A 72,089-nucleotide genomic window follows, 5' to 3' on the forward strand; every position below is an offset into this window, starting at 1 on the left:
ACGCAGTTCAATAGATTACTAAAATGTATTCTTCTAGTCTAACCGAAACTTTGTACGCTTCGGTCAACATCTTCCCTTTCCCTACCCCTCTCCTTCCCTGCAGGCTCTGTTTCTACAAGTTCCCTTGCTGAGTTCCCAGACCTAAGCCAATTTTCACATTCGGAGCTCATGGGCTGAACAGATGGCCAAGTCCCCAGGAAGAAGTAGGCAGCATCACTACGGCAAAGAAATACCATGATTCCCCCCAGGACTGTCCCAAAGGGACCTATGGCCATTTACTTGGGTCACTATATGTTGGGGAGGAGGGAATACCCAGACCTTGCAAAGATTGTTGGACACAGGGACTTAGTTAACATGAATATCTCGAGATCTGAAACGTCATCTTGCGTGTGTCCCTTCACCGTCCCACCTTAGAGCCCTGGCTAAAGTAATATGTTTTATATGTGTACAATCAGCCCCTCAGTTGCAACGCATCTACTTAGTGGTCATTTTCTTGGGCCCTGGCTGCTGAAATAACACCTTTGGGTCCGTGGTGTGTGGGGTAGGAGCTATCACATTAGGGAAGGCTAAGTAGGAGTCTCTAAAGCTGCCCCCACCCCAGGACCAAAATAGTAAATCAAAGCACTATTGTATCACAGGGTTTAATGCCTATTAGAGCTTGAAAGGATACAAGGTGGTGGTCCCTCCTATCATGTCTCCATTTGCTCAGCCAGTCTGATGCTTGCAGTGATCTGATCATAGAATACCACAAGCCTAACCAAGCTGCGGCCCTACTACAGCTGCCAAACAGAGCAGTATTGTTTCTAAAGCAGATTATTAAAACCTCAGGTACATGTTATGTGGCCACTGATTTGGCAAATGTTCTCTTTTCTATTCTGAAGAGCAACAGATTGTATTCATGTGGAATGGACAACAGCATTAATTTAGTCTTGCTTCAGGGCGTTGTGAACTTTTCTACCCTCTGTCATCATATAGTATGAAGAAACCCAGACAGTCTGGACATCCTGCAGAACACTACAGTGATCCATTACATGGGTGACATCATGCTGATTGGGCAGGACAAACAAGAAGTAGCCAGCATTCGGGAGGTCTTGTTAGGACAGGGACCTGCCACTTCAGGAAAGTTTTCAGGGGTCCAGTAATCAGAAGTATGCCAGACACTTCCTCCAAATTAAAAGATACATTCTTGCTCTTGCATCTCCTACCACAAAGAGGGAAACACAGTGCCCAGTAGGACACCTGGACTGAAGCTGTATTCCTAGCATGGAATGTGGTGAGCAAAGACAGATGAGAAAAACTACAGGGGAAGAAGTTGGAGGGAGCTAGCAATGGGGTCTAAGGTTGATTTAAACCCACTGTCAAAAAGAATAGGTCCATCGTAAGTCTGAAACTAGTAAAATAGTGTCTGAGGAGTTCAGAGCACAGACTACAGACAAGAGAATTAAAAATATGCTTGTTTTAAAGGGCTAGTCTCGGAAACACATAGCTTCTGGGGGAGAAAAAGCAAAGCAAAAAAAACGAAGGGAATTTGTCAATACCAAAAACTACATACACTCTTACCTTTTGAACTACAAGTCCCATTTCTAGGAATCTACTCTTTAGATATACCTCCAACATATGAAAATACATATGCACAAGGTTATTCATTGCTCACCACAAAGACTTGCAGTGGGGTGGGCATGAGACAGGAATATTTTCACCTTGCATTCATCTACTGAACTGACCAATCTATAAACCAAGCTTGGGCTCTTTCCTCTTTTTCCACCCAGTTGTACAGAACCCTCCATGTGGCCATGGGTGTGAGCCTGAGGTAGGAAGCTGGGGTAACCACTGTGGGTGATATAGGGTTTGGGCAACTTGCTCATTGATTGTTAATTGCAAGATATTAGAGAGAGCCTAAATACCTATGCATGGGAAAGTGGTTGAATAACATCCACTGAGTGGAGCACTATGCAGCTGTAAGAACAAGGAAGTGCTCTATGACCTGTTACAGAGTGAAACTAGTATAACTAGCAAATATCCCATGTCTAGGATGTATTAAGTGAAAAAAGCAAAGCACAAAAAGGGTATAATATTCTACCCTTCAACTAAAAATGAGCATTATACAGCTTAGGCAACATGGGGAGACCCGTCTCTGCAAAAAATTAAAAAGTTAGCCTGGCGTGGTGGCACATCCCTGTTGTTCCAGCTACCTGGGGGTCGAGACAGGAGGAATGCTTGAGCTGAGGAGGTTGAGGCTGCAGTGAGCTGTGTTCATGTGTCTGCACTCCAGCCGGGCAACAGAGCGAGACCTTGTCTCAAAAACAAAAGTGCATTATATAAGAAAATATACGTACATCTGCCCATTTGTGCCAAAGAGTAAATTAGGAGCTGAAATTGGTTACTTACAGGTTTTGGGTGATAACAAAGGGGAAATAATGGTATTGCTAAGAATGGAGTCACAGGAATTAGGGAGAGATACTTTGCTAACCATGTTCATACTTAGAACCATGCTAATTTTTACTCTTAGAGCCACGTTAATGCTTCACAAACTCCCAAAATAGGTGGTTAAAACAATGGGGATGGGACAAAATGGAATGCGAAAAGTAATAAATGAATTTACTATAATTGTATTATGAATGAATAACATAACCACACTGAAGGGGTGGGAGAGAAAAGCACTAGCCAAAGTTACTTTGGAAAACAGTATTTTGATTGTATATTGTAAAGGAAAAGGCAAAATGAACGAGACACAAATATTGTACTCTAGTTTCCTATCTGTTTTTCATAGGGGTATGCAAGAATGAGACTCCTTCGTATGCATATTATGATTCAGCAGATCAGTAAATTTATGGAAGATGATGAGACTCAAATGTTATTAAGAACATCATAAGGAAGAGAAACTGTATTTCCAATTCATTTAGTGGAAGTGGATCATCGTAAAGGTCTTCATCCTCATGGTCTTTACGTTGAGTGCGCTGAGGAGGAAGATAAGGGAGGAGTTGGTCTTGCTGTCTCAGGGGTGGCAGAGGTGGGAGAAAATTCCCATGTAAGTGGACCCATACAGTTCAAAACCATGTTTTTCAATAATTAACTGTAATTCAAAATAAAAATTAGAAAACCATAAATATATGTTGAGCAGCTTCCGTGTCTCAGGCCCTGTTGCAGATGCTAGAGATATGCCAGCGAACAGCATGAGGCATGAGGCCCCTGCTCTCATGGGGTTTACATTAAGTCATAGGTCTCATGCTAATCACTCACCATTTGTAATAAAGACAATGAGAATTTACCCTGTACAGACTGAATTATTCTGACTGAAGGTTTACATAATTTATAGTGACACTAGGCTTCTGTCTTAATGATGTCACAAAAGAAAATGTAGAATCAGGGACCAGACATTGTTTACTACACTGCTGAACAGCTCTGCAATTTATATACTCATTTCCAAAAGTACATAGTTACTAAGTCTTCTTGGTGGGCACAATCTAATTTCAGCTTAATGCATTTTTTCTTAAATTGAACCATGCTGATAAGATTGATGTGTGATAAGCCACACCTGATAATTGCCCTTTACATGTAAGTCTAGAAACTTCAAGAACGATCCATACACATTTAATTAAATCTATGACTTGTATCTGAATTGTGATTTCATTTCCATTATTCAGCTTTACAGTTCTTCAAAATCCACAATTCTAATGAGAGTTGCCGTGGCCATGGGCTCAGTTCGTTTGTCCCAGTTGTGTATGATCGCCTTCCCCTGGGGGGAACTGGGCAAGGGGCAAGCCTGGTGGTTCAGTCCTCTGGAGTCCTGATGCTTGTTGGGCTTTTTCTTTTTGCCAGCATGCTCTGGCACTGGCAAACAAGTCATTTAGAGGGAGCTGAGGAGAGCTCAACAGAATCTGAGAAAAGTAGGCGATGTGTGAGTTTTCCAAGGGTTCAAGAATTTTTATCACAGCTGTAAGGTCAAGTACAATGTTGTGAGCCACTAAGGTGGATACATTAAGTCTCCAGGGTTTTCTAATTGCAAAAAAGAGCCTAGATGCAAAGGAGTGGCTTCCGCAATACAGTAAGGCAACCCTGGAGGAAGTCGGAATGGGGACAACTGAGCCATCCATGGTAATAACCATGGCCTCCTTTCCTACTCAACTCTCTGGCCACTTTTCTTCCACCCAAGCTAACTCATTCCACTTAATGAGATATTTGAAAGTTGCAGTTTCCCAAGAAGGAGTACGAGTTTCTGGTTATTTCTCTGTCTGTATTAGGTGACCTCCTACATGCCCGTGACCATTCATGCTCAAGACTTGGAGGTTCAGGTTTCAGCGCAGAGCTGCTGCTCTTGAGTTCCCACCAGAACATTCTATTGCTTATTTAACATTTCCACATGAATGTCTCAAAGGCATCTTACATCAAACTGGCTTAGTGATCTTTCCTTCCCTGCACTCCAACATCAGTATCTGGTCCTCTGTCTCTGTGACTAGTACCATCATTCATTCACCTGCACACACCGGAAGAAGGGGAGTGATTTCTCACTCTCTTACTTTCTCTTACCACCCCTGTATCTAATCAATAGCTGATTGGTTATTGATTCTACCACCTAAATATCTCTCAAATCTGTTTGTATTTGCTCCATCTCCACTGTGTCTACCTTAGCTCAAACTGTCATTCTCTGCAATACCATATCCTCTGTAACACCATCCTCTGTCTTCTGAATTATAGCACTAATCTAAACAGTTCTCCCCATATTCCCTCTTACTCCCTCTAATCCAATCACCACATTGTAGTCAAGAGAACTTTTAAGAATTGCTTATATGATTCTATTGTTTAAACCCTTTGATGGTTTCCTATTTTCTTATGATAAAGACTGAAATCCTTAATATGGCCTAAAACAATCTGCATAATCTGGCTTTTCAGCCTCATCTCCTGCTGCTCACTACCCACTTTATTCACCATAACACATCAGCCTTTCTTCTGCAATTTGCAATGAGCCACGCTCATGTCAGTCTGGCCTTTGCATATGCTGTTTCCCTTTCCTGGATATCCAGATATCCTTCAGGAGATACTTCTTATTACTCCCTGAAGGAGATAATCTCCAAACCCTCAACTCAGTTCCCACGGGTTACTCTCCCAGTACCCTAGACCTCTCGTTCCTAGTGTTGACCACAATTCAAATGAAATAATTGTATAGTTATTTCACATTTGTCTCTCACTCTTGAATGTAAGCCTATAAAGGTAGGGACCATGTCTATCAGCTCACGACTAATCACCAGTACCTGCCACAGTGCTGAGTACACAGCAGTGATTTAACATTTAATATTAATAAGGTAACAGTGCTGGAGTCAGGCACTATTATAAGCTCTTCATGTAGGAACCCATTGAATCCTGGTAACAAACCCAGAAGGTAGGTGTTATTCTTCTTCTCATTTTACAGATGTAAAACAGGCACAGAGAGGCGGAGTGAGCTGCAAAGATCACACAGTGGAAAATGGAACTTGAACCTGGCAGTCTAGATGCAAAGCCTGTACTTTTACTTTACTGCCTCAATATTTATTGAAAGCATGCCTGTTTAAATGTTCACTGAAGTGAATTACTCAGAGAATTGCTCATAAACAAATTCACAATTACAGAGCACCTCTACTGTAAAGTTTAACATGTTTAACTATGGAGAAGGAGAGGGGTATAAGTACTTTGATACCATCCGTACTGGAAACAAAAAAAAATCTTTGCCAAGCCCATAAGAGAGAACTTGTCCAAAGGTGAATACTATTAGTGATTCAAATAGGTTGAAATAATATTCAAAGCGTTTGTACTTCTATAGACTCATGAAAATTTGGTTGCTCGATATGCCGGAGTATATATATTTGCTAATACTTTAAGGCCTTTCTGTGCTGCATTAGCCAATCTAAAAAGAGCAAACAAAATGAACATAGGTCCCATGGTTCATTATTCCTAGCTTAAATGTTAAACAATAGGTAAGTCAATTACATTTTAAATTGTTGCCTTGATCACTGTGGGTTGTCATTTTATTGTGGCTTTGGGAAGAGCAAAAATGCACAGAATAGAACATTGGGCAACCCCCTGCCCATAGTTGAGCTCTGTTACTAAGATGAGATGCTGTCATCTGTGTTTTCATTTCCATATTTAACAACAAAAGTGGCACTTGCCAACTGTTATAAAGTTGTTCTGAGTAGGGTGTGACGATGTTTGTAAAGTTTGTAGTGCTGGAAGAAAGGTACTAATAAATACCAAAGCACAAACCACTTAAATAGTGCACTATTTGATGTGAAGTAGATGATTCAAAATGACTCAGTGATTATTAAACTAATGCTCTAAAATACGAATAGGGGATTAATCCCAAGATGTTTCACATATTCTTAGAATATCAGAATTTTAAATTCTTATATATATATATATATTTTTTTTTTTTTTTTTGAGACGGTGTCTTGCTCTGTCCCCCAGGCTGGAGTGCAGTGGCGCGATCTCGGCTCACTGCAAGCTCCGCCTCCCGGGTTCACGCCATTCTCCTGCCTCAGCCTCCCTGGTAGCTGGGACTACAGGCGCCTGCCAACACGCCCGACTAATTTTTTGTATTTTTAGTAGAGACAGGGTTTCACCGTGTTAGCCAGGATGGTCTCGATCTCCTGACCTCGTGATCCACCTGCCTCGGCCTCCCAAAGTGCTGGGATTACAGGCTTGAGCCACCGCGCCCGGCATTCTTATATGTTTTAAGACTATACCTACACGATTTTTGAAGCAATATTGAGAAGTGAAAAAACAGTTGATTCCAACGACAGATGACTCAAATGGGCAGAGATTTCTTAATAATATAGACTGGGAAACTAGAATACATCCAATTCAGGCTTCCCATTAAATCTATAGTGAATGGGCGATCATCCATCTTCCCATGGGGAGTTACTGGGAATTTCCTCCACATGCTATTCTGCTAGTTGACTATTTGCACATAGGGGCTTCCCAAATGGTTTCTGGTAAGAGAAGTGTCCTTCCAGCTATGGAGGGACTGGATCAGCCTAGGCTAGCTGGCCCATGGACGAGAGTTCTTAGGCTGGCAAAAAACTGGAGTTTGTGAGGGCCTTTAGGGTTGTCAATTCACAACTAAACCTATGTGGGACACTATCCTTTGGACTGATTGTCAATTTTAGCTTTTTTTTTTTCTTAAACAAAAACAAAAACAACTTGAACCCCCATTTTAATAAACATACAATTTTTTTTTGTATTCTACCTTAATGATAATTGACATTTCAAAATAAACTTTGTGAATAGAAAGAAATCACAGTAAAGGTAAATTTAGAATATGCTTCAAACTACTTAAGCACTCTATCCTCCTGCGTCCGGAGTTGATTCCTTCCAGTGGGTTCCTGGTCTTGCTGACTTCAAAAATGAAGCCCCGGACCTTCACGGTGAATGTTACAGCTCTTAAAGATGGCACAAACCTGGGCCAGGCGTGGTGGCTCATGCCTGTAATCCCAACATTTTGGGAGGCCAAGGTGGGTGGATCACTAGGTCAGGCCTGTAATCTCAGCACTTTGGGAGGCCAAGACAAGTGAATCAAGAGGTCAGGAGATCGAGACCATCCTGGTTAACATGGTGAAACCCCATCTCTACTAAAATATAAAAAAATTAGCCGGGCGTGGTGGCGGGTGCCTGTAGTCCCAGCTACTGGGGAGGCTGAGGCAGGAGAATGGCGTGAACCTGGGAGGCGGAGCTTGCAGTGAGCTGAGATCACGCCACTGCACTCTAGCCTGGGGGACAGAGAGAGACTCTATCTTAAAAAAAAAAAAAAAGAAAGAAATGATGGCACAACCCAAAGAGTGAGCAGCAGCAAGATTTATCGTGAAGAGCAAAAGAACAAAGCTTCCACAAGGTGGAAAGCTACCCAAGCAGGCTGCCCCTGCAGGCCGGGGTGGCCAGCTTTTATTGGCTTATTTGTCCCTGCCCATGCCCTGCTGATTCGTCCATTTTACAGAGTGCTGATTGGTCCATTTTACAAACCTCTAGCTACCTACAGAGCGCTGATAGGTGCATTTTTACAGAGCACTGATTGGTGCATTTTACAAAACTCTAGCTAGCTACAGAGTGCTGATTGGTGCATTTTACAATCCTCTTGTAAGAAAAGTTCTCCAAGTTCACCCAACCCAGAAATCCAGCTGGCTTCACGTCTTACTCCCAGGAACTTCATGGCTGAAGACACATTCCTCCTGGGTGTCACAATCTTCTGTGAATGCCAGGCTAGCAATTCCAGCAGGCTGTTCCTGGATGGACTCTTAATACCTGGATCGCACATGAAAACTCAGACTTGGTGCCTATGTCTAGACTGTTGTTTCGTCTCGTTTATTTTCTAGACAAACTGTGCTGCTCAATGGCAGTAGCATCAATATGTCTTTTGTTTCGTGGCGCTACCTAGGGATTTAAATTCGAACCGTATCATAAAATACAATATAGGTTTATTTACAGCACATTGGTTTCATCTGACGTTCCTGTAACGGACTACCCTGGCAATTGGCTAAAGTTTTGTCAGCAAGTTTGCTGCTGGGATTTTTCTCATTTGGTTCAGTTTACTACAGCCTATCGTAAGTGATGCAGATGGAGTTAGTTTCTAACATGTGAATGTGAGAACTGTTTTGGTTTGGGTCCATCATTAAAACTGAAGAAGATTATTTGGGTTCGATGGTGTAGATTTTGACCTTTATTTCTAGTTTCTGTGTGCTTTGTCATATTTCCTCTTGCTTCCTAGACGAGGTGTGTTTCCTTATCTGATTTTGCATCACTGGAGAGAACTCAGGAAGCAGGAGAGGCTGGATTGGATACCACAGGGAATGCAGCCCTGCCAACAGGATTGGATAGAATTAGAGCAAACGGACACATCCCCCCCCCCACCCCGCCTGTTCTCCACAGGGCAGATTTTATTAATATATTTCCAACATTGGGGCCTCGTTTCAGTCTTCAAAAGTTTTTTCCTTTTTTAGCGCAAAGTAGACGCGCTCTGAGAGCCAAAATTAGCGTCCGCGAGCCCCACCCCATTCGCCTCCAACAGACCTAGATCTCCTTTCCGCCCATAAACAGCCGTTACTACAGTTCCCAGCAAGCACCGCGCAGGGCCGCAAAGGGCCAGGCCCTCGGCGAAGGCCTCGCCCCGCAGGGGGTATGCCGGGAGTTGTAGTGAGTGGGTGCTTCCCTACTACTACTACTACTTGTCCCTTCCACTGGGCATTCCCACTTGAAAGAGTGTGATGCGCTGCCACAGCAGTTTCTCTAGTTCCGTACTCGGAGCTCAAGGTGACAGAGGACTGCGCCTCCAGCCCTGCGCTGCGCATCGCGTCGGTCCCGCGAACCTTTGCCCCGCCTCCTTCCACACCCGTTCCCTTGACAGCTGGGCTGCGCTCGGGGCCGCGGCAAGCCGCGAGCGCGCAGGCGCAGCAGCCCCGCGCCGCGCTAGGCGGGCCTGGAGGGCGGGACGAGCGCTAGGGGCTCCTGGCCGCCGGGGCGCGCACGTAGGCACGCAGAGGCCGTCACGTGGGTCGCCGAGGATCGCAGTGCGCGTGGCCGTGGCGGCTGCTGTGGGGTTGAGTCAGTTGTGAGATCCGGAGCTGCTGACCCAGCGGGTGGCCCACCGAACCGGCGACACAGCGGCAGGCGTCAGGGCTCGGGAGCCGCGAGCCTGGCCTCGTCCTAGAGCTCGGCCGAGCCGTCGCCGCCGTCGTCCCCCGCCCCCAGTCAGCAAACCGCCGCCGCGGGCGCGCCCCCGCTCTGCCCTGTCTCTCCGATGGCGTCCGCCTCAGGGGCCATGGCGAAGCACGAGCAGATCCTGGTCCTCGACCCGCCCACAGACCTCAAATTCAAAGGTAGGCAGAGCGGGGACACCCCCTGTTGGGGTGGGGCGCGCGGACGGCTGGCTGGCTGACGGCGGGGGGCGCGGAGGGCACGTCGGCGGCCCTGGCGCGAGGGAGCGCCCCCTCCCCCACGCCCCGGCGCCTGCCCTTTCCCGGCAGCTTTCTCGCCACCGCCTCGGCCGGCCTGCCCCTTGCTGAGGCCCGCTTCATCCCCGCCCGCCCTGCGGTGCGCGCGCCGGCCGGGGCGAGGCGGAGGGGAGCCGGGCCCTGGCGCCGCTGCTGCCGTCGCCGCCGCCATCTTGCGGTCCCGCGGGGGCGCCTCCTGGGTGTCCGGTCCCGCCCGCGCCGCGGTCCGCCCGGGCCCGCGTCCTTGGCCCTGGAGGCCCACGGTGTGCTCCGGCGGGGCGTGGGCGGGTGGGCACCCGAGGGCGTGCGCTCTGGGCTGCGGCGGGGAGTAGGCTCTGGAGGTGGCGCAAGCTGCGTCTGTCTCCCGTTCCCGGCTGTCAGCGGCGCAGGGAGGCTAGCGCGCGGCGCGGGACCCCTTGGGAGTGAGAGCCGCCACCCGGCCCCTGCCCCGGCCCTGGGAGAGCTCAGTGCAGCCGGCCCTCGGGCTCCGCGGAGGGCGTCGCTTCTCACTTTTTCGCCGGGTTTAGAACTCGACCGTCAGGTGTAGGGCGCGGGGGAGGTGGAGAATCCTTGGAGGTGCCTGGCAAGGGCTGCCGGGTGCTGTTGGCACGGACCCAGGCGCGTGCGGGCAGGAGCGATGCGTCAGCCGCAAACGGAGAGTTGTAGGTTCATAGTAGCGGGGCTTCTTGCCTTCTACGACATTTCAGTGTGCCACCCGCGTGCTTTTATTTAGCCCTTTAGTTGAGCTTCTCTGCTGAGAAACCTTCAGTGCGTGTGACTTTTTTGCTTTTACGTTTGCGGTTTCCGACAGATCCTGAGAAGGCTGATAAGGTGTCACCCAGCTCTGTAACTTTGTAGGTTTTTGTAGTACTGCCGGTGATAAGTTTTTAGTCTGACTTGGTGATCCTGAAAGAATCGCAGGGGCTTTTGGTCCGTTTCCTTGTCAATATGTAGTGTACTTTAGGAAAGAGAGTTAAAATGTACAGATTTTTATTTTTTTCTTTGTTCTTAAGGAATACTGAAAGAGTGTGAACATCTAATAGAAAAGTAGGTTCCTTCCTATCTTTAGTTAAGTGTAAAGTGAGTCCCGTTTTGGAAGTCTATGTCTTGTATTTCAATTGTTGAATGAGAACAATTTTTGTGAGGCTTATAGCAATTCTATTGCTAAAAGAAAAAATTAAATCCTTTATTGTTGTGTAAGGTTGAGTCCAAGAGAAAACCAACTACATTGTTTTCCATAGGAAAAACTTCAGTTTTAGGAATTTAAAATATATTCTGGAATTATGAGATTAATATTAAGTAACTACATTGCAAGCTTTTTAGTGCATTTACGAATTTCTTTGAATAGAAGTGTAAGTGAGCTACTTGTCGGGTAAGGATTTGGTTTTAAGAGAAGGTGCAGTGAATGTATTTTATTGCAAGCTTATGTAAGTTGTGTGATTTTTACGTAGTTTTAGCTGGGGGAAAACCTTTGAGGAATCATGGAAAGTCCTAACTCAGCCATTATCATGAGATAATTTAATGTAAATCTGTATGATGTGTTTTTTTAATATTTCATTTTTATCTTTTGATTGGCTGTGTTTACAGTGAACATTTCCTCTACTGGATAACTATGTGTAAATTGCCATTAGGGACTTATAAGCCTTTACAACCAGTTTTAGGCCAGGAAATGTCCACAGTTCGAAGTTTTCTCCTTAGGGAAGTTGTTACATTGCTGTAGTAAGAGAGTAATAATAGTGGAGAAGCAGGTTTAAAAAACAAGCAAAAGCCCTACACAGTGACTTACTCATGTATTTCCTTTTTGGGGGGTATTGGAGAATTATAGCTATGATTATAGAACACATTGTTTTTGTGTTGCCAGTAAAAATAAGACTAGCCAGGGAAACAGAAAAGGTGTGTAGATGGTGTAACAGAGAGACAACCCTGTCTGAGGAAAGAAGCCCTTTCTCTACGTCCCCCATCCCTCCCTTAGGAGGCCTTTAAGGAAAAGGCTTGTTTTTCATTTCAAGGGAGGTTTAGGCCAAGAGAGTGGTTGAGTAAACACACCGCTGTGAGAGAATGCCTGGTACTTAAATGCCCAATAGTTTGTTGTGTGTTTCAGTTTAAAGATGGAGATAATGGGGAGGATTGGGAGGTGACATTTGGTGTTTGATTCCTTAATATTCTTTTAGTCAAAGGTAAATTGTTGGCTTTGATGGAAACCTTTGTGTATTTAAAAGCACAGTTCAACACTGAGCAGATTCATTTAGAATGTACAGTCTACTTGTGCTTAGTTTATGATAGAAAAAAATCATTTAACTGACTTACCCTAAGTCATTCAAAACTTTCTTTTTAAGTGAAGGACTTTTAAAAGACAGTTTTGCAGAATTCTTTGTCATCTTCTAGTATGTTTATTTTAGTTATTTTGATTCTGAGTTTGGGATGGTTTCTCCAGGAGTGACTCAGGTAATCATTCTGAGATTGGATAGTTTTTCTTTTATACACCTAACAACCGTCTTGAAGATGAATTAACAGTATTTTGCACAATTTTGCAAAAGCAGATACCAACTATTTCAGTACATTTTTCTATATACCTCAGTATTTTAAAAAAAGTTTGTTTTATACAATCGTTAACATACAAAAGTGCATTTATGTTGATGTAATGAATTCTGAAGTAGATCTCTTGTGTTAGTTAAGAAAAAGAAGTAGACACTGCTTTACTTCAAATTCTGTTTAAACCTTGGAAGTAATTTTACCTAGATTTCAGATTTGAAACTTGGTATTTTATGTGAAAGATTTTTTTGTCTTTAAAATTTTTTACATGATAAAATTCCGTTTATAACGTATTACACATTTTATTTTTCTACCTATTAGCAGTTTTTTTTTATTTTTCGAGATGGAGTCTTGCTCTGTTGCAGTGGCTGGATCTCAGCTCATTGCAGTCTCTGCCTCCCAGGTTCAAGCAATTCTCCTGCCTCAGTCTCCAGAGTAGTTGGAACTACAGGCATGCACTACCATGTCCAGCTAATTTTGAATGTTTTGTAGAGACGGGGTTTTGCCAGGCTGGCCTCGAACTCCTGACCTCAGGTGATCCACCTGCCTTGGCCTCCCAAAGTGCTGGGATTACAGGCGTGAGCCGCCGCACCTGACCCCTATTAGCAGTTTTGTAGAAAAGTTTGAAGAAGAAAGTTTATAAAATGCTAAAATAAATTTCAAATAGATTCTTCTTAATGATCAGAGAGAGACAAAAATAAACCAAAATCCTTGTGTTGAGAGTGGCCCATAACAATAAATCAACAAAGAAAATTAAGCTCTCTGAGGGATCAAGGGACGTGTGGTGTCAACATCAGCTAGTGCATCTTTGCATAGAAGCAGCACGGGGGGAACATTAGAGAATACTCCTCTGGATGGATATTTAGCACATTTTTAGGTGTTTCCAGTCAACTCTTCATGTTTCCCAGTGGCTATACAAAACGCCTGGGGCTATAGAATGTAATCTTTAATCATATTACTCCGTTCCTTAATTTTTAAGTAACTCTCAGTTGCTCACAGAATAAAAGTCAGATTTTTTTTTTTTTTTCGGTGAGACATACGATCTCTTCCATGATGTGCCTTCCTCTTGTAACACCTGTTAAGCTGTACACATCCATACTTTCTTCCCTGAGAAAGAAAAACCCTGCTCATACCCAGGGTTCTTTGTTCCTCTGTTTTTGCTGGCTAAGGTAAAATTCCTTATGACTCAGACCATGTTCCATGAGATGTTTTCCCGCTGGTTTTCAATCACTGGCTGCATTGTTTTAACATATAAATACACCAGAGTCTTTCATTTTAAAAACAAATAAGCAGACATGTACTTCTTTGACCATAACTCTTTCTAGTATGTGTCTCTCCCTGTCCTTCATTTCCTTTGCATTCAGACTTTTTGGAAAAATAGTCCATATTCACTGTTTTTCCAGTTACTCACCTTTTATTCTCTCTTCAGTCCACGGTACTTTTACCCCCTCACTACTTATTGCTAACTTAATCATTTCCAGTTTTTGTCTCACTTGACCTCCCCCTGGCTCTTGACATTACCGACAGTTTCTTTAAAAAAATCCTCAATTCTTCTGGCTTCTATAACACCATTGTCTTCTAGTTTTCTTATTTGCTCCATTTATTATCTTATTTGTGGCATTCTCCTCAAATGCTCATGTGTCTGAGATTCTGATTTGGTTTCATTTATCTCACTCTGTGAACTTTCTTTGTTTATTTCATTGTTTTGAGGTTTTCTGTTTATCTTCCTTGCTCTCTGCAGGTATTGCTACACCCCCAAGTCTGTTTTAATTCACATTTCACAGTCAGTCAAGAGCACATACTCAAACAACTTACTCACTATTTAGATTTGAATATTGCACAGATACTCTAAACTCAAAATATCTCAACTTTTTTACTACCCAAGCCTACTCTTCCTGTATTTTTTATTTTTATTTTTGAGACGGGGTCTTGCTCAGTTGCTCAACCTGGAGTGCAGTGGCATGCACGTTCTTGGCTCTTTGCAGCCGTGACCTCCTGGGCTCAAGTGATCCTCCTGAATAGCTAGGACTATAGGTGCATGCTACCATGCCCAGCTAATCTTTTACCTACATATGGGAGTGTCGCTGTGTTGCCCAGGCTGATCTCAAACTCCTGACCTTGTGTGATTCTCCTGCCTTGGCCTCCTAAAGTGCTGGGATTACAGGCCTGAGCCATTGCACTTGGCTTTATTTTTATTTTTTAGTGGCATCATGATTACACCAGAAACAATATGCATATCTAATAATTAAAATCTGTGTTTCTATTTTTGACATAATCCCTTTGTCCACTTCAATGCGTTTCTACTTCCAAATTCATTTATTTTTAAAATTCATTCAATTATGGATCTAATATGATTAGATTTGAGTATCTGCTACATGTCAGGTATGATGAATAAATACTGGAACTACAGTTGTGAATGAAACACAAGCCATGTTTTCATGGGGCAGTTCTAACAAGAGAGATAGATACTAATAAAATAATGAGAAGAATAAAGTGTACCCCTGAAGAGCTATATAGTGCGACGAGAATGTAAAATAAGGGTCTTCGATCAGGCTGTCACAGTTGAACTAAGATTCCAACAATGAGTAAAAGTTATCCTGGTGAAGAAGCAAGGAAAATGCATGTTCAAATATCCGGTAGCAGGAGGGACCGTGAAACATTTACCACACTGAAAGAGGTCGGTGTGGCAGTGGTGAAAATAGCCAAGATGAATGTAGTGCTGGTTTAGTAGGTCAAGTTAGGAGTTTTGTTTTTATCCTGAGCCACCAGGGTTTTTAAGTGAGGAGAGGAGCAGTGAAGATGGAGGGAATGGAATAACATCACGTTTGCATTAAAAAATAATTCTGGTAGCAATGTAAAATTATACTAGAGGGGAGAAAGAGATGAATTAGGCAGCTGCAGCAGTCCTGGCAAGTGGTGACCCCTTGGACTGAGGTCATGGTACTGGAGGTGGTGAAAAGTTAGGTTAAATGAGTGAGACTTGGTGGTCTCTATGTGCACTGAGAGAAAGGGTATGAATGTCTGAGATTTCTGCTTAAATAACTGGGGAAATGGTGGTGCTATTTGTTTAAGAAACGGTGGATGTCTGGATGAGGATGAAATGCATCTTATTTGGGGGTGTGTGAAGAGAGGTGTAGGAGGAAGACGTTTGGTAAATATGTTTAGGTCTTTCAGGATATTAACAAGAAGGTGGATTTGGTTAAATGGGTGTGTTACTTAAGGAAACGTCTGGGCTTTGGGTAATTTCCTTACTTCAGGTGATTACCTTTTATATTTACTAGTCAGCAGACATCTCCTTTTCTTTCTTTCATTTTTTTCTTGAGATGGAGCCTCGCTTTGTCACCCGGGGTGGTGTGCAGTGGCGCTATCTCAGCTCACTGCAACCTCTGCCTCCTGAGTTCAAGTGATGCTCCTGCCTCAGCCTCCCTAGTAGCTGGGATTACAGGCGTGCACCACCATGCCTGGCTAATTTTTGTATTTTTAGTAGAGATGGGGTTTTGCCGTGTTGGCCAGGCTGGTCTCCCTGACCTCAGGTGATCCACCCGCCTCTGCCTCCCAAAGTGTTGGAATTACAGGCGTGAGCTACCGTGCCCAGCCTCATTTATTGTCAGTTCTTTACCCTGTCCTCCACACTGCTGCTAGAACTACGCTTTGGAAAAAGGAGGCTGTTACTGTTAGTCCTTGGTTAAAGAACTCTAAATGTTTTCCCATTATGTACTTGAAAAATCCAAAATCCACTGCCTAACTCTCCAGCCTCAGTGTCTATTGTTTTTCTTCTCTCCATAACTTTGGGTATATGAAACCATTTTCGCAAACACTCCAGGCCACTGCAATGCTTTGCACAGGCTCTGCTCAGAATATTGTCCTCCCTTACGTCTGTCAGGCAGCCTCTTATTTCAAGAATCACTTTCTCTTGAGAAGTCGTCGATATTCTACCAGTCCAAGTTGGTCAGAGCCTTCATGCCACTGTTGAAGCTTGTGCTTACCTATAATAACAGTACTTTCACATTAGATAGTAGTTATGCTTACATATTCTCCCCTCCCAAACTATACTATGAACTCTTAGTGTATACCTGTTAATGTTTGTACTAACAAGTTCTGACATCATAAAATGATTGCCCAATAAGTGTTGATTGAATTAATAAGATGCAGATGATTTCTCCAGTAATTTTTATTTTTTAGTTTTGGATCTTGACTCAGTTGGAGTTTTCACCTGCCTTTGCAGGTAATAGTGCTTTCAAAATTTTGTACTTCCAGAAAAGGGGTGGTAGGGTATTTTGTAAAGAGCTGACTAACCCTAAAGGTAGGTTGTTTCATGTTTGTGTTTTTTTCATTTGTAAAGTGAGAGGTAGGACTAGGTGATTTCTTGGGTGTTCTGTCTTTAAAAGTTTGTGTGAATATATGACAATTGAGTACAAAAAGAAAATGCTATTTTTCTGTGAAGCAGAAAAATGCATATAAAGAATAGGGAAAACTATACTTTTAATCCTTTAAAAAGATTTTATTGTGTATATTTGAGGTATACATATAACATGATGTTACGGGATACATGTAGATAGTAAAGTGGTTACTATAGTGAAGCAAATTGACATATCCATCATCTCAACATAGTTTCTTTTTATCTTACCTTTACTGACCATTTAGTGAAATCTTATTTGCCTTTCAGAGGTGGAGGTTAATACAGGATGGATCTTGCCTTCTTTTGATCATAAAGTTTTAGAAAAAAATTAAATGTGTGAGAGGACTGTTAACTTGCAAATGCTTGTTTACTGGTTTAATTCTTTTTATAACTGAAATGTGACTCAAATTAGTAAGTTTTAAATTAGTAAGTTTTAAACGTTTGAAAACTTTCAAACATGAGCACCTTATAATATGAACCTCAGTATGCCTTAATTTAGTAAATTAAATTTAAATATAAATTTAATAATTAACATTTTACTATAATCATACTTGTTTATATATTTTTGTTTGCCTCTGTGTTTGTATTTTTTTGCAGCGGTCTCACTCTGACACCAGACTGAAGTGCAGTGGTGCTATCATAGCTCATTGCAGCCTTGAACTCCAGGGCCCAAGCGATCCTTCCGAGTAACTAGGACTACAGGTGCATGCTATTGTGCCCAGCTAATTATTATATCTGTTTTTTTTTTTTGTAGAGACAGTCTTGCTATGCTATTTTGCCCAGGCTGATCTTGAACTCCTGGTCTCAAGCGATCCTCCTTCCTCAGCCTCCCAAAGTGCTGGAATTACAGGCATGAGCCACCATACCTGGCCTGCCTCAGTATTTTTAAAACAAATCCTGGATGATAGCATAACATTTCATCCCTAGATACTTGAGTTTGCATTTCTAACCAAAAAAAGACATTTTCTTTGCATAATCATGATACTGTTAACACGTAATAAAATTAACAGTAGTTCTTTGATATCCTCTAATATTTAGTCTGTTACAAAGAACAAAATCACACTTAAGAGTTTATTAGCCGGGCGCGGTGGCTCATGCCTGTAATCCCAGCACTTTGGGAGGCCGAGGCGGGTGGATCACAAGGTCAGGAGATCGAGACCACGGTGAAACCCCGTTTCTACTAAGAATACAAAAAATTAGCTGGGCGTGGTGGCGGGCGCCTGTAGTCCCAGCTACTCGGAGAGGCTGAGGCAGGAGAATGGTGTGAACCTGGGAGGCGGAGCTTGCAGTGAGCCAAGATCGCGCCACTGCACTCCAGCCTGGGCAACAAAGCGAGACTCTGTCTCACAAAAAAAAAAAAAAGAGTTTATTAATAATAACAATCTCAATGGCATAGGAAATCAGGTATACCTGGCCTCACAGGAAGAGTCTGTTTATAATCTAGATTCAAGGCCAGCCAATATATATGCTGGTGACTGACCAGTCAAAATTTTGATGCCTCACCCTGAAACACAAATATAAATAGAGGGTTATAGGTTTCAGACCGTCAAGGTCATATGGACTGGGAGACAAAACAGTGCCTAATTTGGACCAGTGGCAAGCAGAAGCAACTAATTGAGAGAAAAAAGGCAGAGAAACATAGGCAGAGAGGTCTTTTGATCCCAGGAATTAGTTTCTCTTGAATACAGCCTCTCCTGTGATGCCAGTTATACTTCATTTCCTGTGCCATTGAATTGCTTACATCTTTATGATGAACTCTTCAGTATGGGTTTTTTAATAATAAAATATTCTTTGCTTAAATGAGATTGGATTTGATATTTTCTGAAGACATACTTGTAATTATTCTTTAACATTTCACTTTATAAAAAATTCTATGATCTGTTATACATATTTCACTTTGTTATTCTGTAACACATATTTCACTTATAAAAAGTCTAAACTGGGCTGGGCGCGGTGGCTCATGCTTGTAATCCCAGCACTTTGGGAGGCCGAGGTGGGCGGATCACGAGGTCAGGAGATCAAGACCACGGTGAAACCCCCGTCTCTACTAAAAATACAAAAAATTAGCCGGACGTGGTGGCGGGTGCCTGTAGTCCCAGCTACTCGGAGAGGCTGAGGCAGGAGAATGGCGGGAACCTGGGAGGTGGAGCTTGCAGTGAGCCGAGATTGCGCCACTGCACTCCAGCCTGGGTGACAGAGCGAGACTCCATCTCAAAAAAAAAAAAAAAAAAGTCTAAACTGGTGTCTTCAATGCTTATAAAAGAAACTTCCACATCATTTTTGTTGACTTATGCATCAGTAATATACCATAGCATGCTTAGCTGCTTTTCTCTGGTGTTTGGATGTTCTTTATAACTAGTTGTCACGAATGTTTGATACTGTTCTGAAAATTCAGATTTAAAGGAGTGAGAAGTTTAGTTACGTATCTTTCAGCCTTTTAAGGAAATGATTGGATTGCATTACCATTAAAAAGTAGGGATGTTAATTAAAAAAGAATTGTTGCTATGAGAGGACTTTTAAACGTATGTTTATAGTATAACGACAAATTTCTCATGGGCCTATGTTTTGACAGTTCTTTTGTTTTGTAGCTTTATGTTTCATGTATGTGTGTATATGTGTGAAGTGTATATGAATATGTATATAATTTTAATTCTTGAATAATACGACATGGAGTGACTGTCATACTTTAAAGACATAGGGTGCCTTTAAATCGTACAGTGTTTCCTGTTTAGTTTTTCCTGTGAAAAAATTTTACTTTTTAAAGCCTGTAGGGCCAGAATCTTTTGGTCTTGTTTTCTGAGTACTGTTCCCACTGAGAAAAACCTCACTAACAACAGATCCCCAAAAAATCTGTGGTTCTTAATTTTTTCAGTTTTTTCTTCCAGGATTTTACAAATAAGAGGATTTATAAGCAAATTAAGCTACTATGGGTACATGTTTAAAAGTCCCTTGTTATATAAAATCAATGCTAAATGTAGAAAATGGAAAAAGTTTAGATACTATAAAACCGTCTATGGCCATACCACCCTGAACGTGCCCAATCTCGTCTGATCTCGGAAGCTAGCAGGATCGGGCCTGGTTAGTACTTGGACGGGAGATATTATAAAGCCAATAAAAATTACTTAGTCTCACAAAGTAACCACTGTTAACATTTTGATAAACTTTTTATAACTATGCTGTGTATAACTATATATTTATATCTTGTATGTTTTTAGTTAAGATTATTGTGATCAGTTTTTCATGTTATATTTTCCCCTAGCAAGAACTTTAGATCTAAATAATAATAAAAAAAAAGTTTATTTCAGGTTCTCTGAAAATGTGCCTTCTTTTCTATTTCTTTACATCCTACCTATCTAGAATCCAAAAACTTAAACTTTAGATGTGGACCACTCGTTTCTATTTTAATCAAGATGTTAAATTATTAGTAAGTAGCATGCACTAATTTCATGTTCATTCTTGAACACTAACATTGTTCTTTTACAAGTAATTTATGTGTACGTCTTATTGTTCTTTGGAAGTTTAGAGTGGAGGGACATAAAATTGGTATGAAATGTTGCAAATCAAAGTGTTCCACTTCTGAGTTAAGACTATTGTTTATTTTCTCTGCCTTGTTTTCAAGATTATGTCACCAGGATTATTTAGGTCAGAATGAGCAGTGTATGCATCAGAATACCTTAAAAAGCACTCCTAAAATGTTTAAGGTAGTTTTTTTAAATAAAATGTCAATAAAGCTGTGATGGGTTTAGGATTGAGTTATCTTCCATCTTTACCACAGGGTAGAAGACGTTAAAGTGGTAAGTAAAGTTAATCACAATGTCACATGACATGAGAGAAGCCTTAGGGATCATTTTACCTACAGATTCTAAAATGAAGGAGGTTAGACTGGGATAGAGAGGGGAAGTGATTTACCCAAGGTCCATTACCTAGGTAATGGTTTTAGCTGTTAAGCCTCAGATTGAACATACTACATTATGCTTTTTTTAAAAAGTCATAGTATAACATCAGTAACAGAAATGAGCATCTCCCTTCCCCCAGAAGGCTGCCAAAAGAATAGAAAGGTTTTCATTTTTTATTTAGGTACCTGTTTATGTAAAGGTGATGGATGAGTATTTATACGACCAGAACAATACTACACTGTATGAAAATGGTGTAAAAGAAGTAAAAGACATGGTCCCTTCCTGTTGGTAACTTTTTCATACTGTAATTTTAGGCTCCCAGAGTGGGAATACTGTTTTATAAAAAATGATTACATGACTATATTAAGTGGAGAGTTTTCATGATACATTCTGAAACTATTGATTGTATAATATGGATAAACTGATTGTATAATATGATTGTATGTTTGTGTAATTGTGTAATATGATTGTATAATATGGACAGTGAGGCAATTTCAGAATTAAAGCCCTTAGAGGCTTAAATAAAATAGTGCAGTCTTGCTTTTCCATTAATCTCAGGATCCATACTTTTATGATGTTAGTGAAATCTTATAAAGAGATATGTTTTAATGCTTCAATGACTAAATTTTTAAAAATAGAACTAAGACTCATTTTCTTTTCCAGAAAGTAGTACTCTATTTGTACAAAAATATTTATACAAAAATATTTCTTCAGTACCTACTACGCCAGGCATTGTGTTAGTTGCTGGAGATACAGCAGCTAACGAAACAAAGACCTATTCATGGAGCTTACATCAAGTCTGATATTTCAATGTGTTTGAAAAAAATATATAGTAAGGGTAAATTCAAGTGACATCATTTAAAAAATTTGTAATAAGAATGTTTTAGGGCTTTCTTGGATGTAAAATGTAAAATGTAAAATATTTTTTGAGTGCTTGATACTTATTTCAAGAAGTGTTCAGTGTTGATCTGTGTGACCAAGAGAAATACAATATCCATTTAAAAATCTTTTTCATATATTGCTAATTTGACTGCACTTTCATGCTTTATTGTGGCAGAAGTCTACCTGGAATACTTATGAATTAGAAAATAAATACCGTTAGGTTATATGTACAAAATTTATGAGAGTTCAGGCCCTAGAGTCAGACCTGGTTTGACTTCCCACTTTCATTGCTTCGAGTTACATGACCTTGGACTACTGTTTACCTTCTGAGTTGAATCATCTGTAAACTTGGTATAGTAAAATGTAATGAAAGTAGCTACTTCATGGACTTGTGAGGGTTAAATAACACAGTTCATACAAAGTTATTGATAAATGAGTGCCCAATAAACGCTAGCTGTTCCGTTAGTAGATATTCTGTGTACTATATAGTATTAATATATGTTTTGTATCTATGATTACCTTAACATGACACCGCAGATACTCAGCAGCATAACCCTTGTGTAACTGGGAAACAGTTTAATCAGTGATACAGCTTAATTAGCTAAAACCTGTTGGAAACATTGAAGGTAGTCATCACCTGCATTGCTGTGGCTACATTGTTTGTGTGTTTGAGCAGAGCACCCAGCCTTCCTCGTTAGTCTGCACTGCATAGCTAAGAATTTACAAAGACCTTGTCAAGAACTGTGAAGGGACTGAAATTTTAGCCTGCTGCAGTTTTGTAGATGTTGGTAGAAGACGTGAGATTTCCTGAGTTAGACAATGGACATCATTGTTCATGGCACTGCAAGTGGAATGGGCTTTATATTTGTGTTGGTTTTCCTTGCCCTCCTCAAGTTCCTTGGAGGTGACAGAGGTGTTTGGGTAGATGCTACTCGCATAGTGAGTTTGCATCATAACTAGAAACCCTGAGCTTAGAGAAGAATCTTTCATAGTGGGCTGTGCAGAAACCTACCTGACCTTTGTTCCAGTAGAAGACCTTATCTTTATTATATTGGTCAGTGAACAAACCTGCCTCTCTCCTCAGAAGGGAGGTGTTGTCTTCTAAGACAGTTCACTATTTAATACATCCTTGAAGAGATAGTCTGGGTAAAAACTCCCAGGACTTCTCCTTGCAAGATGTGCAGAAATGCTAGAGGCCCATGGAGAATTGTCTCCTAAACACACCTCTGAGTAACTAGCCTAAATGGGGGTCACAGAGTTCATAAATTAATGTTCATGTGCATTGTCTGTTTATTCTTAAGCTACATTTTAGAAGCGTTTTCTGAAATGCTCTGTGCGATATACTACTGCTTATCCCGTATTAAAATTTTATTCTCTTAACAGAAAACAAATACTAAAGTTGATACGCATACTGAGATGTTTAATAGTGACTATACTGATACCTTCAGCTTACTTTGATGTGCATCAAAAATTAAGTGGATGTCTGGACAGGGCAGATAGATATGCCGCAAAGTAAATACAGCAAAATGTTCATTGTAGAATGTGAGTGATGAGTGTATGAGTGTTTATATAATTATCTCAACTTCTGTGTCAAATTTTTCATAATAAAATGTTGGGGGAAAAGCTAGCTGTTCCCCTCCTCCACAGTTGATTCTCTTTGCAGCTGAACTCAACTCAGCCTTTCAAGATAACTTTGTTATCAATAGTTCGCATCAAAATATGGATGAATGATAACAGTTTTTAAAAACTGTTAGAGTGATTCTTTTTTTTTTGGTAGCTCTTCTCAGCTTAGTGGGATTCCTTTTAAAACTGGGCGGTTTGGAGAATAAAGGTCCGGAAGTCATTGTTCTGAATGCTTGAATTTTACATATATGGACTGACTAAAAAGGGTATTTCCTGCTGGAAAAATGTTTTTAGGCAAAGGAGGCAGGCCAGTCTCACTTGACTAACTGCTGGGTGAGCTGCCTTAAAATTTTCTAATATTTTTGACATCTCAGGTTCTAAGTTTTTTTAAAACTTATGTGCAGACTTTTTTACTGAAAGGCCACATTTGTGTATGTGTTACATTTCTGTTTGATTGTAAGAATTTGGGACTAGGAGTAGGATTTTGGCTTAATGGCAGTGACAGCTGTAGAGGAGTTGGGACAGAATACTTAGTGGCAGGAAATGGTAGGGCTTCCAAAAAACAACAGCCACGTAATTGAAAGGTAGAAGTATTTTAACTGTAGATTTTTTTCAATGTAAGAGTGGAAATAAATGTAACTTGTATGCAGTTTTCTTTTTTTCATACGGGATAGTTCATTATAAACAGTGATGTATCTGTAACATAAGTTTCTATCAATACTTTTGATTAAAATGGACCAGTTCAGAAATTGTTTCCTAAATGTTAAACTAAGCAGTTATATTCGGCAAATGATAGGATTTCCCTCATTTATAGGGATTAAGTTTTAGAAATCCTCAAAACATATTTATTACATAAATTGCATGAGATGTTCACTTTGTCATCAAACCTGCTTTTCACTGTTTTTTCAATTTTTCAAGGTTATTTCAAGGATCGGTTTTTCTAAAAAAAATTTTTATTGTTTTTCATAAATAAAAGATACATACAGTTCAAGGAATTATCAAAAGTTAAATACTCATATAATATATCACCTCCAGGGTGAGAAATAGAACTTGGCTAGCATTCGGCAAAGCGCTCATTTTACTCTCTCCCAGTTACTTCCACTGCAGGATTAACCATTGTCCTGACTTTTATGGTAGCCACTTGTTTCTCTTGATGGTTTAATCACCTAGGCCTTACAAAGGATACATTTTCAATTAGTGAAGCAGGAGATTATTGGTTTAATTGGGGGGTTCTTAACTCTAACTTCATACCTCATTTTTATATTTTATAATGCTATTACTATGCTGAAATGAAATTCATATATAAAATGACCAACATATGTAATTAAAAATGTTAAAATATATTTGCCCTAGCTATACCATAAGGGAAAAAAAAGGAAGTAGTTTTATAATGGAATGCTCATTTTAAGTGTAAATGTTTGGGCATGACTACACTAGAAGACATAATGAAGTAGTCAGATACTTGTACCCTACTTAAGTTTGTAGGTATAGTAGTCAGATGTTTGTATCTACTTAGGATGAGTAAGTTTGGATTTAAGAGAAATAAGACAAGAGTTATCCGAATAGTACTGACAGTTTTCTTAACATTGATAAAAGGGCAAAATAAGAATATGCCCTTTTAGGGCATATCGGTATATTCATGTGAAAGTGTCACCTACAAATGCCTGCTGACTAATTCAGATGCGTTGTATTGGTGATTCAGGTATCATGAGTGGCATTGCTATTGTTAGAATAATCTTCTGTAATGGTGAACTCACCTTTTAACATTTTGAAGAAAAGAGTACACATTTTTCCTGTTCACATAATAGATGAATACTTGGAAAAGAGGTTTTTCACCAATACGAATTTCTGGAGGAGTATTTGAAAATTCAGTGCAGTGGGAACATAGTACTTCATTGTGTGGGTCTGCATTGCAGAATGTCTACTGTCCTGCTTCCTGCCCCCACCCCAGTAGTACCACCCAATCATAATGCCTAATGAAAGGAGCAGTATCACCTAAAGGGTTATGTTTGTAGCACTTTTCAGTAAGGTATATAACTTCTCTTTTCTGAAGATCTTAAGGTAGATTTCTTCATCAGGCCTTTTAATCAGCAGCTCCGGGGGTGGGGTGGGGGTACATGATACAACCCCTCCATCCCTGAACTCAGCTCTCCAACTCATTTTACCTTCCATAAAAGTCAATGTAAAAATTTTTTTGAATATTTACCTATGTATGTTTTTCTGAGGTGGGATATGGCTTTCATCAGGTTCTTAAAGGATTCTGTGACTCACAAAAGTGGACCAGATATTTCTTCCCATGACCTTTTTTAGCTATTAAATCTGGTTATTCCTTTGCTGGTGGTCATCAGTACTTGATAATTTTCCATTTTAAACTAGGAAAGGGGCTCAAACTCTTAGCTATCTGCTGGGAGCAACCCTCATTGAGAGGCTAGGTTAGAGGGATTCAATGGAGCAGAAAATCTCAATTTAAATTCATTAGTTAAGTGGGTTTATTATAGATAATTCTACCTTTTACTCGCAAGGTTAACACGTCTTGTTAAGAATTTTGTTTTGAATTGGTGGGGTGTATTTCTTTTGATATATTATCATCATCTTTAGATAATTTATATTTTTATGTCTAGAAAGCCCACAGTCTGTATTGACAATTTATAATCCCTGGTGGGCAGTATCATGAAACGTAAATACTATTTCAAAATTCGTACAACTCTTGTAGAGTTTGTTGATAAAAATTGACCCACAGTCATTTTAAAAATCAGTTTAAAAAATTATTTTACCTTAGTTTGGATAATTGGTACTTTTTAAAATTGGGGAGAATTAAATTAATAAAACATTTAATTCTAAAAACTTACATAATTATGTTGTGAAAATACATAAATATGTAATTAAAATAATTAGGTATTCACATTATGGATTAGGGTTTTTCAAAATTAAAATTTTGTGACATGTCTTTTTGTCATGTTACTAAGAAATTGGATCTTTATTTTAATCTGTGCTTGCTACTAATGTTAAAGTCCTAGTCAAAATAGTCCTATAACATTTTACATTTTTAAGTGTTTGTAGTAATTATGGGTTTGAGAATGTTAAGAAATGGAATTTGCCTTTAAGACTTCTAGTTTTATCAGTTCAAAACGTATCTCCAGCCAGCCATTTTGTGGATTCATGTAGTGAAATGGACACATTGGAGTTTTTCGTCTTTACTCTCATACTAGTTCTATGGTGGAGTTGTTAATCAGATGCTTTTCAAAAAGAAAATGCAAGCATTTGGGGTTGAAGAAGCAGCAAGGGGTGTATGTTGTAAATGGAATGATTAGTTTGACCATACAAAGAAACAGGCAGTTCAGAAGATCATACTTTGTCGTATGTATGCTTTTTTTTTTTTAAAAAAATGCAGACTTGTTAGTTATATTAAAATGCTTTCTTTTCTATAACTGGTTCTCTGCCTTTATATGCTTTCTTCTAATTTTCACTCATTTTTGTCTCCTTCCTCTCATCCTAGTTCCAGATTTTTATTTATTAGAAAATATTTTACTATTCACAAACTTTAAGCATAGGATAAAATCATTTTACTTCTTAGGGCTTGAAATAAGTGTCTTTTAATGACCTTGCCTTTGTAAAATTTTAAAAGACATGCTTATTCTTGTTTAAGATTGAAATAAAGAAAAGCCTTTGTAATAATTGTCTTTGATTCCAGCCTTCTAGCTTTTTAAAAAAAAATATAACTTTAAACATTGTTTTTAGAACCATTAAAAATTACTTTTGGAATACTTAGAACTGTGGTTGTTGTTCCCAACTGGAACATGTTTTTATCTTCTTCTTCCAAATTAACAGGTATTTATTTTGTTGTCTGAATTAATCTGCATAATTTTTCTTTAGGCTTTTCTTCAGCAGAATGGATCAGCCTTTTGGGTTCTTTGTTTTGTAATTTTATGTTGTTTGGGTGTAGAACCAAAGCTTAAAAACTTTGTATCTAGAGCATACGGCATGATAAACACTTAACAAATATGTGAGTGAATGAATGGATTGAATGAATGAACAAACAAAATTAAGGTGAAGCAAAAGCACTATGTCATAGGGTGTAGGGTCTTCAGATGTAGAGATTTTTGCAGTTGGCCTAGTAAAATGCACTTGAAGATTGGCACTGGTTTGCAGACAACTGGGAAATTCTGTTATTTTCAGCAATGTGTTAACAACATACTGTAAAAATACAGTTGTAAAATTCATAGAGCAAAAGTTTCATAGTACTTTTTTGATAGAAATCATACATGTTTATGGTAGAAATTTTGTGAAATACAGGGAATGAAGAAGAAAATACGACTTGTTTTTAAGTCTACTACCTGGAGAAAGGCAGTGTTAGTAGCCATTTGGGATATTTATGCCTACAAATGTCAGCACATAATTGAAATTGAGGTTATATACTTTCAGTTTTGAATCCTTCGTTGTTGAGAATCCAATTAAATTTTGTTTTCTCTTTAATTTTTAAACTTTACAGGCCCCTTCACAGATGTAGTCACTACAAATCTTAAATTGCGAAATCCATCGGATAGAAAAGTGTGTTTCAAAGTGAAGACTACAGCACCTCGCCGGTACTGTGTGAGGCCCAACAGTGGAATTATTGACCCAGGGTCAACTGTGACTGTTTCAGGTAGCAAATCATGTTCTGAATTTATGTACATTTGAATTTTGATGTTTTATGATTATGTTTTTGTTTAATAAGGTTTCATCTGGAGGGAGGGAAATAATTCTTATATTATTCTGGCTTTGCCTTTAAAGATGTCTTGTTATTGTACTGTGCAAGCTGTTTCAGAAAATTTCTCTCTCTCCTGTGTAGGGAGTATGGTCAGTTTATAAGAAATTATTGTCATTTACAAACTTTATATCTAGTCTTTATTTCTACAGCTAACCACTACCTTCTCTGCCTTTGTTATTTTATCTTTGAAAAATTATATCATTTTTCTGATGGGTCATTCTCCTTCAGAGCATGATCATATTACACATTGCATGCAGATATAGAAGTGTCATAATTCTTTTGCTTAAAAAGGTGCAATGCCACTTTTTTGCCTTCTGTGTCAAATCAGATGAGTCTTTATGCCTTTCATTGTAAATGTCAACAGTGTCCTGCGTGTGAAAACTTTATTTTTATTTTACTACTCTCTTATGTGTTTACTTGTCAAAGAAGTATGCTTGCCATATATGGATTGCTTACTCCTGCTATGGAGTTGATACTGGTACCATAGCTAATGCCCCTATAAACTGTTTCTTTCTCAGTCCCTCTGACTTCACTAATATAGCTGAGAAATAGGAAATAGGAAGTAAATATGAGAACTTATATGGTTCCATGTATTTTACTTAAGGGAGGACCTCTCAGGCTGCATTTACTCTTTTCTTTACAGCAGTACTTCTCAACTCCCACTATGTGCTGTAATAACACAGGGAGCAGGAACACACATGAATTCATCTCTCCCAGATTGGAATCTCTAGGAGCATGGCTTAGAAATGTGTACATTTAGGCCGGGCGCGGTGGCTTACGCCTGTAATCCCAGCACTTTGGGAGGCTGAGGCAGGTGGATCACGAGGTCAGGAGTTCAAGACCAGCCTGGCCAAGATGGTGAAACCCCATCTCTACTAAAAATACAAAAAATTAGCCAGGCGTGGTGGTGGGCGCCTGTAATCCCAGCTAGTCGGGAGGCTGAGGCAGAGAATTGCTTGAACTCAGGAGGCGGAGGTTGCAGTGAGCCGAGACTGCACAAATAAGACTGTCTCAAAACAAACAAACAAAAAAAGTGTACCTTAAAAAAAAAAAAAAAAAGCCTGGGTGATCTTGATAAGTAATCCTAAGATATTATATTAATTCTGTATCAGTTTTCAAGCCCACAGCAGAATTGGGTACAGAGAGAAAGAACCCCCAGGGTAGGCTCATTGAGAGAGTATTTAGAGGTGGAGCCTGACTGCAAAGGCCATGAAGGACAGACCATAGAGTTCTTGGTGACACTAAATCTTCCCTCAGCAGGTATAGCCAAAAACCTCAAGAGCTAGGAAAAAGACGTTTTAGTGAGTCTTGTGGTAAGGAGGCTTGAGGGGAGTGCTTTTCATGTTTCTTTGCTAAGTCTAATTCATCAGTTCCTGGGAAAGAGAGATGGGAAATAAAGATGAAGGAATGCATGCATTCTGGATGTTGCTGCTTTCTACTACATCTTTAGGCCTTCAGCACAATTGGAAGAAGAGAGAATTCTTTCTTTTTTTCCTTTTTGAGACAGTGTCTTGCTCTGTTGCCCAGGTAGGAGTGCAGTGGTGTGATCTCAGGTCACTGCAACTTCCGCCTCCTGGGTTCAAGTGATTCTCCAGCCTCAGCCACTTGAGTAGCTAGGATTACGGGCGTGCACCAACATGCCTGGCTCATTTTTGTATTTTTAGTAGAGACGGGGTTTCACCATGTTGGCCAGGCTGGTCTTGAACTTCTGACCTCAAGTGATCCATCTGCCTTAGCCTCCCCAAATGCTGGGATTACAGGCATGAGCCACTGCGCCTGGCCAGAAGATATAATTATTTCAATCCACATGGCTAAAAATAGTTTATTGGTACAAACAGTTATATCCCTAGGAATCCATACAACTATGCAGAATGACTTTTTCTTTGAGGGGCCTAGATTGCTGGTTTCTGTGTATTAATATTTCTTGAGAACATAACGTATCAAAGCACTTTCTCCCACAGAAACCTGACTTATTAAAACCTTCAGACAAACTGGTTACTGATTACGCAAACATGCTCTTGGATTGCTCTACTTCAATTAGAATTTGGCTTTTCCAATTTTTAGTGTAGTGTATTTCTATTTACAGTCACTCAAAGCTATGCTTCTTCCAGCAACCTCCTCTATTAATTCTTTATACTACATGCTCATTTCTCTTTTTCCCTGTGTCCCTTTGACGCTTTGTTTTTTGAATTTGCTTCAATTCGTGCACATTTTTATATATGTTTTCAAGATCGTCTTTGTCTTGTTATGTGGTCTGCAACCTAAATTAGAGTGTAACTGCTATAAACTTAACCATGTTATAAGTTTTTGTTTTATTCACACATTTTTGGTTCATAGTGATTAGCTTATAATCATTACTCAGTGAAGGTTGCTAATGGAATTTTATTTAGCTTAAGCTGTATTCGGAGGCATTTTATCCAGTACATTTCCTGCTGCTGTGTATTTGGCCCCTTGAAAAAGTTGTCTTAACCTTGATAGCAGTTAATGGACTTCTCAGATACACCTTATGAATAAGACTTTATTACATAATTGTTATTTCTTACATCTATTTACCCGTGTTTATCTTTTTGAAAATGTGGAGATATATCTTAGAAATAATCTAAAGTTAGGGAAATAATTTCTGTAATACCATGTGCATATTTTGTGTAACTGTTGATTCATTATATAGTCTCTTATATTGGACTCACATAAATTTAGCATGACTTACAACCACATGGAACCTTAGAAAACTTAAAAGATGGGAAATTATAAATGCTTAAAAATTGCTCACGCTTGTAATCCCAGGACTTTGGGAGGCCGAGACGGGAGGATCACCTGAGGTCAGGAGATCGAGACCATCCTAGATAACACGGTGAAACCCCGTCTCTACTAAAAATACAAAAAAATTAGCCGGGCATGGTGGCAGGCGCCTGTAGTCCCAGCTACTCGGGAGGCTGAGGCAGGAGAATGGCGTGAACCTGGGAGGCAGAGCTTGCAGTGAGCTGAGATCGTGCCACTGCACTCCAGCCTGGGCGACAGAGCAAGACTCGGTCTCAAAAAAAAAAAAAAAAAAAGCTTAAACATTTTAAATGTTATTGAGACTGTAGAATAAATTTTAGAACTCGAGGCTATATGGTTTCCTTGTGTACTTTTGTTTTCTTAGAAGATTTAAATAAATTCATAAACTCTGAAATAGATGTTTATTTAAAATACATTTTTGAAAAATTAATTATATTAAAACAATATATGGGCCAGGTGCTGTGGCTCACGCCTGTAATCCTAGCACTTTGGGAGGCTGAGGAGGGCAGATCTCTTGAGCCCAGGAATTCGATACCAGCCTGGGCAAAATGGCGAAAACCCTTTCTCTACAAAAAATACAAAAATTAGCGGGGCGTGGTGGCATGTGGCTGTAGTCTTAGCTATTTAGGAGCCTGAAGTGGGAGGATTGCCCGAGCCCAGGGAGGTTGAGGTTACAGTGAGCTGAGATCGCGCCACTGCACTGCAGCCTCGGCAACAGAGTGAGACCCTGTTTTAAAAAACAAAAAACAGATGGTAGTGAGGTTTTAAGTTACTGAGTATTTCTCCTTTAAATATCTCAGTTGTATAATTTTAAATCAGAAAACACTAAAATGAAGCCTAAATTCATAAGTAGTTTTAATAACTTATATTCTGAGCTTATAGGCATTATAGTTAATGTTGGCAAAGTTTTGAAAATTTTCACAAGCTGAGTTTAGAAAGGGCAAAATCACAGATTCATATTTAATTTTTAATTGCAATTGTTTATTTTATTGGTTGTGGAAAACTTAGTAAATTAGAAAGACAGACAATTTAAAAATACTCGGGATCCATTAAGTTGATTCTGGATTCTTAAACATTCCAGTGTTTGGTTTCTTGAACCCTTCTTGGTTTTTTTTAAGTTTGCGTATTTGTGAAGTAATAGGAATGATACTATTGCCAGATACTGTTTAAGGCAAATCCCAGACTTAGTATAATTTAATCTGTAACTGTTTCAATGTATGTCTTTCAGACATGCAGGAGACAATATAATATATCCTTTTTTTCTTATTTAGTAATGCTACAGCCCTTTGACTATGATCCGAATGAAAAGAGTAAACACAAGTTTATGGTACAGACAATTTTTGCTCCACCAAACACTTCAGATATGGAAGCTGTGGTAAGTATAGAAGAAGAATTTATTTTGGGGAGTGGAGTTTAAACTGTGGGTTTTGTTTAGCAGTCAGTAGAAAACCTTAATTTCTAAAAACTAAAAGTTAAATTCAGGTTTTTAAAAAACTGCCAATTCATTATAGATAATCCTAACTTAAAGAATGAAAGAATTTTTAAATAGTATTTTTTTTAGAAACAATTTAGAAATGCTGCTACTGGCCTGGTGCAGTAGCTCACACCTGTAATCCCAGCCCTTTGGGAGGCCAAGACGGGAGTATCTCAAGCCCAGGAGTTCGAGACCAGCCCAGGCGACATGACAAGACCCTGTCTCTACAGAAACAAACAAACAAATAACAAAAAAATCACCACCACCACAACAAAAATGAGCTGGGTATAGTGTTGGACGCCTGTAGTCCCAGCTACCCAGGAGGCATGGGAGTATTGCTTGAGCCCAGGAGGGGCCACTGCACTCCAGCCTGGGAGACAGAATGAGACCAACTGGAAAAAAAGAAAAAAAGAAATGTTGCTCCTCAGAAGAAAGTCCTGTGGTTGCTAGTGATATGATCATGATTTTAATGGATGGTGATAGTAGCTCTAGGATTATATAAAGGTTCTGTGACATTAGCCGATAACAATGGCAGGGTGATCAATAAAGAGTGCACCAGTGTATTTCAGCCAAGCCAGGCAGCTTCACTCATCTTTTAGCTGTCCTTTGAGGTGAAACTTACTTACCATGATCATACTTCCTATGTCTCATGTTTGGTTTTGTTTATTTTTAGTGGAAAGAGGCAAAACCTGATGAATTAATGGATTCCAAGTTGAGATGTGTATTTGAAATGCCCAATGAAAATGATAAATTGGTAAGTAGGAGAATGTAAAAAAAATTGGGAGCTGTTGAGCTCTCAGTTCCTTTGATTAATTTTGCTTCTATTTTTGACCTTTGAGGTATGTGTGATATAGCTATTTCACTTCATAAGACTCAGTGGTTAAGTTTTAAAAAACTTGACATGCCTTTTTTTTTTTTTTTTTTTTTTAAATAACATTTTGTTTATCCAGGAAGACAGACAGACTCACTTTTAGGTCCAGACTGCATCCTGGAGAAGAATCATTTAAGTCTACCAGATTTTTTGTGACGTAAACCACTACAAGTTCTTTTTTAGAATGAGACGTGTATACATAATTTAAAAATACATATAAATTGCTTTTTGGCCACTGTACCAGCAGTTTGGGGATAAATTCACTTACGTGGACAGTTTATTCCAGGTTTAGTTATTGCCAGGTATTTTGCTCACTTTTGTTTTTAGTCAAATCCATCTGACTGTATTCTTTAGTAAATAATTGTTACGCTGCTTACTCATTAGTGTAAGTCAAATACAGTTTGGGGGACTGAGGGATGTATTTGTTTATTTAAAAACAAAAAGTAGTCTGAATGTACAGAGTGGATTATAGTCACTTACCTTGTCGTTTTCCCTGTCTGGATTGCAAATTTGAATCTTTTCCTATGGTAAGAGAGACTTGAAAGATAAGTTTTTCTGTGTGTGTATGTGACTTAATACATACAATAATATGAATAAATAGAATGGTTTGGCACAATTTGGTTACAATCTGACATGACTACTGCCTTAATCTGGTGGCCATTTGCTCTATTGAAAAGTAAACATGCAGATTAAATATGTGGGCTCAGTTACTGTGTTCCTGTTTCAGGATAAGCAGAAATGAAAAGGTCTCTGGTAATTGGGTGTTGACCAAATTATATTTTGAATTTTTAAAATGCCTCTTTTAAGTGATTTTTGAGGTATTTGCCAAAAGCAAAAAAATGTGAACACATATATTCTCTCTGTAGAGTGTTAGATGGCCTGTGTATGCTTCCCATTTGGAGGTTTTCTTTTTTTCTTAGGTGGAGGGAAGCTAATAGCTTGCACAGTTCTTACTGTTGAAACCAAGAAAACAAAACAGCATGTTGTCTGGATTGACTTTTAAAAAAGAAAAATTGGATATTTTCTCACTTAGAGTTTTATGTCATTTTTTACAGTAATTCGGTCAACATAAATCTGTCTTCTATCTGGGCTTCTACTGTGCTCTGGATAGCACACACTTTGAGATGTGTGAAAAGGATTGGAACCCCAGGTATTTGATATTGCTGATTAAGAGTAGCTCTCACTGGTTTGGAAACCAAACCAGAAGTTGATGGGAATGATATGGCAATGACAGTTGAACCTCGCCATTTACACATCTTGGGTGAAAAGAGCAGTTATGGCTACCTATTGGTCTAGCCCATAGTTATCCAAGAAAGTAGTTTTGGGTTTGTTTTAGCACTTGAACAAATACTGAATGGAGTTCCCAGAATCCCCTGCAGTGGAACTCGAGCGGGAGTAGTTTGAGCCTGGAACCTTTTCAGAGCGGGTATTACTAGTAACCTAAAAGCTGTTAAGTAACTTCAAAGTACTTTAGAGAATATCTGAGTCTGAACCTTGATTAGCTAGCTGTGGAATGTATTTTCACTAATTGGATTATCTGGACTTGTATATTAAATTGTAGGAAATATCTGCTAAAGATAATTTTTAAGATTTATTTTGAAAAATTTGAAGCACCTAGAAGAGTAGGTAGGAGGAGTACAATGAACCTCTGTGAACTTATTAGCAGCTTTAACAATGACTAGTTTGTGGTTAAGCTTGTTATATATAAATCCTATTACTTCTCATCCTAGGTATTGTTTAAGGCAAATCCCAGACTTGGTATAATTTAATCTGTAACTATTTCAATGTATATTTTTCAAAGTACTTTCAAGAAAGAGATAAAAGAGTTTTAATGACAATACTGTTACTATGCCTTTAAAAATTTAGTATATCCTTAATATCAAGCTGTCCAGGCAGCATTAAAACTTGTCACAAATGTCATTAAAATTTTTGTTTTCTGCAGTTTGTTTGAATTAGATGAAAATAAAGTCCAAATAGTTTTTTTTTTTTTGAGACGGAGTCTTGCTCTGTTGCTCAGGCTGGAGCGTAGTGGCACGATCTTGGCTCACTGCAACCTCTGCCTCCCAGGTTCAAGCAGTTCTTCTGCCTCAGCCTCTCTAGTAGCTGGGATTACAGGTGCATGCCTGGCTAATTTTTGTATTTTTTGTAGAGACGGGATTTTGCCAGGCTGGTCTCAAACTCCTGACCTCAGGTGATCCACCTGCCTTGGCCTCCCAAAGTGCTGGGATTACAGGTGTGAGCCACTGCGCCTGGCAAAGTCCAAATACTTCTATTGGATGATATGTTTCTTAAATCTCTTAGTTTGTTACGTTTCCTCTCTCTCTCTCTCTTTTTTTTTTTTTGCAAATTATTGAATATTTTTATTATTAAACTAGGTTTGCCTATAGACTTTCCCACAGAATTGATTTGGTGATTCCATCCTTATGGTGCCATTTAACCTTTTTTCCCTGTCCCTGGTATTTCCTATGATTGAAAGTTTGAAATGAGTGGTTCTCATCCAGGGGCAATCGATTTGCTTCTCTGGGGACCGTGCTTGGAAAAATTTTTGGTTTTCACGGCTGAGAGGTAGGTAAGGGTGCTACAGGTAACCTGTTTAGTGGGCAGAGGCCAGGGATGCCTTTCAACTTCCTGTGATGCACAGAACAGCCTCCACAACAAAGAATAATCTGGCTTAAAATGTCAGTAAAGTTGAGATTGAGACAGTATGGCCTAGGTCTGTTAATTCATTTAAGATTGTCTAATGGTCATACTCTGTCATTCCTACTTCATACACTACTTACAATACTTGTATAAGGAGAAACTTGTGCTTGTGTAATATTTGGTTATTTAGTGGTAGAGTTTAAAAAGGCAGAACAAATGCCAGTTTCTCTTTAAAGGTTTTTAAAAATGAGTTGGTTTATAAGCATCCCACCTCGTGATGTACAGTTGATCCTCCACCTTCCATCCTTTCTTCCCTGCTTTCTTCTATATTGATAAAACTCATGAATTTAAACATATTTGAGTTTTAACTCTTGATAATTATTATTATTGGTGCTCAAATTGCCTGGTAAGGAGACTTTTCAAATTGGTTCTTGAGTTTTTTTGACCCTCATAGTCTTTGGTAATTTTCTTGTCTAATGTGGCAAGATTTTTCCAGGTCCAGACCTGGAAAGAAGTTCAGGGCCATTTCAGTGGGAGATGGTATTTCAGGACTACAATCAATGGGGTACCTGTGACAAAATTGATTTTTAATTTTATCAAACTTTATTCTGTTCATTTTTTTGACCAAGGTAAGATGGGGGCCTATTTTTCATTTGAAGGTGCTTCTTCAAATGGTAAAATTTTAATGATAAAACTGTGTCAGCAGCGTATAGAATGATGTGGATCCTTTTATTTCTTGGGGTAATGATTGCATTCTATGGTTGGATTATGTTGGGTAATTCAAAATGTGCAAAATCCAATACTGATCCTGAGAAGAATGGGCGGGTACTTCTATGAACCAGCTGAAGTGGTGTTTCAATATAGCAATACATAAATATAACTTAGGACTTTGATGGCTCACTGGCCTTGTCATTATGATTTTTGATGGATGTTTTTGAGTGTTTATAATTTACATTTCAAGTTTTACACATAAAATGAGACTTAAAGATTGTAATATAGCACCATTTCAAATTTATGTAATTCAAACTTGCAAAAATTGTGTCTATGATATTTAGGCTGGAAGCGGCCTTAATTGATTAATGTGTATGTTAAAGAGAGGCTAAAACACAATTGTGTTTTTATAAGGCAGTATTTCCCAGTGTATTAGGTTGGAAGCGTTCTGTAGTCAGGTGAGCTTGGAAAAATACTGTAAATGTCTCCAAGAGGAATCACATCGTGTATTTGCCTGTTAAAGGCTCTGAGAAAATGTAACGATAAAGAAATATATTTAACCCAGTTTTTTTTTTTTTTTATTTAAAATAACCTAATTAACTTAGGAAATATCTGTGTTCTGAAAAAATATACTTGGGAGATACTATTCCTGCCTAAACTCACTGTTGTAGTGTTAACTAACCTGCAGATTGTACAAAAAATGTTACTTACTGAGAAATGTGTTTAAACTCAGTGCAACCTGGCACAGACCCAACTCCATCTGGGTTGTTAGTTGATTATGTGACTTTCAAGTTAATCAGTTTAATGTTACATCTCATCTTTTACAGAAAATGTGAAATCTTAAGGTACCAAATCTGAAGTCTTATGATAGTACAAAATATATAAGAAGTTTTTGTTTCTAACAATTAAGGATAAAACCTTTTATAGCTATCTAAAGATAAACAAAACACCTCTTTCTTAATATTTTATTCATGTGGTAATAAGACCCTATTGATAATTGTATCCTGCTGTTTCTAGGTCAATATTCTCTATAGATGAAGTTGATAAAACTGGTTAAAAAAAAGTTAGTATCTTTGACATGTTGGTTTCTATCTAGTATCTGTAGATAAAATTAGTAGTTAATATTCCTTTGTTTAGCATGAAATTTGGCTCTTTGGAAATTAGGGCATTATTGGATAGTATGATGCATAGATACCGTTTGTTAATTTACTTCAGATGAATTGATAAAATGCTGTAGGACGCTGAATCCTGACTTACACAGTTGCTGAAATGACACTCCCTTATTCAAAGAAAATACATTTCTAAATGTGCAAGGTTAACAAAAATGCTTTGAAAACTGTTGGTGATGTATTTTTTAAAAGTATAGAGTAGAAAACATACTTTTTATCTTAGAGTTACGATTGTGATATAGAGAATTCTTTGAGAGCTTTCGACCCTTTATTCTTTTAGTTTATTAGTATGTTGTAAAAAGTATGTTAACTTAAGCAAAATCAGTTTAGTTTTTAACTGCGTTGCTGGTAACAACTTAGGATTTCACATAGAACTCTGTGGATGGCATTTGTATTTTTTTATTCAGCTTTATTTAGTGTTTAGAGCAGTGGACAAGTTCATAGGGGTTCCTTACACCTTTATTTTTTATTTCAATATATGCATACATTATTAAATGATCACCACAATCAAGCTAATTAACCTATCAATCACCTCAGATAAGCACCATTTTTATGGGTCACATTTATTTTAAAGAGTCGATCAAAATTTCATTTTTGGTAGTCAACTTAGAAAAATTTGGTTAGTGTTCAAAGCAGATTCTGCAATAGCTGTCAATTGTTGATGCAGTCTCCTCAAATATTGTAGAGATAACAAGTCTTGAACTTTATGATTTTTTTTAGTGTGTCTTAACCCCAGTCCCTCACTTCCCCAGCCGCCCTTCCTGTATCTCTTTGCAGAAAGAAGTACAGTGGTATTTAAGTACTGTATTAGTCTGTTCTCACATTGCTATAAAGAAATACGTGAGACTGGGTAATTTATAAAGAAAAGAGGTTTAATTGGCTCACAGTTCTGCAGGCTGTACGGGAAGCATGGCGGCTTCTGCTTCTGAGGAGGCCTCAGGAAACTTCCAGTCATGGTGGAGGGCAAAGGGGGAGCAGATGCCTCACATGGTGGGAACAGGAGCAAGAGAGAGCAGAGGGGCAGTGCTATACTCTTTAACAACCAGATCTCATGAGAACTCTTATCATGAGAACAGTATCACGGGGATGGTGCTGAATCATTCATGAAGGACCCACCCTCATGATCCAGTCGCTTCCCAGCAGGCTCCACCTCTAACACTGGAGATTACAATTTGACATGAGATTTGCCGGGGTCACAGATCCAAACCATATCAAGTATGTTGTCTACGTATACCCCACTTGTTTGAGGATTTTGATCTTTTTATGGATGCTATTAATTCTTGGGTGTTTACATGTTTGGAACACATGAAAAAGAAGTATGATGTTATTTTGTTGATTTCTTTAGACTTTTTAGGACCTTGATACTGAATATATAAGTAAGGAAATGATTGAAGGTTGTGGTCATCTTATAGGATAAAAAATGGAGCCAGCTTTAGAAGCACAGTGGCTGAGTCCATGTTTTTATTTTTATAGTTTAAATAAATCATTTATTTGTGACAAAACAATTCTCATTTATTTGAACCATCACTAAAGTATGGGCTACTTTTTGGGAAATAGCTTTGTGATTTGGATCATAGATAAGGTGCCCCAGGAAACTTAGGAACCCTTTTATTTTAGAACAAAAGGACTCAATATTCTTTCTTGGATAACAAGCATAAGCAAATATCATCCTTAAGCACACTAAGACGTGTCGTTACCCTAGTCCTCGGGATCAGCAGGTGTGTGCCAATACATTTCATTTTGTTAATGGTCCCTAGTGTCTTCAGTTGAGTTGTTGTCAGTGCTAGTACTGAAAGCCATTCAGCCTGTTCCCTGTATTGTTGACAGCTGGAGGCACATGATACGAAAGCGCTATTGTACAAAATAGGGTTCTTTGAATTATTAGCTCTGTTTGGATTGTCAGCTCTGTATATACATAATGTCCAATTAGTGGTAGTGGTTATTTTTTAAGGATCAAATGTGGTTTTATTATTTTTGAAGTTTTGTGACCTATTCAGTTCTTTGTGTTCACTTCTAAAAGAATTTTTGAGGCCTTAACTCTGACATTTTCTAAATTTCTTAAATGTATTGCATTTCATTTATGTCCTCCATCTGACATTTGAAAGTGACATATTTTCTTTTCTTTTTCTTTTTTTTTTTTTTTTGAGACGGAGTCTCGCTCTGTCACCCAGGCTGGAGTACAGTGGCACGATCTTGGCTCACTGCAAGCTCTGCCTCCCAGGTTCACGCCATTCTCCTGCCTCAGCCTCTCCGAGTAGCTGGGACTACAGGTGCCCGCTACCATGCCTGGCTAATTTTTTGTATTTTTAGTTGAGACGGGATTTCACCGTGGTCTCGATCTCCTGACCTCGTGATCCGCCCGCCTCGGCCTCCCAAAGTGCTGGGATTACAAGCGTGAGCCACTGTGCCTGGCCTTGAAGGTGACATATTTTCTGGAAAAAAATACTGATTTTTTTTTTAATGAAGACTGAGGGGCTGTAAAGAACAGGGATTTCAGGGGTCTTATAAAGACATTTTGTGGTTGAATATACATTATTTTCTGTTGAGACAGAGAACAAATGGGATATCAGTAAGTATAATTAGGGAATCCCTATCCCACCTGTTTGTATAATACAGTATTACTTTTATCTATGAAAGGAATTTGAAAAGAAAGGAAGAGAACCATGGACTTAATGGTTATATGAGTCTTTAAGTGTGTTTATTGGCCTGGGATGCGTGTGAGCGAGTGAGTGTATTGCGGGATAGGCTTTAAGTACAAGAGAGGTTTATGAAATTGTTCGGATGGAGTGTTATCAAAGATAAGAACACATGCAAGTGCTTGTTTTTCAGATCATTGACAATTATTAATTAGTAAAAAACATTAAAAGCCACAAAGATGGCATTCATTTTAAAACAATGTAAGGCTGGCATACATTTTAATAAAGTATGTACATTTAATAGGTGCACGTAATGCAAGTAGATTATAACTAATTTTGTTTGGGAAATATAAAAAGCGAGTTCAGAAACTGTACTTTTGCTTTAACATAGCTATTATTAGTATTGTTTCTTATGCATTAATACGTTTTTATAAAGTGTTAATGTTTAGAGCCTAATGCTTTCTGTGTCAGTCATTCCCAGTATCATGCAGAAGAAATCAGAGTTCGGTGAGAGTCTGAGAGTATGTTTCCCATGCCATCTCAGGGTATAACTCCACCAGGGAATGCTCCGACTGTCACTTCAATGAGCAGCATCAACAACACAGTTGAAACACTTGCCAGTTATCACATGAAGGATGACCCCAGGGGACTCAGTGTGTTGAAACAGGAGAAACAGAAGGTTTGTTACAGGGAGCTAACAGACTTAGGAGTCTACTAGTGTTAATGGTTAAGTTAATGTAGATACCTAGCAGATAAGTGGTATTCTGAGTGTGTTGTATGAAGTAGATAGAATTGAACTACGCCTAAAATTACAGTGAAACTACAAAGCACTTAAAAATCATGCACACAAACTCTTCTGTTCTAAAAAACTTCTGAACTTAACTAAAATCTCAGTAGTGAGCAGGACGGTATAAGTGTGAACATTATGAAGTTGCTGTAATTTTTTTCTTTGAGATTTGGGGAATATACTCTTTTTTTTTTTTTTTTTTGAGATGGAGTCTTGCTCTGTCACCCATGCTGGATTGCATGGCACAATTTCAGCTCACTGCAACCTCTGCCTCCCCGGTTCAAGTGATTCTCCCACCTCAGCCTCCTGAGTAGCTGGGACTACAGGCACGTGCCACCATGCCTGGTTAATTTTTGTATTTTTTTGGTAGAGATGGGTTTTCACCATGTTGGCCAGGCTGGTCTGATTAAACTCCTGACCTCAGGTGATCCACCTGCCTTGGCCTCCCAAAGTCCTGGGATTATAGGCGTGAGCCACCGTATGTGGCAACCACACAGTTTTAACAGATTGTTTATACTTTGATTTGCTTTTGCAGATGATATGTATACTAAGGCTTTAAAAAATTATTCTTTATCTAAATGTTTAATACTTTTTTTTGTGATTGGGAATTATTTACTTCTGGTAATCATGATCCTAAAGAAACAGTAAATTGGTTGTTTAGAGTGGGAAAAAAAAATTTCAGGTAGCCTTGTTACTTAAATCCTGTCTCTTAATTCATAGAATAAGACCTTAATTCTGCCTCTCGGTTTATGACAGTACTCTTGACTTTAACCTCTTACCTCCCTTTATGTGCGTTTTTATCCATCACTCCTGTTAGTTGTAAGAATGTAGCCCCACGTTTATGTCCTTTATCTCCTTTGTTCTTCCCAAGGCTTCTTTGCAAACTTTTTCTTGTATTTCCAATTCCTAGTTCCCTCTTTTTCTAATTAACCCCTAGTAAAAATACTTGGAATATTAGAATTGAAATTCTGATGGTTGTTAAAAAAGAATACAGAAGTATAGTCATGCATCTCTTAAGGATGGGGATATATATTGAGAAATGCGTTGTTAGGTGATGTGTTGTATAAACATCATAGAGTGTACTTACAAAAACCTATATATGGTATTGTCTGTTGCTCCTAGGCTACAGACTTATATAGCCTGTGGCTGTACTACAATGGTAAGTATTTGTGTATCGAAACAATCTACACTGAGCTTATTCAACCTGCAGCCTGCGGCCCACACGTGGCCCAGGATGGCTTTGAATCCAGCCCACCTCAAATTCGTAAATTTTCTTAAAACACTATGAGATTTTTTTTGTGTGAAATTTTTTTTTTTTTTTTTTTTTTTTTTTTTTAGTAGCTCATTAGCTATTGTTAGTGTTAATGTATTTTATGTGTGGCCCAAGACAGTTTTTCTTCCAGTGAGGCCCAGGGAAGCCAGAAGATTGGACACCCGTGACTATAGACAGAAAAGGCGCAGCAAAAATATGGCATAAGAGATAAAAAAAATTGTATATCTGTATAGGGCACTTACTGTGAACGGATCTTGCAGAACTGGAAGTTGTTTTGGGTGGGTCAGTGTGAATGAGTGGTGAGTGAATGGGAAGGCCTAGGACATTACTGTACACTGTAGACTTCATAAACACTGTACACTTAAGCTACATTTATTAAAATTTTTTTCTTTAATCTTAGCTTTCTGTAACTTCATAAACTCTAAAATTAAAATTTTTGACATACCTTAAAGCACAAGCACAGTGTATAGATGAATATCTTTTTAATGTCCTTATTCGCTGCTTTTTTCTATTTTTTAAATAAAATTTTTTTAAAAACTTTTTTTGTTAAGACTAAGACACAGCACACACATTAGCCTAGGCCTACACAGGGACGGGATCATCAGTATCACTGCCTTCCACCTCCACATCCTGTCTCACTGGAATGTCTTCAGGGACTGTAACATGCATGGAGCTGACATCTCCTATGATAACAGTGCCTTTTGGAATACCTCCTGAAGGACCTGCCGGAGACTGACTTAGAGTTAACTTTTTGTTTTCATAAGTAGAAGGAGTACACTCTAAAATAAATGGTAAAAAGCATAACACAGTAAATACATAAACCTGTAACATAGTCATTTATTACCAAGTATTCTGTATTGTACATAAATCATATGTGCAATACTTTTATGTGACTGGAGTACAGTATGTATATTTACACCAGCATCACCACAAACATGTGAATAATGTATTGTGATAAGACCTCACTAGGTAATAGGAATTTTTCAGTGCCATTATAATTGTATGGGAACACTGTCATATGTACGGATCATTGTTGACCAAAACATCATTATACAGTGCATGACTGGACAATTCATAGATGGAGGATTACTGCAGATAGGCTAAATAATATAGTGGAAACTGGACAAGATTGGTTTACTGTTTTAGTTGATACACACCTTGACCTTCCAGCTTATTCTGAATTGCAGTGTTAAATATAAGGTTACTATTCATCAATTTACTAAGAGTCACAGCATGTTGAATCCCTCTGGTTTGCTTGTTTCATGGTTCTCAGAACAACCAGTCTTCTCTTTCTAGAGCAGTTTGAAGCAACTCTCAAGAAACAAGCTGTTTTATTGGAGCCAAACCTCACTAATAGAGGTCCTGGATGGAAGCATATACTTAAAGTTACACCTGCTTAATTTTTTCCATCAGGCTCTTCAGATTGTCACTCTATGCATGACTCAAACCCCACTATCCCATCACACTTCCCCTCATTACATATACGTATGTAGCATAACATACACGTGTGTAGCGTATGTATGTGTAAATAAATTAGATTTTCTTGCACCTGTTGTGTATGTTGACTGGTTTGTAAGGGGCCTAGGTAGTATGTGATACAACTTATTGGGCACACTTTTGAAGTGTGTTTCAGCTTCACTGTATTCTTTGCATTCTATTCTCTTTATGCTCCACATATTGGTTATCATTTCTTCTCCTTTTTGTTACAAGAGCAGTATAACATTTTTAAGAGAAATTCAACAAAAAAGAAAAATCTAATTCTATTTGCTTAGATAAATTCTTATCTAATTCCAAGTCTAATTCTATTAGAAAAATCTAAATCTAATTCCAATCTAGTTATCTTTTTATGGAATGTCTTCTTATGGACATGTTACTTAAAATTCGAAAGAATGGAAAGCTGCCCATCAAATGCTTAACAAAAGTGAAATGTTTAATTTTGGCAAGGCATAGAATAGAATAATGACATGTCATTTAATAATAGTAATATAAATAATGGTTTTGTTGATTTGACAAGATTGTGGGAAATGACTTTTTCCCTTCCCTCCATAATTTAAAATTTTATGCAATGTAAAGAATTTAAAAATAATCCAATTGTCGAGCTTGATGATTCTTTTAGTTTTTTTCTCTTTGGTGTTGACCCCATGTATATCTTTTTTCCCCCTTTTGGAGACAGGGTCTCACTCTCACCTGGGCTGGAGTGCAGTGGCATGATCTTGTCTCATTGCAACCTCCACCTCCTGGGCTCAAGCCACCTCGGTCTCATGAGTAGCTGAGATTACAGGTGCACACCACCATGCCTGGCTAATTTTTAAAATTGTTGTTTGTAGAGACAGGATCTCCCTCTGTTGCTCAGGCTGTTCTTGAACTCCTGGGCTCATGCAGGCCCACCCATCTCAGCCTTCCAAAGTGTTGGGATTACAGACATCAGACATGGTGCCCTGCTTCATCCTCTTAAGTTTTTTGTCAATTTTCTGGTATGGGTATGATACTTTTTCCCAATTCTTAACCAAAACCTAAAAGTTCTATTGCCATATTGGTGGCCATTGCCACCTCCTTTATAGAGGAAGTCAATGTGCCAACTTCATTATCAGAAGTTAGATTTGTGCTAGGATAGAATTTGACCACACTGAAAATCATTTTGAAATGAGTTCTAACTACTAAGGAAAAGAATAGGAAAAAGTATTGGCAGGGTAAAATATATCTGAAACAGTTTTTTAATAATAGGGGTGGCTATTATTAGATTGGTTGGGGTGGGAGAAATTGGGGTGAAGAACAAAAAAGCTAGCAAGAGAAAAACTCAGAGAAAGAATTGAAGTAGGCTTCTTTAAAACATTTCTTAACTGGGAAGCTTGAAGAAAAATGGAAGAATCTGCTGACAGGTCACATACATACTGTTGTTCATTAGAACCTCATAAATTTTCATTTTTAAATAGATTTTACATGGATTTAGGCATACTAATCAGATCACATCCCCTTCATAAGAATAACAGGTTTTGCCCTTTGAACAAACAATCTGTTTATACTTAATATAAATTTGGCAGCTGGGATGATGTGGTAGGTATGCAGCCTCTGATAAATCTTATGAGTATTGTGGAATGCCATAAAGTTGGTTTTGTAAAGTCTTTGTTAGCAGTTTATAGCTGAATAAAGCAGATTTTATCTAAAATTATTTTAAAGCAAGTATATTTAATTAAAATGAAAAAAGCTTGTTACACTAATACTGTTACGATGTGTGGTGACATAAATGCTGTTGGGGTACTTCAGACAACGGGCTGAAGAATACATAGGTGCTGTCATAGATGTTTATCTCCAGGCCTTCAACACTAGCTTCAAATGGTTCAATGTTGGTGAGGATTAAGATTTTGGGGCTCATAGTCTTCAAAGCATGCTAAGTGGTACTGTGATGTTGAATCACGTGAATTAAAGCAAACAGCATTACTAAAGATGATAAATTAATAGAAGTTAGCTTTTTTTGGGCATGTTTTTTCTTAGGTAGTTTCTGATTTTATTGGAATGATTACGATAATATCCCCCTACCCCCCAGAACCTTATTTGAATTGCAGAACCAGAGCACAGAAAATGACCTTCGTATTTGGATTTTGTTGACGTCATTCAGCATACTTTCATTGAATAACTACTCTTGACCAAAGTGCTGGTTTTAGGGGTAAATACAAAGAGAGATGGCTCTTGCTCTCTCGGCCTTTGAAGTATTACAGGAAAGAACTTGAACAATAATTATTAAGATACATAATAAAGTGCTATGGTAGAGGTACGTGCCAGGGATTATGGGAATAGAGGGAGTGGGCTGGTTATTTAGACTAATCTGACTGCTGACATGTACTGATTTAGGCCTTTTAAAGAGTTTTTCATAAGCAAAGATGTAGAATTTATGTTTTTATTTGTTTAAAACCTGTAAGGAGATTTGGTTAGTTAAAAAATTCCCAATATCTTTGTAATGCAGAATGACATGGAACCTAGCAAAGCTGTTCCACTGAATGCATCTAAACAAGATGGACCTATGCCAAAACCACACAGTGTTTCACTTAATGATACCGAAACAAGGAAACTAATGGAAGAGTGTAAAAGACTTCAGGGAGAAATGATGAAGCTATCAGAAGAAAATCGACATCTGAGAGTAAGTTCTGTTGGTTGAAAATAAATTGGTTGAAATGAAGGTATAGGACATGTGAGTGTTATTAGGCCATTTTAGCAATTAGCTTTTAAATTTTTCCTTGGTCAGCTCTTAGTTCTTTTCCCCAGTGCCTTTGCTCCCCACCCTACTCCTCTTTTAACAGTCCTCCCGTGGTTTCTCATTGCTGCAAGTCCTTACCTTAGCACACATTCTAATTATTTGTGATCTGGCCTGCAGCATTGCCAGCTTCTGCTCTTGTTTCTCCTGTCCTTCCCATTTTGTGCCCTAGTCATACTGAACTGCCTAGGATTGTGTTGTCCCACATCATAGCCATTAGTCACCTAGGGCTGTTGAGCACTTGAAATGGGATTTGTTGAAATTGAGCTGTGCTGTTGAGTGTAAAATACTGATGTTGAAGAGTTAGTACAGAAAAAGGTAAAATCTTTTTTTTTAATGGTTACATACTGAAATAGTAGTTTGGGTGTATTGGGTTGAATCAAATATATTATTAAAATGAATTTTACCCATTTCTTTTTACTTTTTAAATGTACTATTGGAAAATTTAACGTTACATTATGGGGCTCACATTTGAAGCTCACATTGTATTTGCGTGGGGCAGCACTGGGCTGGAGTATGCTGGAGAAGCATCTGTTTATCACCCCTCTTTTGCTTTAGTGTAAGCTCTTCACTGTGACTGGAAAGGCCCGGAACCCTGTCCCTCCCGACACAGCACATACACACATTGACATTTTGCTACTACAGTATATAGCCTTTGCTGGGACCCTCTCCAAAAGAAAAAAAAAATCGATTTGTCGTGTCTGCTTTGTGCCTCCACTATGCTGATCGCCTTCTACTGCTCTTACTTGTTAGAGGCCTTTCTCCCTCTAGTGGGCAGTAATTGCCTTGGGGGTAAGGGCAGTGTTTCATTTATTTCTGCATTCACCATGCATGCATGTGGTAGTCATTCATGTATTTGATTGAATAAATGGATGGCGAAGGAGGACTGATTTGAATATATCTGAAATTTATGAATAATTTGTCTTTGACAAGTAATTACTTGTTTCAAGACCTAAATACCTATACGTTGCTCTTTAGGCTTTGTTTGAAGCTCTTTGCAGCAAAGTAGATGATAGAAAAATGTAACTAAAATAAGCTAAATGATGGGAGTTATTTGATTATTCTTTTTGTTAGGTGTATATAGGAACTACACTCTAAATTAAAGGCACTGTAATCTTAAGTCGATCTGTGAACTCCTTTGCTGAAATGCTTTCTAAAGTGAATTTTTGTGTCTCTTCATGCTTGATATTTCATAGTACCACCTCGAGGGGTACCCGTCTGCTTCCAAGCACTTGTCTGGATAGCGGAAAGAATATCTTTATTTCACACCTACACGCCATGGATCTTTTAAAGGATTTTGTTGGTTACTTTTACTTTATCTGCCATGACTTCCATAGTTCTGTTCTTTGATAAAGATGTGCTCCTTAGGGTGCTCAGTAGATTTCTTTCAAAAGCCACTGTTTACCTCTGGCAGGGAGGGGAGAAGTGGAAACAGTGAGAATGACATAGGTGGGGCAGGGCTGGAAAATAGGAAGAGTGAACCAGGGAAGTAGGTGAGAGAGACTTTGTTCCTGGTTTCTACTCTTTTTATGCTAATGTTCTGTATGAGATTTTATTTGAGAGATGATTCTGCTGTTGGAAAAGTAAAACAAAAAAGCTGGGCTGGGCGTGGTGGCTCACACCTGTAATCCCAGCACTTTGGGAGGCCGAGGCGTGTGGATCACCTGAGGTCAGGAGTTCCAGACCAGCCTGGCCAACGTGGTGAAACCCCATCTCTATTAAAAATACTAAAATTATCCGAGTGTGGTGGCGGGTGCCTATAATCACAGCTACTTGGGAGGCCGAGGCAGGAGAATCACTTGAACCCAGGAGGCAGAGGTTGCAGTGAGCAGGATCACGCCATTGCACTCCAGCCTGGGTGACAAGCAAAACATCGTCTCAAAAAAAAAAAAAAAAGAAAAAAAAACCCTTGGAGACCCACTGGCTTACAGAATTTCAGACCCTATACACAGGCCCATCATAATTTTTTGCCAGGTTAACTTTCTTGCTCCTGTCTGTTCACTATCCCTTTTAATTCCCCTAGCCTTGTGGTTCTTAATTCACACTGCATGTGAATCACCTAGTGAACTTTAAAAAGTTACAGTTGACCAGGCCCTCCCCAGACCTAATGAATCAGAATCACAGGAGTATTAAACGTTCTGTAGATGTTTGTGATGTGTAGCTGAAACTGAGAATTACTGTTTATATAGGACTAATTAGCATGAGACCAAAAAAACCCAACTCCAGAAAATCCAGTAATGCAAATAAAACTGTGCCATTAGGTGTACTCTTTTAGTTAGTGTTTATTTATAAGCACAATAAAGGAATCATGGGAGAAAATATTGCCTTGGACTGAAAAACGTAAAAAACTGTCCTGTCATTTATCAGATTGGTTAACAGACACAGATAAAGACAACTGCGTAGTTAACAGGTGTTAGTATTTTTCCCAAGGTTCACATTGCACACAGTGTCATAACAACCTCCTGCTTGGAGTGACTTCTGCTTTCTTCTGAGAAACCTTCTCCTCTAAAGACATAGTGCTGTGTGAAGCCATATCAGCAAGAATGAAGCAGCCTACTCTTGACTGGAGGATCTAAGTAATTTTGACACAGAGAAGCACCCTCAGTTTCCAGTCCAGGTGCAGAGCTTCAGATAAGGGTTTCCTATGTACATTTCTCATCTAAATTTGTAGTTTCTGAAGAAACAGTATTCTTTCTCTGCTTTGCAGTTGAGACCTGGTGCTACCCCTTTACACACAGCCCTCTGCTTTGCTTTGAGCATATAAAAACACTGTTACTTAAATTTCACACTAAACCATTTCCTTCCCCCAAATTCTGTGATACTGTATCTCTGTTTTCGGCAAGAATACACTCTTGTGCCTCTGCTGTTCCGGTTCCTTAGTTGCAGTGGGTCAGTAAACGCAATTGGCAGACCACAGGTGTGGGTAGTTTTTGGCTGATTGGGCTAGGACAGATGTAACTGGTTTTAAATACCATGAGCCACCTTGGAAGTACTCTTCTTTAATTATATTTTTAGTGGGATTTAAAAAAAGGTAAATATAGCCTATCTAACTTTTGTTTTTTAGGAAAACATTTCTCAGCTCCAGTTTTAAAAAATCAATGTTATTGAGGTATAATTTATATCCCATGGAGACACCCACTGTGAGTGTACAATTCATTGATACATAGAACTTTGTAACCGTCACTATAGTTCAGTTTTAGAATGTCCATCACCCCCGGAAAGTTTCCTTATGTGGTTAGCAGTTAATCCCTGTTTGCGTCCCCAGCCATAGGCAACCACTAATCTACTTTCCATCCCTATAGATTTTTAGCTCCAGTAGTCTTGTTAGTATGCTTGTTTTTAAAAACCTTTTGTGTGTGTGTGTGTTTTTTTTCTAGGATGAAGGTTTAAGGCTCAGAAAGGTAGCACATTCGGATAAACCTGGATCAACCTCAACTGCATCCTTCAGAGATAATGTCACCAGTCCTCTTCCTTCACTTCTTGTTGTAATTGCAGCCATTTTCATTGGATTCTTTCTAGGGAAATTCATCTTGTAGAGTGAAGCATGCAGAGTGCTGTTTCTTTTTTTTTTTCTCTTGACCAGAAAAAGATTTGTTTACCTACCATTTCATTGGTAGTATGGCCCGCGGTGACCATTTTTTTGTGTGTACAGCATCATATAGGCTTTGCCTTTAATGATCTCTTACGGTTAGAAAACACAATAAAAACAAACTGTTCGGCTACTGGACAAATTGTATATTACCAGATCATCACTAGCAGATGTCAGTTGCACATTCAGTCCTTTATGAAATTCATAAATAAAGAATTGTTCTTTCTTTGTGGTTTTAATAAGAGTTCAAGAATTGTTCAGAGTCTTGTAAATGTTATTTTAATAATCCCTTTAAATTTTATCTGTTGCTGTTACCTCTTGAAATATGATTTATTTAGATTGCTAATCCCACTCATTCAGGAAATGCCAAGAGGTATTCCTTGGGGAAATGGTGCCTCTTACAGTGTAAATTTTTCCTTCTTTACGTTTGCTAATATCATGGCAGAATTTTTCTTATCCCTTGTGAGGCAGTTGTTGACTGAGTTTTTCATCCTTACAATCCTGTCCCATGGTATTTAACATAAAAAAAAATAAAACTGTTAACAGATTCTTGCTCGATAGCTTGTTTGTGTCTGTCGTGTTATTAGAGGGGACTTCACTATATGTGGTCACTTGAAATTATGATGCAAAGATTTCTCTTGCATTGAAACCCTCTTGGATATTACAGTATTTTTAATTGAAAGTCCTAATTCTGTTAAGGAAAGGAGTTGATTAAATTTTAAGGTACTACTGGTATTTTGGGAGATTATAATCAGTTTGTTTTCAAGATAATAGAAAATAAGGTTCATGAGAATAGAAGTTATGTGATTTCAGTGAGTTGATGTGTACAGCATGGCTGTGCTCTATCTGATTTACCCCATTCTTACGTTCTGAGAGTATGTTCTCAAGGAAGATTTAACTCTCTTTGGTTTTAAAGTACTTTTTAACCAGCCTAATAAGTCTTACAACTTTTCATAATAATATTTCATAATAGTTAAAAGTTGGTGTTTTTTTGTGCCCAATTTGGCACTCACAATAATGTTCATTATGGAAGTTTGGTAATACTGAGCAAGCCTATGGAATTTTCTTTATGAAAAATGATTTTAGCCTTTGCAAATGTTAACCATGTGAAACACATTTTCATTATAAGTATGCGTTACAGGGTCTGATACTTTCCTGCACTTAGGTTTGTCCTAGTCTTCATTTATTCATACTAGGTTAGAAAATTTTGGAATCAGAAAACAGATCCAGTTTTTAGCTACATACAGTCTAGTACAAGTGAATTTTTATTCTTAAACATAGGTGTTGGTGATTTTTTTAAAAGATGCGCTCTACCTGAAAAGGAAATTGGATTTTAGAACTGGATGTGGTGCAGTGAAGTATTTTAGGCCCAGGTCTGTGTACACATTTTATAGAAGAGTGAAGTATTCTAAAGTATTTTGGTTGCCTTTTCATTTCAACTGTGTTTTGAATTTGTCAGATCACACATATATTGTTATTGTGCACTGTGGTATCTTTTATAAAACCTCTTGCTTGTGTGCAAAAGTTCCTAAAAAGAAACACAAGTAATGCCTATCCATTACTAGCATGCTATGCTGCATACTTTACTGCCATTGCTGTATGCTTTACTGTCTTTGTAAAAATCCCCCCCTCCCCTTTTGTGGTAACTGGAAAAGCATGCTAAAAATAGTCTTATATTTTCACCCCATAAATGCAGAATCAGTAATTCCTTGGCTTAAAGCTCTTATATAATCAATATTATTGGTGATAAATACCAAGTTTGGTATCTCATAGCTATCTTTTTTTAAAGAAATTCAGTTCTTGAAAATTTAGCCAAATCCCGTTTTATGGGAATGCTCTTTAGAATTCATTTTGTTCAGCCCCTTTGTTCTATAGTTGAGAAATCTGAGGCCTTAACGAAGGTTAAGAGAACTTTCCCCGTGTCTCACAGGTAGGTAGAGGCAGAGCTGGAACTAGAAATCTGGTCTGTTGACTCTAGCTCAGTGTCTTCTGGTAACTGTTGAAAATTGTCTTAATTTGAGAGATGGCTGAAATAATGAACATAAAATGCTATTTATAATAACAAGTATATGTGAAATTTCTTATCGTAAGACTACTACCGGCTTACTGTTGAATAGTTTGGTTATAGTGTTTAATCTAGACATGCCTCCCACATTGGTAATAAATAAACATTACAAAATACAATGTATTTTTAGGTAGGCATTTTATAAAATGCATTATGCCATGGTTGCTTTTGAGATAGATTGTAGTCTGGGTAGCATCTTTAAAATGTATGTGGGCTTAACTGTTGTTCGTATCAGGAGATGCTCTGATTGTATAGGTGAGACTCTGTTTCTGTTATTTTTAATTGCTGTATGAAATGTGATCAGATTATTTTACTACCAACAGTTATAGTTTGAAAGTCCAACTGTATTAATTGACTGATAATATGATAATAGAGATTAAATTGTTTGTCTTCATTCCTTACATGTTTAGAAGTTTTTGCTTTGTCTACCTGCTTACTTGTATATGTAAGCATGAGGGAAATACACTGTTGCTAATACTGAAATTACAATCAAGTAACTAAGGCCTTAAGTTCATATGTGACACTGAATGCACTAGCTTCCGTCGTTCTATAACTAATGTACCTTAACTTCCCGCATTCTTGTATTTATAAGAAACTAAGAAATTATGTTCTGAGTGTGTGGCATGTTCCCTTAAAAAAAAAAAGAAATGACACTTGGGAAGAAAAATGTATGAAATTCAGAAATTCCGATCAAAGAAAAGTAATTCTCTCTCTCTTTTTTTTTGAGACAGAGTCTTGCTTTGTTGCCCAGGCTGGAGGGCAGTGGTGTGATCTCACCTCACTGCAGCTTCTGCCTCCTGGGTTCAAGTGATTCTCATGGCTCAGCGGCCTGAGTAGCTGGGATTACAGGTGTGAGCCACCAAGCGTGGCTAATTTTTGTATTTTTAGTAGAGACAAGGTTTCACCATGTTGGTCAGGCTGGGCTCAAACTCCTGAATCCGCCTGCCTCGGCCTCCCAAAGTGCTGAGATTACAGGTGTGAGCTGCCGCACGCAGCCAAGAAAAATAATACTCTTAAATACTTAGCTCAGATGTTCACTTAAAGTTGCTATTATTTGGTATGAGAATTACTTTTGAACTGTAATCTTTCAGATTGCACCACTTTGAAAACAAGTTTTAACAGTAGGGTAAAAATACAGTTTTTGAGGGTATTCCCCACTTGTGATCTTCTGCCACTTAAGAGACATTCAAGTAATAGTTTTCCTAGAGCTTTGCACTTTCCCATTCACTGAGATTTTTAAAATTTCACCTTTATTAGAGGGAAGGATCAATGCTTACCATTTGGAAAAACAAAGATCAGAAGGTAAATAAATGACCTTTATTTTCTAGCTCTAAAGGGAAATTAAACTATTCGTGAATAAACTGTTTAAAAATGTGAAGTGTCCTTTTCCTTTTCACAATACAAAAAAGATTTCAACAGATTGTGTGGTTTGTGCATTTATATATCCTGTTAAGCATTAATAGCTAATCACTGACTGGGACTTGAATTCTGATGGCAGATGATCTCTTGCTTAGTGAGACAGAGTTAACTATTTTTTAGTAGGAAGTGAGAACAGCTGATTTTTCATTCCACATTTCATAGCCCACTTTTGGTAGACTACCACCATGCTTCTTCGCATAAGCAGTGGCATCTTGGGAATGAATGCCCAGCCAGTCCTGGGTTGGTGCAAAGAAGTACAAACATACATCACTAAGGAAAAAGAAAGTTTGTCTTCCCCTTCTGACACAGTGTGTGCACTTTAGGCAGTTTTTGGAAAATATAAAAAATTCCAAATTCTGCCTTTCAGCAGCATCAATTCCTAGGAACATTTCATTCATTTCCCTATAATACTAATGTTCTTTAAGCATAATCACTAATTATAAGTTGTATCCTATTTTTTTCCAACTTAATTTCTGTGGTTTATTGAAAACCAAGTATAAATGTGACTGCAAAAGCATTTTGCTTTGTTTTTATAGTTAACTTTCTGAAGGTTATGGACATTTTATAATGTAACATTTGATTGGCCTGGCCTCTTGACAGTTCCCTTCTAGTTATGCATACCCTCCTATTGCGACATTTCTTGTTTTAAAACTCAGTTTCTTGTTTTCCAGTTGTTGCTATGTATAACACCCATCTTGAAAGAGTGTATATAGGAAATTATTCAGATAACTTTTGTAGTAGTGATACTCAACTATAGCAGTACCTTAACTCGTGATGAGCTTAGGAACATAAAAGATGATTGTTGCTTGAATAGCACCCCCAGAGATACTGACCTAATTGGTCTGGGGCGGAGACCTGGCATGGTAGTTTTTTTCAAGCTCCGATCATCAGCCAGACAGTTGCTTTACATAGACTTTTAAATGCCAAAGGCAGATATGAAGTAGATTTAATTAAGACTTTACTTCAATGCAGGGGAACTTAAAATACTTATTTTTCTTTAAATTGCAGGAGTCACTATTAGGTATTGCTTAATATAAAAGCTTTGCTTGTCAAGTTAGGATTGCTGGAATACCACTAAAGATTTTTGACTTCGGAATAAATGAGCTGTCAGTGCAAAAAGGCGATTTGAGAAATGTGGGCTTCAGTATTAATTGCCATTTTGCTGACACCCAGTGTACCTACCTACCTGAGAAATTTATTTCGTCCGTCATGTATTTCTTAAAGCAAAAGGTGGTTTTCAAGTATAATGTCGTTTTCAACATGCTTATTACTTAGTTTTACGTCAGCTCATTTCATCAGTGATAACTTGTGAAATAGATAACTTACCTCCATCTTATGGAATAGGGGAGACGGGTTTAGACAGGTTCAATTTGCTCAAATCTACACAGCTGAAGTAGCAAAGTGGGATCTAGATGGTCTGATCCTAGAAATCTACCCTATGAAGGAAATAGTTTGTGTCCTGGTCAAAGTCAAATATTGACTCCTCACAAACAGGCAATTTTGTGATGGCCTTTGATTCCACTTTACAGGGAGTACTATTATTTGTGAAATGTCTTTAAGATTTTTGGTCTTAAATTTTTGAAGACCGCTTTCCCCCTTTATCTCCCAGAAAATTGAGAAGAAATAAACTCCTGCCCACTGACAATCTCAGTCCGTGAACAAAACCAACATGAACATTCCTAAACAAGTGTGTTACTCTAAGAAGAAGGCTATAGAATTTATGGAAATGGCTTGTGTAACCTTCAAGACTGGAGAACAGAATGTGACTGGCCTTTTCTAGTGGTCCTTTAAGATTTAATGATTAAAGCAAGTGTTTTATTTTTTATAATTGACTTTGTGGTTTAAATTCTTGATACTGTTTATAATTCTACAAAGAACAAAAATTGTTATGTACTATAGGCACTTAACCCTGAGGAAAAATAATACAGGGTGTGTGTGTGTGTGTGTGTGTGTGTGTGTTACAGACATGTAAGTTCCAAAAAAAAAAAAAAATGTGGAAGGTTGAAATGGTAAGGAATTGGAATCTTTTATATTTTCGAGCAATAAGAATTCCTAATCTTAGTATATTTCTTGTTTCAAGTAGAGGTTTGTTAGGAATTACAGTTGTGGGGAGCAAACTTTTTGTGCTATTTTAATCCAAAATGTATATCCTTAATTGTATATAATAGGTAGATAAATATATGAGGGTATTAAGCTACTTCGAATTAAATTTAAGGATATATTTCACATGAAAACAAATACAAACTTGAGAATCAAAGTTTTGTAAAGTATTTGGGTGCTTTTGTGTACTTTGCCATTGAGCAAATTTTATGAAGTTATTGGGATAGTAAGATTTTCTTTTAAAAGTTAAATGTTTAATCAAGTAAATTCTGTCTCCAAGGGAGACATGCTCTTGTACATTGGGACTCCGATAGAATCCCTCAGCTGGAGGAGTTTCCCTATGCATGTTTTAAGAAATTATGGAGATTGTACATTCTGCAATGAAGGAAATGCCTTAAGAGCCTTAATTTTCAATTGGACCAAGTGGTTCCTTTGTAAGATAGGTGGTGAGTAGAACGGGTATTTCAGGGAGAGGAGTATATTGGCATATGTACTTAAAGGTTTCCGATGTGAACTGTAAAGTGCTAGAAATTTGTGTTCATTGTTATGACATTTGCATCACAAGGTGATGGGGGGAGATAACAGCTACAATAGTATTTGCATTCAGTAGTTAACAAGCCTGTCACATCTATGCATTTGAGAAAATAGTGCAAATGTTTTCAGCAAATAATGTTTAAACTACTTAAATATGTAAACAGTTATTTCCATCCAATACTTTGATGTCTAACTCGAAGACAGTACATTGGAGATACCAATAGCAAATGAAGTTTTACATTTTCATAATGTTTCCCATACCACAGTAGTATGGAGATAAGGTGGCTGTAGAATAGTGTTTCCTTTTTCCTTTGCTTTAATTTTTTTTCTTTATGAAGTTTCCCCAGCTTTGACACAATTATTTTTCTGTATTTGGTTTAGAGCCTAGATATGATTAAAGCCAGCTTTATGCCCTTCCCTGTCCACATTTTCATCTGTCAAACCACTAACCTGAAATTTTTGTCATTCTTGTGTTTCAATGTTTTGCTACCTGTGTATGTAATTATATAATCAGTTTTATAGTGTATTTTGCATGTTTTAATATGCCACATAGCTGTGTATCTTAGATTATTATTTGTCTAGCTTTACCTTCACCTAACATTTTTTACACCCCCAAACTTCCACCTAATTCCCTTGGGGTCTCTCATGCGTTTCATATACTAATATATTGTTTTCTCCTTTGAGTAGCAGCTTGGACCCATTGTAGTGACTTTCCGTTGCTGCCAGGGCTAGAACTGAAATTAGGACACCAGTCTCTAGCAAAGGCTGCTGAAGCCTATTGATGATTGCAGCAATGCTGCCACTGCCTGATGTTAGCACAGAGTCTGTTGATCATCTCAAATCTTTTCCTGAATCTCTCGTGGTTTGTTCTAGGACTCAGACATCAAGTCTGGCCAGAAGACAGTTGTTGAGACAAATGTTGCCCTAAAAGCCACTTGCTACATGTGACTGTACATAGTCACACATAGTTTTAGAAGGAAAACGAGTCTAGGGGAAGAGAGATGAGGTGCATAAGCACATATGTGGAATCTTCAGGCTGCTTGCACATCCACACTGTTTATGCATGTGCTGCAGAGTGTGTGTGTGTGTGTGTGGAAATGGAGAAATGACACAAATGGTCTGGCATTTTTTTTGAAAATTCAAGATTTGGAACAAAGGTCTTGCATTACCACATGGCAGCAATTTTCTGGAGCCAAGTAGCAGTTTCCCCTGTAATTCCCATCACTTGTTTTATACTCTGTCTTACTTGTTACCTGCATGATCAGTGTATTCATCTGAATTTGTGACCCCTGATTTAGACACTAATCACGTATTATAAATACTGAGTACTTCTATATTGGGTACAGGTTGGAGTGGGGGGTGTAGGGTAAGATTATACCAGATTGAAATATTGGGATATGAGGTGGATCCTGTTGTCAGGAGGGAAAACTAGTTAAGCACTTGTACCTGGTCAACAGATAATTGGGCCCAGAATGTCCAAAACATTGTAAACTGAAATAGGCTAAAGTTTGAAGAGCAGTAACTGTAGAGTACCTATTATGTGTCAAGTACTTTACATATTTTATTCTCAGAATAAGCTTTCAGATTTATTATTTATTTATTTTTGAGACGGAGTCTCGCTCTGTCGCCCAGGCTAGAATGCAGTGGCGCCATCTCAGCTCACTGCAAGCTCCGCCTGCCGGGTTCACGCCATTCGCCTTCCTCAGCCTCCCGAATATCTGGGATTACAGGCGCCCGCCACCACGCCCGGCTAATTTTTTGTATTTTTAGTAGAGACGGGGTTTCACCGTGTTAGCCAGGATGGTCTCTATCTCCTGACCTCATGAACCTCCTGCCTCTGCCTCCCAAAGTGCTGGAATTACAGGCGTGAGCCACCGCGCCCGGCCACCTTTCAGACTTTTAAAAAACACAGATGAGAAGCACTTGGAGAAATTCACTGTCCAAACTTAACTGTCTTGGACAAGTCTGGGCCCTTCATCATACCATGCTGCCTTTAGGGAAAAAAGGGGGTGGGAATGACGGTGAAATTGATCTAATGATGTTTAATTCAATAAAAATGAGAACTTACTTTGGTCTCAGTCACTTTTGAGAGTATAAAATAATATTTTTTCTGGTTTTGAAAATCTCAACATCAAAGAATAATGTGCCTAAAACTTAATTACCTAATACACCATACTAGTGGCTAGAAGTTGGCATGTGGCTGCAATATGGTTTCAGAATACAAGCTTTTTGAAATTCAGGCTCTTCATAGCCCACCTGTCAGCAAGTTAACCTAGATTTTTAGCTACGTCAATGGCTTTTAGCGTTATAGTTCCAAATATTAAGCATGAGAGAACCTTGGGAGGAAAGCATTTCAAAGTGGTATGAGTCTGGATGCTGAAATGAGATTGTGGGTTATAATTCTGGCTCTGTCAGTTTACCAGTTGTGACCTTGAGCAGTTTTATTTCTCTGTTGTCCCAGCTTCCTCTGTAAATAGGGTAATAACTAGGCCTGTTCATTGGATGTGGAGGGATTAAAGAAGTACAGCTCTTAGAGCAGAATTTGGCACAAAGCAGATGCTCAAGAAATGGTAGCAATTATCGTATATGTCCATATGAAGTGGAAAATTGGGAAGCTGTCTGATTATCTGGGTTAAAAATTAATATATCCGGACAATGGGTATTTGGCTTGAAGTTTTATTTTTGAAGTCATTAACCAGGTCTGCAGCTGCAGGCATTATCTGTGTTAGGCAACAGCCTTTTATTGAATGCTAGTAGAATGGCAGCAGGAAAAACAGTGTGGGTTTTGGAGGATAGACAGACTTGAATTTGGATCTCAGCTCTGCCATTGGCTAGAGACGAACCCTGGAACAATTATGGAACCTCTTTGAGGCGCAGCCTCCTCATCAATGACACCGTCTGATTTTTAGACTCGTCTTCGAGGCGCAGCTTCCTCATCAATGACACCGTCTGATTTTTACACTCCTCTTTTGTAACTTTGTAAAGTTGTGGTGAAAACTGCAAGATATTTTAAAAATTACATTTTTACTCTGTTCTTCAATCATATTGAACATGATATTGGGATAATTAAAATTTTTAAAATTTAATGGCAAATTTTAAAGCTTAATGGTAATGAATACTCGAGTTAGAAAATGTAAAAATACTGTAAGGGTGGAGGCATTCTTGTAGGTGAGCAACCTGTGAGTGTTAAGAATGATGCATTTCTTTGTTGATTCTTTTTTTCTGCATATGAAGGTAACACTAGTGGATTATAGAGGTTTGGAAATGATAGAAAAGTATATAGTAGAAAAAAATTCCAATATCTCACTCCCCAGAGATAACTTTTTAACAGGCTTTTTAATGCCTAGGAGCATAGCAGATATTTTATATATATGTATATAATTAGTATAAATAATTTATACTAATAAATAAAAATCAACATGGTTAATTGATTTAACAAAATTAAAATTCATTTTTTACCTGGAAATAATTTTTGAAATTGTTGTAAGAAAAGGTGTAAGAATAGTAGAGAAGACACCCATTTTGCCTCACTGCTTTATTGTTGATGCCTCCTCCCTGCCCCCCTCCACATATAAGTACATATACATTATATGTGCATACATGCATGTTCATATATACACATGCATGCATTCATGTCCATGTATACATGTACACACATGTACACATTCACACGTGCATATATACCTATACACACATATACCCACATTTTCTCAAAACCATCCAAGAGTAAGTTGCATATATCATATTGCATGCTACTGGGGAGGCTGAGGCGGGAAAATTGCTTGAGCCCAGGAGTTTGAATTAAGATTGCACCACGGCACTCCAGCCGGGCAACAACGACACCCTGTCTCCATCAATCAAAGACATGCATATGTTATCCCTAACTATGTCAGTGTGTATTTCCTAAGGTAAGGTTCCCTTACATAACCACAGTACAGTTGTGAACTTCAGCAAATTGAACATTGATACGGTTTTTTCCCCCAAATCTATTGTCTGTATTCAAATTGACTAAATAATGTCATTTATGGCATATTCCCCCCTCCAGTACAAGGGTTGGTCTGGGGTCACATATTGTATTTAGTTGTCAAATCTCTTTAGTTTCCTTGAATCTGAAATAGTTCCTCAGCCTTTCTTTGTCTTTTATTACATTGGTGTTTTTGAAGAATGCAGTCCCTTCCTCCTCCTTTGGGATTTCTTTGATGTTTCCTCAGTAGACTCAAGTAATAGATTCTTAGCCTGATTGCTACAGAGGTGACACCATGTCCTCCTCAGGGTATCATGTCCACTGGCACATGAGGTTCCCCTGCCCCTCATTTGTGAATGAAGACCCAGCTGAGGGCTGGGAAAGAGGAGGACTCACGCTGAGGTGAAGACTTGAATCAGATGGCCTGACTTTGAATTCTGGCTTTGCCTTGTAATCTTGGGCATGCTTTCAACGTTGCTGTTTCAGGTTCTGCATCTGTAAAAAGGGGATTTAAGAAAGTGTACTGATACACACCTCATAAGGTTGTTATTCGATTAAATATACCTAGAGTGTAGAAAATAATTATTGGCACAAAGTTAACACCATACGAGTGCTAGCCATCATTATTGACATCGATTCTCTCTACAATATAATTATTACCGTTCTTTTTGAAAAATTAGTAGTTTGAAGTGCTGAAATGCCAAGTGCATTGTTTATGCTCATACAGGTAGGATGCCAAGTCTCATGAAGCTAAATACTCTGCTGTCCTGTTCATATTTTTATTTGATTTTTGCAAGATCCATTGTAAGCACACCTAATTTCTATGGGATAGATCAGAAAGACTCCAGGAGAGTGTCTTCTTGATGTTATGGTGGGAAAGCCTCTGGGAGGTAAGTTGGGAGCTGCTCTCTGCCTTGTCTGCCTAGAGAAGTGTATGCTGTGGAGCCGTGGAGAAATGGAGCAGAATTTACTTCTGTGGTGTTCAGCTATCACCAGGCAAAACATTAATTTTATTTGGATAAATCAGAACATCTGTGGATATTTGGAGCTTTTTAATGTAAAAATGGTGCTAATTTTCACATTTTCAAATAGACTCTCAGGCATTATGATAAAATTTGAAGTTTCTTTTTATACAGGTGATTTTCAAGCATGCTTGCACAGAACTGTGACGCCTGGGGACCTGTATACTCCTTTCTTCTTTTCCATTTTTTGATGAGATTTCCTTTCTGCACATTATAACAGGTAAAAGGAACATGGTGTCGAAAGCAGCCTAATTCCACTCTTCTTATTTGCTCAGACACAACTGATCTAGATTTCTAACAATGCCAATTGCCTTATTTTGGGAAACAATTTGGAGTTAACAGCGATTGTATTGCATTGATTTGCTAGGGGGAGACCCCAGCAATGTGGAATCCATTCTAAAATGTGAGGAATATGTGTTAGCAGTAGGTAGTGACTGTCCACAAGAGGTAATAAGGAATTGCGGGAATGCTACCTGCTTATGAATGTTTTTTCATCAGGCAACAAGGACAGCTGTTCCCCTGCCTGGCCTGACTCCCCTGTCTAGAGCAAGTCGTGAATGGGTTAGGACAGTCAGGGTGGGCAAAATAAAAAGGAGAGCAGCAAGCTGTGCTTAAGTGGAGAACCAAGCAAGAAAAGATGGATCTAGATGTTTGTTTTTGCAACTGGACTTCATTCTTTTTGTATTATATTCTGATTTCCTTCTGGGCAGTGGTATTACAGCAGTTCCCCCCTCCCTCCCTTATCTGTGGTTTCACTTTCTGTGGTTTCAGTTATCTGTGGTCAACTGTTATCTGAAAATATTAAGTGGAAAATTCCAGAAATTATAAGCTTTAAATTGCATGCCTTTCTGAGTAGCATGATGTAATCTCATGCCTTCCCACTGTGTCCCACTGGGGACCTGAATCTTCCCTTTCTCCAGTGGATTCATGCTGGATGCTCCCCACCTGAGTCATTGACATGGTCTGCTCCTGACACCCAACCATCAGCATTGTCATGCCTCGATGATCCAGGGTCACCTGGAGTGAGTGATCCTCTGATCTGTCATCAGAGGGTCAACAGCAGCCTCACGCTGCATCACCTCACTTCCTGTCATAGGCCTGCTCCTCTCACATCTTCACCAGAAGAAGGGTGATGCACATGACCCCGGCTTATGACACTTTAACTTGGGATTTGACTGTAAGGTGATGCAAAGGTGATCTGCATTCAGGAAAAGCCATACTTCCAGTACCATTCAACATTGTTTTCCACTCTAGCACAGCATTCAGTAAATTACATGAGACATTTGACACTTCATAATGAAGTGGGCTTTGTGTTAGAGGACTTTGCTCAACTGTAGGCTAATGTAAGTGTTCTGAGCACGTTTCTGGTAGGCCAGGCTAAGCCATGATATTTGGTAGACGAGGTGTATTAAGTGTATTTTCGATATACAGTATTTTAATTTATGATGGGTTTATCGGGACATAAGCCGTTGTAGGTTGAGTAGCATATGTACAGTACAGTAAGATATTTTGAGAAAGTGTGAGCATGCACATTCACATAACTGGTATTACAGTATATTGTTATAATTGTTCTATTTTATTTGTTATTGTTAATCTTATTGTCCCTAATTTATACATTAAACTTTATCATAAGTATGCATGAATAGGAAAAATGTATGAATAGGATTTGGTAGTACCTCTGGTTTCAGGCATCCACTGGGAGTCTTGGAATGTATCCCCTGAGTATAACGGAGGGGACTACTGTAGTTTTCTGTTGTGACTGTAGAAGGTTACCACAAATTTAGTGACAAAAACCAACACAAATTTATCTTAAAGTCCCTCTCCCTTATCTAAATTAAAATATCAGCTGGGCTCCAGGGCAGACTCCATTCCTGGCCTTTTCCATCATCAATCCTTGGCTTGTGTGGCCCCTCCTGCGGTCACATGACACCAACCTCTGCTTCCACCATCTCTTCCTCTTCTCTGACCCTCCTGCCTTCCTGTTGTAGGTACCCCTGCGATGACACTGGGCCCACCTGCCTGATCCAGGGCCATCTCTCCATCTCAAGAGCCTTCACTTAATCACAGCCAAAGTCCCTTCACAGAAGGTTACATATTTAGGGATTCTGGGGGTTAGGTGTGAACATGTTCCGGGGCATCGTTTCCCCCACTCCCTCAGTCGGTGCTCTTCAGCCTGGGCCAGGTCTCTGGCAACGGGGAAAGTAGAGCCAGTCAGTACATCCCAGTGCTTCAGAGACCAGAGAGTGACCCAGTCAGAGCCAATGAAACCATGTAAAACCTTAGCTTTTCAACGGATCTCCGTTTCCTCTGGTTTTATCGTCCCCTTCACCCCCTTTCAGGTTAGTTCAGGCTCTTTTTCATATTCAATTCAAAGTTTATTATCGACACTGTGCTTGTCTGAAAGATTTGGATTTCACTGATACTTCTGGTCCTCTGGGTCTCGGCAGTACCTGCATCCTGTTCCTGCTCCAGCGTCCCCTCACCCCCATGATCGCACTCCCCCTAGGGCAGGGCCAGTGCTCCCCAAATCAGGGGTACTTCCTGAGTCCCGGGTGGGAACTTGTGACCCTTCCCTATCACAGATCGGTGAGGGTGACTCTCGGCTCTCCCTGGCTCTTTTTCTTCCTAATCACAGAGCACCGGCTTTCCATCTGTCGCCTCGCCCCTCTTCCCTGCTGCCAGCCCAGGTTATGTCCTCAAATTATAGGTTTACATCCCCAACGACTTTGGCCATCAGTCCGATACCTCGGACTTAATATGTCCAGAACTGAATCCAGTCTCCCTCACACCCAGGCTTGCTCCATGCAGGCCTCCCCCATCCGCATTCTTTCCTTCACTCAAACCTCGGAGTCATCCTTGCTTGGTGCATTCCCTTCCTTCCCATGCCACGGCACAGCCCGTCTTGTCAACGCTGCTGCTGGCTCTACTTTCAAAACACACCCAGAACCCAGCTGCTTCTTGCCACTTCCATGTTTTGTCCCCTCTGTTTCCTTCATTTCCTCGACAGTCTCAGCAGATCTCCCAGACGCCCCCGTGTCCCCTCAGTCTGTCTTAGAGCAGGAACCAGAGCGGTCCTGTTAAACACAGGTCGGAGGGGTGTTTTGCCGCGCTCAGACACTCCAAGCCTTACCCCTTCACCGTAAGAGTAGGGAGCTGGCACTGGCCCACAGGACTCCAACGTCCCTGTCCCGGCCCCACTTCCCCCTCTAGCCCCATTCCTTCTCCCTCCACTCGCCCCACGTCGTCCTGCCATCGCTCTGTTCTCTGGATATTCATGGAGCATTTGCACATTCCAGTCCTGGAGCCTATACCTGCTGTGGCCTCTGCCCCAATGCTGTCTCCTGTGTGTCCGCGGGGCTCACTCCTCAGCTCTCCCAGCCTTCACTTAGGTCACCTTCTCCGTGAGGCCTTTCTGGGTCTCTCCAACTGAACAATGGCAGCCGTCCCTTCACACTCTGGCCCCTCGCTCTGGCTCCCCTCACCCCCATGGAATGTGCCATACCTGTCTTCATTTCTCTTGTGGTCTGCTCCTCCACCAGAACGCAAATGCCCTAAGAGCAGCGGTTTCGGGCGTTTTGTTCACTGCTGCATCCCCAGTGCCTGTTAACAGCCTGGCATACAGTAGGTGCTCAGTAAGTCTTTTTTGAAAGGAGAGAGAGAAAACGCACAATGTGCATGCACACGGGGTAGCCATATAAAACGAGCTCTTACTATGGATTGTGGTTTAAAGAAAAATCTGAAAGCCCTGCCTCAACTGGAACCTACCCCTCCTGCTTCTCCTCATCTTCATTTCTGCGCAGAGCTCCAGACTTCCCATATGGGATCCACAAGCTTCCTCGCTCTTCATCTCCTAGGGACAGCCTTTTGTCACCAGGCTCCAACAGAAGCTGAGATGTCTCCTGGGGGCCCTGCTGTGGTCTGGAATGAGGAGCCTTCCACGCTGGGAGGAGGGGCTGGTTTCCTTCCTCGTTTTCACGCCTGTTCTGAAGTTTTCTTTCCTCCCTCTTGCAATAGCCCAGGCTTGTTTCCAGCTCACGCTGCCCTCAGCCCACCTCGCTCCTTCCCTCTTCCAGCCTGCACCCTCCCCTGCCTGCCACACTCTTAGGGGTCATTGCTGGGCAGGTTGCTGTTTGTTGACCTCCCCCTTCCAGGGCACTTTCTTCACACACCTGTCATTCACTGTCCTGAGGGAGAGTTTTTGTCACCACTGGGCAGAAACATCTCTGAAATCTTGGCTGCAGATAACTACTTTCCAATCACAGCCATCCTTTCATCCGAGTTGCAGAAATATCCTCTATGGCCGTAACTTCTTACCTCAACTCTTCCACTCATGAAGTCACCACTTTCTTACTAAGAGTGGCCTTTTCTTGGTTCCCTGGTTGGCATTCGGTGCCAGTGCTGTCAACTTCACTGCTTCCACCGGCTCCACAGCTGCCTGGCATGCCCAGCCCCTCGGGGTTTGCTGGCTCGGGGCGTCCCCTTCATTGTAGTTCAGGGCCCCTTCAGTGCACATTTGGGGTGAGCCGGTGTGTTAAGCCACGCCACACTGACTTTAGGAGATGGGCTGATGCTGGCCTTAGACTGCAGGGACTGCGTTGAGACTTTTCTGGAAACATATAGGTGTGCCTGCATGGAGACTTTAATGGAAAGCCATCCTGGAAGTGGCCATTTGGAAAGAAGGCAAGCCTTGGCCCTTGGGAAAGGTGGGACTTCCTCTCCCCGGGCCCAGGGAGTGGGAGGGGAGAGGATTGGCCCGTGGCCTTGTGGAATTTTGTGTTTTCCCACTGGGGGAGATGGTAGTTGCAGAGCCCCGGAGGTTCCTTTAGCTTCAAGGGGACTTGTCTGTGTCCAGGCCCCCTCTCAAGCACAAGAGAAAGGTGACGATGCAGGATCCTTCCTTCAGGCGACACCCTCTCAGCTCAGCCACAGAGTTCATGGCCAGCCTTGGTTGCGGGTGTGGGTCTGAAGAGTGGATCGTGAAAAGCTGATGGTTCTCCAGGAGGGAAACCCTCGAAACTTCTTTCTCATCCTCTGAGGAGTTGGTGGAAATATCTCAGGCCTCTGCTTGGGAAGAATGTGGAGCAGGGCTGGTGCCGCTGCGGAGACCAGCAAGCTGGGCTTGGTTCTGCAGGAATGAGTCTGAGGCACCTGCGGGTCCTGCTCTCTCAGCAGGAGCGATGAAGCGATGGAGGAAGCCACCCTGCCATGTCCTTGTATTTAGAGTAGGGGCTCTGGGGAAAGCGACGTGGTGCTTGACTACTTCATCATCAGATTAGGAAGATATCTGGGGCCTTAATTTGGATAACTGGGTCAAGATTATACAACAGTTATGGTTATATGCAAATTCTGTTGCTTTTAAAATAGGAATCACCTTATTTAATTATTTTAGGATCACAAAGCTTCCATCCTCCAAGAGTGACCACACGGTGGACATTTCAGGAGCCTTGGAGAGCCACACCTCCAATTCCACCATCACACTGAACACGCAGCTTGCCATCCTTCTCTTTTTGTCTGTAAACTGGCAGCTATTGTCCTAAATCATTTTTCTTAGGGAATTTTCCTTAATATCAACCCCAATATTGTAACAATTGTGGCTTGTTTGGGATGGGGATCCCAGGCATTTATCAGATTCAAGCATTTCCTATACTTGGAGCTTTTTTCTTTTTGGTTGCTAAAACTAGGTAAATAAGTATATTTGGTTTCCTAACCCCCAAAGCCTTACTAATTTTATTTTTGCTAAATGGCACTGCTGAATTTTAATGTACACAACAGAGGGTCCTTGGAGGAACCAGTGTCACTCCACTCCAGGGGCCCCTTTCTCATTGAATTTTTGATGGTGCAGAAGGAATTGGGCTAGCGCCTTTTCTAAGAAGCCATGGGAAGATTTAGCACTCCAAAAAATTGTTTTAATTCAGCACCTCCAACAACCTGTCCCCAGACTTTTGTTTTTCTTAGTGCTAAACTATAACCACCTAGAACACACACTTTTCACATTCTGAATAGTAACTTGAAGGCTGGTGAACCATTAAATTCAACTGTTGTAAAATCTGATTCTGCCACCAGGTGGCAGTGTGGTCTTGTGTCTTGAGGCTTTCTGCACGATGGAAAACCCAAGTTGGTTTATACTGTCTGTACTGATAGACATTTAGTACAGACAGTATAAACCAATTCCTTTCAGAAACCCACATCTCAAACAAAATCAAACTATTAAGTTTTTAATGCAAACTATAATTACAGGCTGAAGGAAGCTTTCTTTTTGATTCTAAGAATAGATATAAAACTTCTCCCCCCTCCCTTAGAAGATGTAAGATAGTTGATATAAAGTTTGTTTTTCCAATATAAAATTAGGCTAATTACAGTGATAATGTGGGTAAGCCCTTGTGGTATCTTTGGTGAAAATATATAGTAGAATAATACCTTTAATTTCATTACTAACTTTCATCTGTGTGACTGACTTTGTTGAAAGCATTAATTTTTTATAATGTCTTATAATTACAGAAGGCATTATGTGTTTTTCTTTACCTGATCCTTCCCTCAAATGTTGAATAACTTTTTGATTTCATGATTAAATTCTGGGTTCCATATACATCTCTCTCTCTTACCACACCCCCAACATGTTAACATGTAAATAGCCTATCTTGTCCACCCATTGTCAACTGGAAGCTCTGACTGAGGGGAAGGTAAGCTTGAATAAGGGCTTAAAAATAACAGTAATTTAAAAAGCAAAAACGTCCTTTTTTATTGCTGAAAATGTTAAGACACAATTGTCTTTGAGTTTACTGTTTTGGAACTCTAATGAGGGCCATCTCATTAACTTGAGTGCTTTTGAACTCAGTTTAGCTTTAACACGTGTGCTCTCAGGCAGGCAGGCAGGCAGGCAGGCAGGCAGGCAGGCGTGTTCCTCTGGTATTGCAAACACCTGTTTGGAATGGATCTAAATTCATATACACCATGCCTGTGCATTCAACATACCAACCCTACCTAAGAGCTAAGGATGAAGAAGATGGTTATCTTTGATAAAAATCATCATTCCTGAGTGTCTCCATTGCATTTGGTAAAAATGTCACTTGGTCTGGGCCAGGTGACAGCCATGGGGTTAGACCAAGGGGCCAGGCCATGGATTAGAGCAGGCCTCAGACCCAGAGCTTGATCAAGGGGGAAATCACTGACAAATGGAATGAATTCCTGCTCTGTGACTGTCAGTTTACTTACATTAGCTCCTGCAATCCCTCCAACAGCCCCATATCTCCCCTTTCCATAGAGGAAAAAGGTTTACCAGGTATGGTTGGCAGAACAATGGGCCCCCAAAGATATCCACACCCTAATCCCCGGAACCTGTGAATACGTTAGATTACACAGCAAAGGGGAATTAAGGTTGCCCATATAATTAAGGTTGCTAATCCAATGACTTTCAGGTAGGGAGATTATTCTGGGTTATCCTGGTGGGTCCGAGGTAATCATAAGAGTTTCTATGGCTGGAAAGGGGAGAAGCAAAGAGATGGCAGCATGAAAAGGCCTCAGCCAGATGCTGCTGGCTTTGAAGATGGAGGAAAGGGCTTGAATAAGGGCTTAGAAGCCAAGGAGTGTGGTGGCCTCAGGAAGCTGGAAAAGACATAAAACAGATTCTCTTCTAGAGCCTCTAGAAGGAGTACCGCCCTGCTGACACCTTGATTTTAACCAGTGAGACCCATTTGACTTCTGACCTCTAGACTTGAAAGAATGAATTCGTGCTGTGTAAGTCACTACATTCGTGGTAATTTGTTATGGCAGCAATTGGAAACTGACACACTGGTGCTCTGTATTGCGGGTTACACAGGCAGCGTGGGGTGATTCCAGACTTAAATCATAGCTCACATGACTGAGAAAATGTTATTTCTTTGTTTCATGGATAAAGTGATATTTCTCACCTGCTAGGTAGAGGATGAGAGGAAAATCATTTTTAGTTCTGTTTGATATGAAATTTAGTCTTAATCCAATAGTTAAAAAAAAATCCCTTCAGGGAATGCTGTGTTTTTATTTTTAATAACTGTTCATTGTTTTAACTTCCTCCTTAATCACCTGCTCTGTTCTCATGGAGTGTGTGTGTCAGGTGACTCAGTGGCTGTGGGATGCGGGGGTCTCTGGCTCTCATCCAGCTCTGAGGCTCCCTGTCACCCCCCGTACCCCATGTGTGTGGGTGGCCTCAGGGAAGGATTTTGCATAGAATGGGACTGAAGTGGGTGGGGCCTCAGGGAGTGGTTTTGCACAGGTTGGGGCCATGATGAGCTGGGCTTTGGGGTGCCTGCTGCTTCCTGCATTCCTGTGGGCAGGCCCAGTCTACACCGATATCGGGAGACCTTCATGCCTGGTGTCCATTTCCCCAACTCTACAGACTTTTCCCCTCCTGAGTCTGCTGCCTGGAGTCCAGTCACCCTGGATCCCCTCATTTCCCAGTCCAGCTCCCTGGTGCAGTCTGTGATATAGCCCCTCTACTCTCTAATTAATTCCTGTTCTAGTCATAATCACCATCAAGGAGTGGCATGGAGTTAAAGTCTCTGATTTTGGTTCTTTAGAAGCTGAAGAAAATTACAATTGTTTCAATATCTAAGCCTGTTTTTCAGACCTCTTGTCCTGTGAAGGGGCTAAGTATCTTCCCTCTGTTGTCCCAGGGCCATAAGTATGGAGACCACAAAAGGCATATGTTTTATAGGGGGCTGTTAAAATGCATACTTTCCTGTTTCCTATACATGGCTGTATAGCAGAAGCTGAGCTGGGATTGGAGCCTGGGTCTCTGTCCTCAAAGCCCACATTCTCACATACGATAACACCTTGGCAGGCTGCAGGTGGACAGAGGCTGTTAAGTTTCCAGGTAAGGAAATCTGGTCCTAAGGCCAGCATCTAGGAGGAGAAGGACAGTGTCTCTCTTTGGCATGATCTACCAGGAAGATGGAAATTACTACCATTCTCCAAAAGCAGCTCATTCTGCCATAAGCTGTCTACATTAGAAAGGAGAACAAACTTGGAGGTGGAGTTGGAGGGGTGCAGCATTGGGAATGTCTGCTTCTCATTAGGTCGTGTGTGTGGGAGAGAGGGGCTAGGTGGAGTTCATTAGCATCATTAGGTAGTTGTCCTGGACTTTCCCCAGTGGGAAGGAATGAGGCCTCAGGGCACTTTCAATAAAAAAATCTGATTTTATGTCTTTGGGAAATAGTTTTATGTTTATTTCTTAACATACCATTTTCTAACGAAGCTATTTGACTTCTAAGAGAACATTTTTTATTGACTATAAAGAATAAAACAATCCTGTGGTGTTGAAACCATGTTCCACAAATTCAGTATGGAGTCATCTGTCAAGAATAAACAAACCAACAAAAACCACCATTATTCGAGAGTAAAATGTGATTTTTAAGACTTTTACTGCTCAGCACAGAGGTATTCTGGAAGTCCAAGCAGACATTACAATGGATTTGTACATGCAAAGTTGGAATAGGGTATTTCATGTGTCGTAGGCCTTCCTGGAGCAGTAGCACTATTGCTCTGGCCTTACCCAAGATCCATTCTTCTTTCCTTCTTCACGGATGGAACCCTGCTTTTGTTTGGGGTAGCACTGTGCCCTACTAAAAAATTACATTTCTTGGCATCCTTTGTAGTTGGGGGAAGGTCATGTGATACTCTACTGAACAATCAGAAGTGAAAGACTGCTGGAAATTTCTGGGAAGTTGTACTTTCCTATTTTGGCATCCACTACTTTCTCCTTGTGTTACTTTCCTCTTCTCCAGATTGAAATGTGAATTTGATTGGCTTTATGTCTTCAAGTTTATTCTTAAAACCATGAACTAAAGACTGAGAAAATTACAGAATTCTCAGCCCTGACACATTTGAGCTGCTGGACTAATTTCAATTGTCTGGATTTCATGTGGCATGAGAGAAAAATAATAGCCCTAATTTATTCAAGTGACTCATGATCAAATTTTCAGGACTCCTAATTTATATTTGACATTTCACCAATATAAATATAATTACACTTCTTGTATTTTTCTTACTAAAATGCTTCAGCTGCCACATGCCCATGTTTGCAGGAAGCCCAGGCTCTCCATCTCGAGGCCTCCTCTGTCACTCCTCCCACCCCTCACAATGACCAAAGGTTTTCATTCTACCTCTAACTCCAGGTGGACGGATAATTGGAAACCCTGACTGCCCACTAGCAGAGCCTATTGCCCACCACAGGATGTTGTTGGAAAAACCTTGAGCAGTCTTGTGCTTCCTAAACTGTGGTTGGCACAGCCTTTTCTTTAAAAGAAATTTTATCTGGAAATGTTATTACTTCACCTTCATTCTTGAAGGATATTTTGTTGGGTACACAATTCTAGGTTTTCAGTTATTTTATTTCAGCCCTTTAAAGATATCATTCCATTGTCTTTGGGCTCCACTGTTTCTATGAATGGTCAGCTGTCAGTTTATTTGTTGATCCTTTAAGGAATTTGTCTATTATTCTCAGGCTTTTAAAAGATGTCCTCTTTGTCTTTGGTTTTCAGCAGTTTTAATATGAAGGAGGTGTGGGACTTTTTTGATTTGTTTTGTTTTTATGTTTATTTGGCTTGGGATTTGAAAGTCTTCTGGATTTTGAGGCTTGATATTTTTAATTAGTTTTGGAAAAATTTCCACCATTATTTCTTATAATACAGCTTTTACCTAAATAATTTTATCCCTTAATGGGGCTTCAATTTTTTACATGTTAGACCTTCTCATTGTGTCTCCTATGTATCTTACCCTCTTTTTTGTATTATACTTCATTTGTCT

The 72,089-nt window shown here is 39.5% G+C and overlaps 1 protein-coding gene and 1 long non-coding RNA gene across 3 annotated transcripts; one reads left to right on the forward strand and one right to left on the reverse strand.

The window, feature by feature from the left end:
- Positions 1–7,806: 7,806 nt before the first annotated feature.
- LOC134736886 (uncharacterized) lies at positions 7,807–14,364 on the reverse strand. Its single transcript, XR_010121324.1, has 2 exons — positions 10,461–14,364; positions 7,807–8,818 (listed from the first exon to the last, which is right to left on the reverse strand). It is a non-coding gene; the product is annotated as an uncharacterized lncRNA (long non-coding RNA).
- On the forward strand, positions 9,133–52,672 carry VAPA (VAMP associated protein A). 2 transcript variants are annotated; one of them, XM_055238462.2, is made up of 7 exons: positions 9,501–9,836; positions 27,772–27,924; positions 32,079–32,182; positions 32,955–33,035; positions 40,853–40,987; positions 46,330–46,503; positions 49,995–52,672. In XM_055238462.2, the coding sequence occupies exons 1-7, from the start codon at positions 9,758–9,760 to the stop codon at positions 50,151–50,153; spliced, it is 885 nt and encodes a 294-aa protein (XP_055094437.1). In that variant the 5' UTR covers positions 9,501–9,757; the 3' UTR covers positions 50,154–52,672. The 2 variants fall into 2 exon arrangements, with proteins under 2 accessions (XP_055094445.1, XP_055094437.1); XM_055238470.2 differs by lacking the exon at positions 40,853–40,987 and having other exon boundaries at positions 9,133–9,836.
- Positions 52,673–72,089: the final 19,417 nt, after the last annotated feature.

The sequence above is a fragment of the Symphalangus syndactylus genome, chromosome 1 (genome assembly GCF_028878055.3).
Source record: "Symphalangus syndactylus isolate Jambi chromosome 1, NHGRI_mSymSyn1-v2.1_pri, whole genome shotgun sequence".
NCBI lineage: Eukaryota > Metazoa > Chordata > Mammalia > Primates > Hylobatidae > Symphalangus > Symphalangus syndactylus.

Coding starts and splice junctions, on each gene's coding strand:
- VAPA (XM_055238462.2), top strand. CDS start 9,758: ATGGCGTCCGCCTCAGGGGCCATGGCGAAGCACGAGCAGATCCTGGTC. Junction 27,925..32,078: donor GTCAACTGTGACTGTTTCAG/GTAGCAAATCAT, acceptor TTTCTTATTTAG/TAATGCTACAGCCCTTTGAC. Junction 32,183..32,954: donor CTTCAGATATGGAAGCTGTG/GTAAGTATAGAA, acceptor GTTTATTTTTAG/TGGAAAGAGGCAAAACCTGA.